This window comes from Nannospalax galili, unplaced genomic scaffold, assembly GCF_000622305.1.
Source record: "Nannospalax galili isolate Female #2095 unplaced genomic scaffold, S.galili_v1.0 scaffold186, whole genome shotgun sequence".
Classification (NCBI taxonomy): domain Eukaryota; kingdom Metazoa; phylum Chordata; class Mammalia; order Rodentia; family Spalacidae; genus Nannospalax; species Nannospalax galili.
This window is the reverse complement of record NW_008358774.1, coordinates 5,601,183-5,663,954: the sequence shown is the minus strand read 5'-3', so window position 1 is coordinate 5,663,954 and position 62,772 is coordinate 5,601,183. Positions and strand designations below refer to the sequence as shown.

The 62,772-nt window shown below is 38.1% G+C and overlaps 2 non-coding genes across 2 annotated transcripts; one reads left to right on the top strand and one right to left on the bottom strand.

Annotated features, from left to right (window-relative positions):
- The first annotated feature begins 28,281 nt into the window (after nt 1-28,281).
- LOC115068276 lies at nt 28,282-28,447 on the top strand. The gene has a single exon (XR_003847631.1). It is a non-coding gene; the product is annotated as a U1 spliceosomal RNA (small nuclear RNA).
- Nucleotides 28,448-49,688: 21,241 nt separating this feature from the next.
- LOC115068268 lies at nt 49,689-49,756 on the bottom strand. Its single transcript, XR_003847625.1, has one exon. It is a non-coding gene; the product is annotated as a small nucleolar RNA SNORD31 (small nucleolar RNA).
- Nucleotides 49,757-62,772: the final 13,016 nt, after the last annotated feature.

Below are 62,772 nucleotides of genomic sequence, written 5' to 3'. Positions count from 1 at the left end.
ATGTATAAGATGCAGCCCTGGAAGTTTCTTATTGGTAGGTGCTATTCTCAGGGCTGTGGAATATGCTGACTGTTATCTGTGGGGCCAGGACTCTCCGTTTTTACCTTATAGGGCAGTTTTCATGCCCGGGCTTGCTTAATCTATAGTTTCCTGGAAGGGGGGGGGGACTAGCAGGCGGGGGTCAGGGCATGCCAGGGCATGTCTAGGCATTGTCTAAAGCAGCAGCCAAGCATTTTACAGAAGCTAAAAGAGCAATTAGTGGGGGTCTGGAGGGATTGGGGGATAGCGGGTAAATGAAGAGAGTCTCAGGGTCTTACATTAGTACCCCTAACTCATAAAATGAGAGCTGCATACCCTTCTAGCAAGAGCTGCTGCTACATGGTTTAATGAGGGTCTTATATGGGGGCAGAAGTCCTAGGCAGAGACTCATTTGATGCTCTGTGTCCCTTCTCTAATGAGAATATGTAACTTAAAATATTGTGGTTTAAATATAGGAACAAAAAAGTTTTATTGTTATGAGTCAAATAGTCAAACAATACTTATAGTTGTTTATATAATAAATATTTTTATATAGTCACTGGACTGTATAGCCATCATCAAACCATATAATTTCATAGGAGTAGTTAAAAAAAAAAAGACTGTGAGAATAAGGAAACCTATAAAGAGTCTAACTTTGTGAACATGGAGCAGGTTAAACAGGATGATTTCTAAAGTTCCTTGTATCTGGAAAATGGAATGACCCGATTTAAATTCTCCTGCTTTTGGACTATAAAAAAGCCCATTTCCATTTCAACAAGGTTTCTTTAGATGGAGGTCATTTCTTATTTGAATAGCTGTCTGATAATAAAACCATGGTTTGAAGTTAAAAGCTAGACCATTAAGATTTATTTTTCTATAGTTACCAAGATTTTACATTGTTCTCAATTATAACTATATAATTTATATCTCTAACTACTGTTTTTATGAGCATACTGTTGTGCTACAAAATACTAGCATAATTCTTCCCCCAGTTCTTTCTGGAGAAAGGTACTCTTTTAAAAGCCGTGATCATGAACTAAAAAGTGAATAACAGGACAGGGGTATTGAATTTCTATTTGACTTGAGCCATCACTCAGGAAGAAAACGAAATGAAAAAGGAAACAGGCTAGCTAGGAAAATGGGGCACGGGACAACCATAGTGGATCAGAAGGCAGGATCCTGAATCTTAGGTAATGACATCATAAGTGGTTTTTAATCCCATTATAATCTACTCTACCATTCTTGGCTAGTGCTGGTTGACAAAGCCCACCGGCTATCTCCAGTTTACTCACATTACTCCCAGACAAGGCACAGCCAGAGGACCTCTGAAATATATGTGGTTTACAAATAAGCAAGGGTCACCAACTTGCAGCCCAGTCAAAGTTGGGAGGGTATTGGGACTGCTTGTGTGACTTGCACTCTTACTCTGGCCCTTATACTGTTTTCTTGCCTGCACTAAGGCTTTCCAGTTAGTCCCTGTACTCAGCTCATTGAGCAACTGGTGAGAGAAAAGAGCAAGACCACAGTCGGCTGCAACATTGCATCAGTGCAAAGGCCTGTCATTTTTTTCAGTGTTTCATAACTCAGAAATCCAATTGTGTCTTACAATTGATGGCATCTTGAAGACACCGTGTCTGGGTGGCAGTCATAAGTGTTCTTGGTTTGTGTGGATGCAGGCTTGCTCATAACTGCTGACATGCAGCCATTCACCCATGTTGTGCTTTGTTAATAGTGAGTTCAGCTTTCTGTTGTTTAAAACACCTTTAAGCATACTCAGCATTAGAATGAAAAGTCATTATGGATGCAGAAAGTGGGGCATATATTTGATGTCAGTGAGACAGATACTTCTCACTGGAGAGATAACCCCATTTTTAATATTCCTATAAATGAAAGAAACTTTTTATGTATGTTTTTCCTGAGAAAAGAAATACAAATTAGATACATCTTACATGATGCTGTGAGTGAGATCTATGCCAAAGCGTGCCTTTCACCTTGCTACAACAAGTGTGGTCTTTAATCAGGAGCATCAGCTTCATTGTCTAAGAGACTTAGCAGAAATACAGGATCTTAGGCCCCAGCCCAGACTTTCAAAGTCTGAAACTATGCTTTGATAAGACCCACAGTGATTCACATGCAAGTAACAGTCTGAGAATCACTGGCATTACAGTTAAACTGAAGTCAGGGGAAGTTGCCAAATGCTTTTAAAGATGTGAAAGAAATTTCAAAACAAGAAACTGATGTGACCCATTCATTCCTCATGCAGGACTGCCATTAAGGTGTCAAGTTTCACTACCATGTGACATGAAACTTGATGGAATTAAAACGGAGACTGTCATTTGGTTCAATGAGAAATGCTAACAAGAGCCCTGGGCTCTTAGATACACTTATCAGTAACAGTAAAAGTCTTTCAATATGTATAAAATAAAAGTTTTAAATGATAAGACTTTTATAATTTTATTGGAAGCTTTATTTTTTTTTCTCCCAGTGTTTTGTGAACTAATAGTGTGCTTCATAATTGCTGGTGTCTCAGACTTGATGGAAAGCAATATAATGCATCGTGCTAAGTACTACAATAAAAAGAAGCTGGGAATGTGGTAGCGCAAATGGTGCTCATGTCTCACAATCAGGGAAGGTTTGTACCTTAAGCAAGTGTTAGTAGATGAAGATGAACTGGAGAGAGGTAAGATTCAGGGAGAAAGCATTCTAGGGAGAAGGGATCACCTTTCCAAAGACATCAAGACTGCTTGTCAAGAAGCAGGTGGTTAGAATTCAAGCAGTCCCCCTGCCCCAGGGAGTGGATACAGCATGCAGGGATACTTCATTGTGGTTTGTTCTACCAATGGTAGTAAAGAGCAAAAGAAAATACTTACGAAAGGCTAAGGAGGATTTAGTGTTCAAAGTGCCCCATTTCTATTGGGAGAACTGACTTCCAGATCAGTTTTCTGTAGAATTATGTTCAGGAGTGAAGGCTGATCTGCACTTGGATTTTCCTGAATGAAGTTGGCCCCCAATAAGAATGGAATAAGTTTATTTTTATTTTTTATTTTCATTTTATGTGTATGAGTTAAGTTATGCTTGCATAACCCTTAACTGCTGAGCCATCTCTTCAGCCCAGGAGCCCTAGTTCTGATGATCAGTGATAATGTTCTCAGCCTTGTCTGCTTGCTATTATTGCCCAAAGTTATGCCTGGACTCCACTTGCAGAAATTCCAAGATCCCAAGATAACTGGCTGGAGAGATACTTGAGTACACACACACACAGACACACACAGACACACACACACACGCACACGCACACACAATGTATACATACACATATACACAGGCACATGCATATATATGTGTGTGTATGTGTATTTATGTGTCTGTGTCTATTGTATTAAATAACCTACGCAGACCACAGGGGTACAGTTACCCCCCTGGTATTACTATAGCTAATTTTAACAATCAGCTTAGGGTGAGGGAAAGTTACAGGTGAGCAGCTGGTCAGTAGAGAACAGGAACTTCAGCACCAATAACTTCTCATCCCAGAAAAAGCAAAGCATCATTCAACACCTTTCCTTGCTGAGTAAAGCCAGTGACCTATGTAGGTGTGATGGGGGAAATGGAGGATGAATCTCTGCCATTACTTTGTGAGCTCAAGATTTACCAAACACTTTTGGTATCTTGGAACTCATTCTAGCATAAGGGGTCTCAGCTTTCAAACTGAGCCACAGGATTGACACATCTCAAGAAAGGCTCAAGGTGGTGCTGTTCACTGATGGTTGTATCATGGTTTAGGAAGGCTGGTAAGGACTGTGAGGCAGGGCTGTCCTGTTAACCCAGCTGCTTTGCCGATTTCACAGAAAATTGGCACACCCTTGTAATGACTATGAGGACTGTGGTGAGTGACAGAAAATTGGGAAGTTAGGGTGGGCTGGTATGAAGCAACCTTAAGAACAGTTCTGTGAGCTCACCGAGCTTTGCACCTTCAAGCCTTTGTGATCTAAACCTATGAAGCATCATGGTGGTGGGATGGAATCTTGCCCAACGCTACCCCAATTTTGCCTGAGGAACACATTTCTTCTTCAACCTGTTTATATGCTTCAATCAAAATGTCTACTTCAGTGAATGCTGCCTATTTATATAAATCTTGAGCCAAGCATGTTCTTTACATATAAAAATGGTTGTCAAAAGATCAGCAGGCTAAAAGACCCTCATGATACTTATGATAGTTGAAAATTGTATAAAGTTCAAATTCAAGTGTCCAACAATGAAGTGTTGTTACATGATGACTGGGCTCATTCTACTTGTATCTGATTTTGCTCTGCAATGGCAGGTTAAGTAATTGTGGGTGACTATATGGTTAAAAAAACCAGTCATCGGGCTCTTTGTGGGAAAGGCTTGCCGACTGGTACATACCCCAGACCATCATTGTATCATTATTTCCATAATAGCAGTGAATGACTCAGCACAGGATTCAGGAACAAATGCAGGACTTCTCTTTGAGCTGTTGGGGAGATGGTTATTTCCTCTGCTGGCTCAAGTCAAAGCCTGAGGATCTCAGGAACCATGCATTGACCTCTGATGATGAGGGCTCAGGAACCACATGATGGCCCCTAATGATGAGGACTCAGAAACTATGCGTTGGCCCCTAATGATCAGGACTCAGGAAGCACGCACTGGCCTCTGATGATGAGGGCTCAATCAAATTTGTTTCAACTCATCCCAACTCTGGAATTTTCAGCTCTCAGAAATAGTATATTCTCCATAGTCTTTAACTGGGTAAAATTTTCTTTTGATACTTGCAGGTAAAGAAACTTAACTTATAAAGTCATTTGAAGAAACCTTCTTCTATGTGTGGAAAGAGGATTAATTAACTCCCAACATCACTTCCTTACCCTGGAGCTGTAGTTTCCTAGAAGAGACAGGAAATCATTTTTGGTCATGCCCTGTAGGACCTCAGTATATCCTGTTGTGGGAGAAAATCCAGAAGACCAGGGACACCGGGACTTCAGGTGTCTCAGTCTTCCAGAGGCTTAGCTCCTGAGGCATCTCAGGGCTTATGATATCTTCTTACTAGAATCATCTATACAATGTCTGATTTAGCACCTCTAAACTCTTTTTGGTTTCCATGCATGCAATAGTAATACTCTGTATCTTTAACTTCAATGAAATTCATGAAGGTGTTCATGGAGGAAAGGATAGAAAACTCAGTAATGAGTAAGTAATGAATAAGTGTGTTTTACTTGGATTTTCAGAATATTAGCCACTATCAAATATAGGCTCATCATCAAGTCAGAACATACACGCATGCGATATTTTGATAGTTGAAATACAAATTCATGTTTCCTTCCTACTGTTTAATCTTACTCCCTGCATTCAAGCTGCAAAGTACCTTCTGCTCAGTATCACAAGGACAAGATGTGACACAATAGTAAACAGAGACAAAACTGTGCAAAAATCCAGGAAAATTTGACAGAAAACCTCTCACCTTTTGCACAATGGAGAATCTCTTGGTAGAGATAAATGGAAAAAGTACCTTGAGTAGTTAGTTGCGTCACCATCTGGAGATACTATCTGTCAGCATATACATATCAGAAAGAAAAAGAACGAGAGAACAGAGAGGATGGGATTGCAGTGCAAATGGTGGGTTTCAGAGGGACAGAGGACCCCAGTTCCATCTCAGACCTCTGTTCTGGGTCCCTGTGGGTCCCCTTCACACTAGAAGAAGTTCCTGGAGCTGTCCCATTTCGACATAAGTGTGCGTGCAGCCTGGGTGTGCAGATCTGGTGAGTTTCCAGGAAGAAGGCAAGAGCACTGGTACAGGGGGCAGGCCTGCTAGGGGGCACACACCGAAGCTGGCAGCCTTCCATTTGTTTTCCTTACTCCCTCTCTTCATGTTACTGATCCACCGAGGGCCCTTCCTTAGCATAAGGATATCCAGGGAAGTAGAAAACTTCCCAAAGTCTTGGGACAGTGGCGAGTCTTAAATTTACTGGGCAGAATTTTCACAATCTCCTCTTGCTCCCCCAACATAAGGGTTTGACACAGAAATTACATTGGGTCAAATAAAAATGTTTCTGACACATATGCATTTATGGATGGAGAGGGAGGGCCTTATAACTCACAGATATTCATCTCCATTAGTGTGAGTTGGCGTCACTCCTCACTCATTCCAAATGTGAGGCTCCAAGTGTAACAGCCAATAGCATGCAAGGATCAGAATAGGTTATCTGCATTCTATGCCGCTGGATTTCACAGCATACATTACAATGTATGCTGTTCATTTTGAAGAATTGCTTTTTCTTCATTTGATTATGAATTCTATTCTTCAGCAAGAAAGGATGAGTCACTGTGTTTCAGTAAGAAGCTCTTGAGAGAGATTTTCAGACTTAGTTGATTTTCTTTAACATCTAACCAATGGGATAATAGAACAAAAACACATTTATCTTTCATAATTGTTTCCTCCTTTAATATAGAACAGATTTTGTGGAAACATTAATATAACAGCTGTGTTGAATAATTCTCCCTCATCCAAACAAAGAACAATATGAGTAATCTATTCTATTTCTAAAATCTCAGTTTCCTGATAATGTTTTTCCCATAATTCACCTGGGGAAAAAGCAAGGTGAGAAACAGACAAAATGAACCAAGGTAAAAGCTTTCCACTAGCAAGACAGAATGATAGTTTGATGCTATTAAGGGCCCAGGAAAGGTGTGAAAATTGCACAGGCAAATGATTCTCGACCTGGAACTATTTTGCATGCCAGGAGCTATTAGTATAGAGACATTTTTGGTAGTCATGGTCAGGGAGGAGGAAATGGAAGGTGTGTTCCTGGCATTTATTGTGAAAAAGCTAATGATGGTGCTTAAGCATTTACCATGCAGCAGACAACCCCACCTTTAGCAATTAATTTTCTGACCCCAAATGTCAATAATGTCCAGATTGAGAGAGTCTAGTAAAAACGAGAGATTTGGGCAACTGAGGATGAGCAGGGTTTCTATAGGCTAAGAGGAGAAACATGGACATTATTTTTTGAAAAGAAAGGAAGCTATCATACCTGAAGAGTTGGATGATTCTATTTGTGGCTCATTTTAAAGGGAAAATGTTTTAATGGGTTGTTATTTCAGACTTTTTATGAGAGAATGAAACCCTGTGAAATGAATATTGTGCTTATTAAAAGCACAGTAGAACCATGATTGTGCTTCACAATTTGTCTTGCTTATTTTATACACTGTAATGATTTATGCACTGAATGTAAATATACAAATAAGCTAAAGGTGAGAAAGCATGGTTTATTTCTGTTTGGTTAGATTGTAAAGGCAATAAATGCCTTAGAAGAGGCTAGTCTCACAGCCATCTTTGTGGGGCTCTTCAGTGGAAGGTTATGGAGTTTAAGTCCAGTCAAAAGATATGTGTGCATGTATGGGAGGGCTGTTGAGGGTTCTTCCAAGACACACACACACACACACACACACACACACACACACACACACAATTTTCAGTCCCGGGAGTTAGAAAGTCCAAAATCTATAGAACAGTTTCACAAACTGGAGATTCAGGGAATAGTTGATGTCGCAATCTTGAGCTGGAAGGCTGGAAATGGTCAGAATATCTGTGTCTAGAGGCAGGATTCCTTCAGAGGCCTGTGAAAGGCAGTATGTTTTGACCTGTCATCTCACTTGTGGGGTTGGGGGTGGGTTCGCTGATGATTACTGACATTGCTTGTAGAAATATCATTCTGATTTCTGTCTTCATCTCACATGAGATTTTCACCATGTGCATGTGCAAAATCTCTCCATTTTTTTTTTCTGTGAACTCTAGTCTGTTCAGATTAGGGCTCACCCTAATAACTTCATCATTACAGCTCCCTGCTCCTATTTCTTTTCTGAGTTATTGGGGGTGATAACCAGTATATAAATCTGGGGGTGACCGGGACTTGAATAAGTGGTGTTTTCTAAATTGTTCTGAAAGGGCAGGATTTGCATAGCTTTCTTCTTCCTCAAGTACGTCAACTATAAGAAAATGTAACAGTAAAGATAAATGGGACAAAATATTTTAAAAATATGTTTTGGGGGCTGGAGAGATGGCTCAGCGATTAAGAGCTCTGCCTGCTCTTGCAGAGGACCTGGGTTCCATTCCTAGCACCCACATGGTAACTATGACTGTCCTTAACTCCAGTTCCAGGGGAATCTGAAGCCTTCTTCTGACCTCCAACACATTGCACGACACGGTGCACTCACATACATGCAGGCAATACACTCGTACACATAAAATAAAAATAATAAAAATATTTAAAAAAATAAAAAGTTTTGATTTATTTTAATTTTATGTGTATGAGTGTCTTGCCTGTGTGCATGTATATGTATGCAAAGCCTGCAGAGGCCAGAAGAAGGTACCAGATCCCCTGGAACTTGAGTTACAGTTGATTGTTAGCCACCATGTGGGTGCTAGAAACTGTGCCTAGGTCCTCTGTAATAGCAACAAGTGCTCTTAACTCCTTGAGCCATCTTTCCACCTCCTCGGACAGAATCTTAAAATATTTTTTGAATAAGTACTTTGTGTTTTATTATTAATATATATGTAAATATCCTAAGACATTGATAATACAGAAAGCAAACTCATTAATAATACAAAAAGCAGTCATTATATTGCTTCACAGAAAGAATCAATTTTAGCAGTAAGTGGCTCATCTATATTTAGTTATGTATATAGAAAAAACATATTTACTAAAAATGAGTTTCAAATCACTCTTTCTGAAATTATTGTTTCTTTTCTTTTTTAATCTTTGAAGTATATTTTGGGCATATTTTTGTGTGAATACTTCCTTAACTCATTTTCTTTTGCTAAAACTGAATACCAGAAACGAGATAATTTATAAAGAAGATGAGGTTATTTAGTTTACAGCTCTGGAGGCTGGGAAATCCATGAGCATGGTGTGACATCTGTTTGGTACCTGGTGAGGGCTCTCTGTTGCATCAAAACATAGTGGAGTGCTCACATGGGAGCTAAACTGTGCTTGCTGGTGAGAGCTCTTACGTAGCAAAGACATTTTCTCTGTAACTCATCAATCCATAAATCCACAAATGGATTAAACCTTTCATGAAGGCAGGGTCCTTATGACCCAATTATCTATGAAAAGTCTTTTGTCCAAATTCTAATAACGTGTGACTTTGAGGACTGTTTCCAACATCTGAGCTCCAGGAGACAAATATCCAAACCATAGTAAATAAAAAAGTAAGTTTAAAAAGATGCTTTCATTACTGTGTGTCATGTAGACAAATCCTGGGCAAAGACCAGTTGTTCTCAGACAGACCTTACCTAGACATACATTTCGTGATCTGCTATGCACAATTTGTCAGTAGGTTGAAGAAGTAATATGGTTCCCTCTGGTTTTTAAAACTAGCTAGGCATTGTTTATCTCTCACATTGTCTCACCCCTCCATTATGGTTTTCCCCCTTAAGATGCCCCCATTCCCCCCCTTTCTCCCTTAATAATACCCTTCTCCTAAGGTCCTACCTCTCTGAGCTCCTTCTTTCCCTTTATCCCCTAGGTTCCTTGAATACCTTTCCCTCCCCCCTCCCTTAAACCAACCCAATTTTTATCCATATCTCCCTTATTAAAGCCTGTTTCCTACTTTTCTTCTTTTTCAGGTTGTCTACATGACACACAGTAATTAAAAATACCAAACTGGTGGAACTAACCTTCTTGGGTGTTTAACAGACATACTTTGAGGTCTATAATAATTCAGTCAGAGGGACATAAAGGACACTTTTTGCTACTTGCTCTCCTAGGTCGACTAGTTCCAGGGGACTGTGGGCATCTCTCAAAATGTCCTGTGATGGTGGTGGGTCACCTGTCCTCTTGATCAAGGAGGCTGAGGAGACCCCACCAGACAGATTTGAACTAGTGTCCTGTCTGTAGGGAGGAGGGTCAACACAGAGGAATCATATCCTCCATGCTTCCAATTGAAGCCAACCATGGTCAAGCAGGACCTTTGACTTAACTTCACATAGGCGGAACTGGTAAAAGAAAGGAGCCAGGGGCTCCTCTCAAGCCCATGTGACCCCTGAGGAACAGATCCTCAAAGGACCTTAAGAGTGAAAATAAATTGGTTTTCTGGACCAACTGTATGGCCTTAAACACCCAAAAGGAAAGTATAACCAAAGATTAAAGGGGCCAATATAATTTCATAAGAGTCCATGTGTATAGCTAAAGGCTACATAATGAGTAACAATGCCAGACAGGTGATACCTTCTTTTGAGTTGTTGGCCAGGGTGGCCAAAGGGATTCCCAGATAGTAACCCAGCATAGAACTGGGAAATTGAACAGCAGACTCCAATCTTGTCCAAAGGAATATTGACAACTGATTACTGCTGGATGAGGAACAGCTGACCCTCCTGAAACAGGGACCTCTAGATAGGCTGCCTAGATTCACCAGAAGGGCAAGTCGGGGGGAGTGGCTGGGGGTGCCAATGACGCAGCAGACAGTAGCAGGGATAACAGAGTATAGGGTCTCTAGTGGGGTGAGGGAGGCTGTGGGAGGGTGCTACCTAGGAAGTAGGTGTATAAAAAAAATAATAATTCTTCAAAGCATAAAAATTTGCTCCTTAATAATTGGTAGATGTGAGAAACATTACCATTGAAATCTACCTGATGACTTTATATCCATGCTCAGATGCCAAGGAGCTCAGAAAGTAACTGACTGTGACTAGTAATAATCAGATATATAGAGATTAGAAACGCATGTGCATCTTAGTGTCAATTGTATTAAAAAGGAATTTTTCTGTATAAAACTGTATTTTAATAATGAAATGGAGATCTTTTATGGGGTTTGAAACCTCATTTAATTTTATGTCTTATAGGGTTTATATGGAGTGCAATATTGTGTAACTGTATTAATTCAACTGTAAACCTAAAAATTTACAGCCAATTTTGAAAGAGACGCATCTTAGCTCTGGAGATTGTTATTGAATATGACAATGCTGTTGTAATGAAATGCCTCTTCTGGTTATATGGTTATTAAATAAATAATTAAAAAAAGATGTTTTCAATTGATTGGAATTCCATTGAATGAGTCCACTCTGTTTAAATGAAGCCCTTATTGAAGGCTATTTGGTTTGGTTTATTTACAACTTTTTAGTTTCTAAAAGAAATGATAGAATAAATGCCATTGACCAGCATCGTGTTTACCTGTGTACTTCTTTCAGGATAAATTTTTGGAAGTAGAATTGGTGAGACAGGGTATGGCCACAAAAATTACCATGTTAATAAAAGAATAGCTAGAATTGCTTTATTAATACACACTCATTTGTCCTCCTTTGAGCTCTTGTTAAACAATCTTAACTTATTGGTAACACTGGTGCTCCTCCCAGATGGAGTTTGTTTATGATGCAATACAGATTTAATTGCTACCAAAGTATTGAACCTTATGTATTTATTTGAATGTTATCTGCAAGATTACATCCCACATGGCCTCCTCTTTTAGTTTCAACTTCTCCAAATGAGTAAAAATGCATGTTGAAACTATAATGCTTGATTACTGTTTTAGAAGGCTAAAAAATGTGATCTGCAACTACCAGTATGTAGGACTAGGAAATTTCCGATTTTCATTTTTTTCTGTGCCTCTTTTCAATTCCCTGATGTGTACATCATAGGTCAAATGTGAACTCCTTTCTATCGTTTTCTTTGATGAAGCCAAGGATCATGTGAATTTAGTCTTACTTCTGACTGAGGAGGATGTGAACTGAAGGAGGAAAGGAATAGTCCATTTGTGTTTGTGTCTCAAAAGATGCAGGAGCCTCCTTGCAACTTTCTATCAAGCTCCAGCCAGACAAACTGAAGACCACAGGATGGCTTTAGCTTTTGGAGACTTCATGAAGTTTCACTTCCAATGTTTGACTTTTCTGGTGATCTTCTTAAGGAAAAGTCATCAATCATGTTTTTCCGCATAATCTTTTCTGTACTAACCAATTTATAGCATTTTCTAAACATCATTGTCATTTGAACTTTCTTCTTAACTGCTGATGATTTCTATTCTGCAAGTTTTGATTATAATATTGTCTTTGTCACATCAGATGATGAAATGGAAGGTACTCAGCCAGTGAGCAGGACTCATTTCTTCTGAAATGGTTGTTGTTGAGGGAAATGTGGAGGGTTTGTGATCCTGTAATCAGTCACATCAGTAGAAACCACAGCTATTGGGATATACCACCAATAGCAAGACAAGTCTCAGCTTCAAGATGTTGAAATGAGTGTCTTAGAATCAAACGTAATATGCTAAGTAAAAAAAATTTATGTCTCATGTGGTTTAATCAACTATTTCCTTTAATCATAAATATTTACTCAACTCCTTTAGATAAAGAATTCTGTGGTAAACCCAGATGACTCTTTTATTTGTTGTTCATACATTTGTGTCTTCTCACATATTTTTAATTAACTCAGTTACTAGTTCAAGATTTTTATTTTTTCTTCCATAGAGAGTTCTTTTTACTTTCCTTCTTTTTTCTCTTCCATTTTTTCCTGTTTTAACTCTCAACTGTTCACTTATGTTTTTCCAACTTCTTTTTTTTTTTTGAGACAGGGTCTCCCTGCAGCCCCACTGGCCTGGAACTTACTATGTAGACCACGCAGGCCTTGAACTCACAGAGATCTGCTTGCCTCTGCCTCCCAGTGCTGGGATTACAGGCGTGCACCACCACGCCTGGCTTGTTTTTCCAACTTTTAAATTTGAATGTTATTTACAATTATTTGTCTTCTTCATTGTTGGATATATAAGTATTTACAAGCATAAATTTATTTCTGCTCTAGCCATATCTTATCAATTTACTAACTTTTGTGGCCCAATTAATAATCAATCTTGGAAATGTTATAAACTCTTGAAAAGTAATTGAGTTGTATTTAAATGAATGTATCCATCATTTTGGCAGGTCATTTGGTTCATTATTATTTTTTATGTGATTGGGAGTATAGGTATTAAAAATAGATATACACATACTAAACAAAGCTCCAATTCAAATAGGTATACAGATGAAACACTTACTGATAATAAATCATAAAGAAATTTATTTTGGAACTATTCTTTGTTATACATATGATTTGATAATTTATTAAACACAAAAGCAGATGAGTATATTTAAAGAATTAATTCTTGGCTGATTATTTGATACTACAGGACACAGAACATCTTCAATGTTTTTCAGAGTTGATCAATAGTTTTATTTTAAAGATATTATATGGCTTTACATAAATATGCTGTAGAAAATAACAGCAGTATGTTAATGACATTTCAGAAATTGTTGGACATTCTGTCCTAATCCTAAGTCAAAATTCATTTGGCTTTTTATGAAATTCCAGTCAGCAGCTCAATCAGGATTTTTTAGAATAAAATATTTTAACACAATGCAATTCAAAGACACACTAAGCTGACACTTCCATACTGAGGAGTGATGGTAGGCAAATATTTAAAAATTTTGTTTTCTGTAATCAAGTCATTATGTTTCTCTAAGAGCAGGAAACTGTGTGAACTGTAAAAACATTCCAGCTTATACAACAGTCTCAAATCTGAGCTGAGGTGTTTCAGCAATGCTTGTTGGGGTTATGTGGCTTAACAGCATGCACACTACAAAATACGTAAGTTGGGTGTTCAGAACCAAAACTGCAGTGAAGTCACATGATGCCTCACAGGTGAGACCTTTCAGAAGCACCTTAGAGTCATGAAGCCTTTGGTTTTCTACTAATTTTTGATCATTGTGTCTTCAGAAACCTCTCAGTGTTCCTAAATTTTTAGCAACTACTTATTTAGTTATAGCCCCATACTGAGTCTCCACCCACAGTTTAACAGCTGTGCTCTAAGTAATTCTCTTTGCTTTTTGACTTTAATGTAAACTTTGGAATGAAATGTCTCTCAAGGGCCTTGTGCTAAAGGCTTGGTCACCAACATTTGTCACCATTGGGAGATGATACACCTTCAGAGGATACGGTCCAGCGGAAGGAAGTGAAGTAACTTGAGGTATGCCCTTGAAGGGAATATTGGGACTCCAGTTCCCTCCTCTCTCACTGTCTCTGTCTCTCAGTCTCTTCCTTTCTCTCTGTTTTCTGACTGTTGTGAGGTGAGCAGCTTTTCTCCACTGCCTTATGTTCCCTGCCATAATCTTCTACCTTGCAGTAGTTTTGAAGCAATGGGGCTAAGTAACTATGAACTGAACCCTCTGAAACTGTGAGCCAAAATGACCCTGTCTTCCTTCAAGTTGAGTTGATCCATCTCAGGAATTGTCACTGCAGCAGAACTGTAACATAGTCTGAAACCACCGTCATGACTGAACTCTTTTAGTTTATATTTGCCAGGCAAGTTTTTTTTTATTTTTATTTTCACTTTACTGTTTCACTTTCTTTCAACCTAAGCATTTTAATACACTATGTTTTACTGGGTGATTTAATCTTATTTGTTTATTCCTTTTCTATTTGTGTTCTCAAAAGTGTAGATTTTATGATTCTAATGGGTATTTCATAACATTGTAAAGTGGTATACACAGAGTTTTATTTAGACTGAACATAATTGATTCATTTTAAACAGCATTCATTGCTTCCTCCGCGGATCTTCATCCTGTCCAACAATAATTTTTCTACCTAAATGAATCAGTTCTTGTACCTTAGCATGATCATTCAAAGACCACAGACTGACCTGTGATAGCCATTGCCACCCAGGTTCATTCTCAGTTCTTCACTTAAATGGATTTGCTGTTCATTACCCACACTTCAGCTACTGGAAGGATCCTTTTTTTTTTTTTTTTAACTAAGTGGTTTGTTTCTTTAAGACATCTTCTGGGGATGGTAGTTCTCTAATTCATCCATGTTTTAAAATGCCTGATGTGCCTTTCTCTATCCCTGGACATTGTTTTGACTACAGAGCTCTGGAGCATATGTTCTTTTCTTTGAGGAATTGATATTTCTTTATCATCTTCCAGCATGACATTGTGCTGTGGGAAAGTTGATGCTTCCCTGAGTTTTCCCTCTCTAGGTGATTGGATTTCCCCTTTGTCTTTGTATCTTTAGTATCTTTACCAGGATAGGTACTTTGTTTGGTTACTTGAATGCATTTTTTTTTTTTTTTACTGAAACATCATGTGACTTTTGAATTGGTAGATTGAATTATTTTATAAAATTTGAATTCTATGTTTGACTATTTTTTGTATTGCTTTCCTTTTTTAGCTCTTTTGTTTGACTGAAGAGTCTCAAGTTTTTCTTTCATGTCTCTAATTTTATCTTTCTCCTTTCTGTGGCTTCTAAATGTGATTTTAATTGTGTGATTTTTAAAAATATTTCCCTCCCATTTTCTATTTGTTCTTCTATCACATAGAGGACACTGAATCCAAGATGTGAGAAGTTGTGCAGTGCCCAATATTAAACATAACTCAATAATTATTAAGTAATTGTATGTGGTTAAGTGAAAATGAAATAAAACATCTTAATTTATGCATATTATTTTCTCTTTCCACATTTATTTTTTACTTGTATATGTGTGGATGTCTACATGCCACTAGTACAGAGGTGTGGAGGTCAGAGGACAACTTGTAAGGAGTCAGTTCTCTCCTTCCATCATTTGGATCCTAGAGATCAAACTCAGGTCTGCTGGCTTGGCAGTACCCCCTTTGCCCACTGAGTCATATCACAGGCCCTGTGTGTATTGTTTTCCAAGCATAAAAATCTATGTGTAACTTGAAGGTAAGACCTTATTGATGAAGATAGGACATACTTTGGACACAAGACTTGGAGCAATAGAGGTGGAATTGACCTGGAAGTCTCTTCCCTGAAGACTAGCTCTCATAGTATAGGGGGATACTATATAAGCTGCTAAGGGAGAAAGCCAATTAATGGTCCAACCCAGCTATAAAGCCTAATAACCACAACAATGACAAGCATAGCAAACTATCTCTATTGGTGCAGTGGTGGCACTTTTCTCTTGGGGATAATCAGCAGCTATTCAATTAGACTTAAAGCTCACTCAGTAGGAGGGAACTCATGCGTGGTACTGTATACATGGTCAAATACAAATGACTGAAGAGGTCATAGATCTTAGAGAAAATCCTACATCCCTAGACAAATGTAATTTCTTACTGTATGCTAAATATGTATCCATTTTTTTTGGTCTTTTTTTTGAGACAGGGTCTCCCACTAGCCCCAGCTGGCCTAGAACTCACTATGTAGACCAGGCTGACCTGGACCTCACAGAGATCCACCTGCCTCTGCCTCCTGAGTGCTGGGATTAAAGGCGTGCACCACCACACCTGGAAGTGTACCCCTTAACTACTCATCAAAAAAAACAACATTTTTTTTTTTTTTTTTTTTTAGAATAGACGGGACTGTTACAGAGTTCCACAAGTGGTCAAATGCAAAGAATAAGTGTCTGTGAGATTCCCCATCCCTAAGTGACACATCTACAATGCAATTTCTACATCTAAGGCTCAGGGAAAATAGCAGAACAGCAGGCAGAGGGAATATTATGTATCTCTCAACTCTGACTAGCAATGCTTCCTCATGCAGCAGATGGTGATTAACACAGAAAGCCACAGCTGGTCAAAATGTAGAGAATAAGAGACTGCAGAGCATGTGTTCTTGGATAGGAAGAACTATATTAAATCTCTGCCACCCAGGGCTCAGGGACCATTGTGGAAGAGGGGACAGAAAGCCTGTAAGAGTTAGGAGTGGTGGATGTTCAAAAGAAAACAGTTTTCCAGGTGGCTGGGAACTTGCTCATATGAATTTACAGCTTTCAGAAGACCCATGCAAAGCCAAACCAGACAGAAACCCAGCATAGAAGTGGTGAAATGGGTAAGAAACATCAACCTTAGCTGAAGAACTATTGGCAACTGATCATTGCTGGGTGAGGAAGAGTTGGTCTTCTTTAAGGGAGTGATGCTAGATAGACTGACCAGACTCAAATACTTGAACGGACACTGAGGGATATCTGGGGGATACAAATTTGCCTTGATAGGTCTTAACATACATAACAGGATGCATGAAATCCAGCAGAGGAGTATGGGGGAATGTAGATACAGGTGTGGGGGTGTCTAAATATGATCAAGATGTATTATATGAAATGCACAAAAATTCAATTGAAAATTTAAAAATCTATGCATACACCACCATCAATTAATGCATAATCATTTCAAAATGAGATACTTTCAGACCTGTAAGATCTCAAAGTATTTATTTGGATTACCCATTTTCTCAGAAACCTGAGAAGATAGAGAAATGTGTAATTCTTGATAACAAGGGACTAAATGAAGAGAGGGACTCGGGCAACTGGAGATTTATAAGAGAAGTAAAACCAAGGGAATTTCCAGTATGCATGCAAGTTGCTAAGTTAAATCTTTTGCTCGTTTTTTCACTGGGATGATGATTTTCTGTGTATTGACTAGAGCTGTTTATTAAGGAGATAACTCTTTTGTTTATTTGTTGTACTGCAACTTACCTCTCTGATTGTTTCTGTCCTTTGATTTGTGTATGGCTTACTTTATCATACAGAAGCTTAGAATTGTTATGTGATCAAATTGATCCACCTAAGGATAATTTTTTACTTTCAGAACCTATGATCCTACTAAATGGGAATGGAAATGGAACAGGTGCAAGGGTGGCACATGAAAGAATGCTGGGTTGCATTCCACCTACAGTAATACTTAGAGTTGCAGAAACCAAGCTGGCTGCTGCTTGATTTCTTTGGACTTTAGTATCAAGTCCTTTACTAGCGATTTGCTGTCTCTTCTAACTATGAGTGTTGATCTATTTTTATTTCATGTAATGGGAGGCTTATGACAATAAATTAATACTGACCTCTGGAAAAATTATTAGAAATCCGTGATAACAACAAAAAAAAAATCAGAAAAATACAGAAGACCAACTACAAAAAAAATTTAAAAAGAAAGAAAAATAAACATTGAAATAGCCCCAAATTTCCCAGTGAGTGATGCTCAGAGGACATCAAGGAAGGAAAGTGTGTCCTCATTTCAGTCGTGGTTTGGATATCCTGTGATTGTATGAATGGAAGCAAGGGCACCAAGGTGTTTAGAAATGTCAAACTGGCAGAGAGGAAACAGACGGGAGACCTGTGGTGTGCCTTCAACACAAACATGCTTCTTGTTTTGTTCTGAGAGTGACAGATCATTCATAATAGAGAAAAGTGACTGGAGAGCTCTGAAATGCACCATAGGAAACAAAACTCTTGTGGTAGGAGAGAGTTCATGTTTTCTTGACTCCCCTCTTTAAATCACTACTCCACTCAACTTTTGCTCATCTTGATCTCTGTGGTCCTTTTTCAGTGCTATGATAGGATGTAGCTTTCATTAGCATATCTGCAAAGAAGAATGAGACATTGTGTGCATTCATCTGGATAGGACATCAGCTTTTTCTTACTTCAAATAAATAAAAGTATGCTCAGCCCATTAGCATGTTTTGTGAGTCTTTGTCCTGGCCATCACTAGTAGAACAGAATCTTGTCTTTCTGTGCTAGACTTCTTTTATTTCTTAGATTTTCTAAGCTGATTTTCATTCTCACATGTATGCAATGATAAAGTCCTCACAGCTGCATAATTTGTGATTTCACTTGGTCTTGTTGAAAATTACTTAGAGCCATTTCATTAGTATCAGAGAGAAAATAATATAAACTTCAAATCTCTGTCAGAATAAATGGTTAGGAATTAAATAAGCTTGAAAACCCATTGTATTTACACACATCTGAGACATTCATTTGGGCAATAGACTATAAAATAGCTGTTTTGTAGATTAAATAGTGTAAGTACAATTTTTTTTGAGCATTAGGGGTTTTAAATGAGGAAAAAAATCCATATGTGTTTAAAAGAAACTAAACTGTATTAGAGAAATTCTATTAGAGGCTAGGCATTCATATTACTGCAAAGCTATTTTAATAATGTCTTTATATTGTCATATGATACCAAACATTTAAGAATTCTAGACATCTTTTAATTATAAAATAATTCAATCACATTTTAAAGTACTGGAATGCAGGAAAGGACCCAATACCAGCACCTTTTAAACTACTGTGTGCATTGTTTTATCCTTATTGGACTTTGTGATATGCAAGTTTTTATATAGTTGTATTATCTGTATTCAGGGGTCTATTCAGTAGTCTTTCAAGGAAATGTTTCATTTACTACATTTTCATAAACATATTTACAATGATAGAAATGGTGGAAATAGTCTAAAGGTATTTGTATGTTATAATTTGATTTTTGTGCAATTTTTTATTTTTCTATGAAAATATCACTTCTGTGATTATATAATCATTTTAACCCATTTTGTACAGTATTGTTAAGAAACATAGTTACTGCATTAAAATTTGTAGCAGTTTTTATAGTTCTTGATACATATTGACAAATTGCTTAGAGTTTAGAGTGTGCAGTAAACAATATAGAAAACTGCCTGTTTCACTGACTACCACCAAAATACAATTTTAAGAAACTGAGCATTGGGTATGTTCTTGATTTTGGTTTTGTTTTAAACTGATAGTTTTGGCAAAATAGGTCCAGTTGTGCTCCTAAAGTAATGCTGATTGCTGTGGAATGGAGCAAGATACCCATGAAGGTTCTAGTGGAATTTATCAGGGAAGAAGAGCGTGAGGAAGACTGCATTGCCACGGGGTGTGGGGTAGTGTATAGAGAGGGTTATATTAAAATAAAACAAAACAAAACAGACACAGGTTTTCCTCTCCTGTATTTTGAATTCTGGTTTTAAAACTTGGCCCATTTTTAATTCCCTTGCTATGATTTTTCAGAAGAAACAATCCTTCCCACCTGCTACTTCAATAGGAAACTTATTATTTTTGTCCCTGAGGACACTTGTTTTGTGTGAGTCAGATAAAGGCTCATGGGAAGCTTTATCTGCACCTACCTGTGCTCTTTGTCACCACCAGGACTCTGGAGTGAGTGACCAGAGGTCAGTGACCAATTTTTGAGAACAGTCTAGTGAGGAGAAAAAATTTTGAATCTAAATCCCAACTTTGAAGATGACAGCTGAGTTTTTAATATATGTTTCATAATTTCTGGTGCTTAGAAGTCCTCAGAGTTCAACTGTCTTTCATTATTAGGCTCTTGGTCCACTAGAACCAGGAACTCAGCTACCACAGGTTGCTACTCTGAAAAGTATATGTGTTTGTGTGTGTGTGTGTGTGTGTGCATGTGCGCACGTGTGTACATGCCTGTGTGTACACTGACAAGAGAAGTAATGGTAACTGGGCATAGCTTCATATTTATTACCTAGGTAATGCAGGAGAGTAGGAGATGATCTAGTTCTGTATTCTGTTGTAGCTTCTTTTCCTTTGCTGTGTGGAATGTCCCCCCAAGGCCTGGGTGTTAAAGTTTTGGTCTCCAGTTTGGCACTATTGGGAAATATTGGAAACTTTATGAGATAGGGGTTTAGTAGGAGGTCTGAAGGTCACTGGAGACATGTCCTTGAGGAGATTGTGGAACCCTAGTCTCTTCTTCTTTTTCTGTTTTGCCTCTTGGCTACAAATTGAGTAGCTTTCTGTTCCCCACCAGCCATGGTGTGCTGCCCCACCACAGGCCCCCAAACACTAGGTCAACTGATCATGGGTGGAAACCTTCAAAACTGTGAGGCAAAATAAATTTTATCTCTTTATAAGTTGTTTTTCCTCAGACATTCATTATAATGACAGAAAGTTGATTAACACAGCACAGCAGACTAATATTTCTCTCTGGGTCAAAAAATAGGACTGTGTACCTAGTGACTGGTTCTACTACTTAGAGCAAATATAAAGTGTATATCAATTAGAGTAAAGACCAGTCTCTATGTGGCCATGCAGTTGCCTGTGTTCAGTAATGAAATTGGACACAGGTTTGAGTGCTTCTGTTTTTAAAGACAGGCAGAATTATAAATTATGGAGAAAGAGTTGGTAGAGGGAATGGCTGATGGAACAGTGCTCCTGGGAGATAGCAATAGACACAATCCATGAGCTGGAGGAGACAGCTGAGGGGTTGATGGTGGTGTTGAAAGCCATAGACGAGATCCAATAATTGAATTCACAGCAATGATGAACTTGTCATGGAAGAGCCATATTGCAGATGGAGGAAATAAAAGCAAACTTTGATAAGGAGACCTGGAAGGAAGGAGCGAGCAGAGTGAAAACTCACAAATGTGACACTGAGCTTACATTTGTCACTTCAGAAAACAGAATGTAATTTATATTCCAGGAATCTTAAGATAAAATATGCATGATATTCCTACATATTATCCAGAGTATTATAGGAATCACAGTAATTCTACCGCTGCATATACATCCACCTGCCCATAAAACTGAAAACAGGGATTTAAACTACAATCTGTGTGCCTTCACCTGTAATGTCATTGCTCTCAATACACAAAAGGTGGAAGCAACTCAAGAGATGAATGGCTATATAAGATGTGTACATATCCCACATATAGTACATAATAAAGTAAACAAAACAAAGCCTTAAAAATGAAGGAAATTCAAACATATGATACGTGTATGGACAGACCATAAAGGCATTATGCCGAGGGAAGAAGACAGTCACAACAGGAAAAGTAGCATTTGATTCTGCTGACACGCAATACCTAGTATAATCAGATTCATAGATCACAGAGGCGATTGGTGGTTGCCCGGGTCTAGAGGACAAAGAAATGGAGGTTTAGTGTTTAATGGGTTTAGAGTTTCAGATGGAGAAGTTGAAACATTTCTGGGTATGGATGGTGGTGATGGCTCTACGTGCACCAAACTGTATATTTAAAAATGGTTAAAAATGACAAAGCTCATGCTATGAGTATTTTGTCATAATAAAGAAATAGACTGCTTGAAACAACTTGCATATATCGCAAAAATCTGACATCTCTTGACAACCAATCTTTGAAACTCTAAGGTCCACTTACATAGTTTAAAATATATATCAAAATTTAAGAATATGAGATCTTTCATATTCATGAGGTTTAGTTTCATCTCTTAATTTTATTCCTAAGCTTGACCATCCAGGTTACTTAATAAGCTCTATAAATAAGCAAATTAAAAATTTCTGGAGTCTACCCCAGAGCCACTGAATCATAATCTCCAAGAATGGGGCCAAAAAAATTAGCATTTTAACAGGTGCTTCAAAGGATTCTTAGGCAGGCAGCAAAGAGTTTTAACTCCTCAAATGACCTCTTCCTCCTTTGGATCCAGTGAAGTTCTATAGAAGAGTATTATTAGTTATGTTTCTCTTATGACAAAATGTCTGACTTAAAAGGAAATAGTATTTTGTTTGTGGGATTCAATCCATTGTGCTGAAGGGGGTGTGGAAGAGTATAGCAAGTCATGTCTTGACCACTAGGAAGGAAAGAAAAGGTGGATGTGAGAAGGGACCAGGCAGGAAAGAGTCTGTAAGCACACATACACTTCAACTAGGTCCCACCTCCTACTCTTCTACATAACCTCAAATGTATCATTTCATGAATCCATAAAGGGATCAACTAATTCATTAGTTCAAAGCCCTCATGATCTAGTTGTCTCTAGAAATCCCTCAGAGATAATCCAGAGGTGTGCTTTTCCAAGCTTCTAGGTATTTCCCAACCCAATCATGTTGACCATTTAAATTAACTGTCACAAGAGACAAAAGGGATCATTTAAATTTTATCCTTTTAGAAAATATATGCAAAATCAGTCTCAGGAAATATATTACTTTAAAAAAAAGATTTATTTAATTATGTGGACCTGTGCATGTCTATGTCTGGTTATGTGTGCATGTGAGTGCAGGAGCCTACAGAGTTCAGAAGAGGGAGTCTGAATCCCTGCAGCTGGAGCTACAGGCAATTGTGAGATGCCCAGTGTAGGTGCTGGGAACCAATCTTGGGTCTTCTACAAGAGCAGTATGTGAATTTTTAGAAAATATTGATTTTTTGAGAATTTCATACATGAGTATTATCTTTGCATTATTTTGATCCCTCCTAGTCCCTCACCAGCCCTCCCCATGTCCTTCCACTCCCTCTCAAATTCTTGTCCTCTTCTTTATTAGTGGTATACATATGTACACATTTATAAATATACATGCACACATATGTATACATATGCATATGTATATAATGCTCAAGGTTCATTTAGTAGTACTCATGCATACCTGTATTGAGAGCTGCCCACTTGGGATTAAACAACCTCTCAGGGACCTAGTCCCTGGAGAAAATTGATTCTCCCTTGCTCTGCATCCATTGATTGCCTGTAGCTCTTTATCTTGAGGTGGGACCCATGATATTTCTCCCATCCACCATGATGCTAATTTGTTTTGTCATTATGTAGAGCTATCATTATGTTAGACTACCGTACCGTGAAGATTTCATTGTTTCAACTTCCCTATCATGTCTAGAATACATTAACTAGCAGCAGGTGTCTTGCCCCTCTAGCTCTTAGATGCTTGCTGTTCCTTCTTCTGACATGTTTCCTGAAACTTTGGTATAGAGGTTGCATTGTAAATGTGGCACTTAGGGCTGGGCACTTCAGTCATTTATTCTCCTCATTTGACCTGTTGTAAAAATTTGTAATAGTCTCCATCTGTTGCAGAAAGATGATTAGTAGTGAGAAGTAGGCTTGTCTGTAAATATAAGGATACATATTTAGGATATAGTAAGAAATCACATTGGTCTAGGGAAGTGACAGAAAGGTTCTTCTCTAGGGTCAATGACCTCTCCAGCCATGTGTACGTGGGTATGTTTATAGTACTCTGCATTGGTGTCCCTCCCATTGAGCAGGACTTAAGTTCAATTACACAGTTGTTGATTACCCCCAAGATAAAAGTGTCACTACTGCACCAATAGAGATAGTTTGCTGGGCTGCTGATTGTTGCGGTCATTGGGCTTTACATCTGGGTAGGCTCACTGATTGGTTTTCTTCCTTGGCATCTTGCACAGTGTCTTCTAATACTATGAGAGCTAGTCTTTAGGGAGAAAACTTCCAGCTTGATTGATCCAAGTTCTGTGTCCAAAGTTTGTGGGGTCTTCAGCAATAGTGTGTTACCTTCAAGTTCTTGGAGATAATCAGGGGCTGTGGTAACAGCCTGGGACACTCTAGACAGCCCTGACTAACAATTTGAAAGGAGGTTTCTCTTGCCTGGCTCTGTGATTTTTGTTACATAGCCTTTAGCTATACACATGCACCCATATTTATATTATATGTGCATTTTTCAGCAGACATATTAAATAACCACATTTCCCTTTGGCTTTTCACACAAGTTAGGCATTATTTATCATTTTTTCCTCTCTCTGCCCCTGGATAGCCCTCACTATTCCCTCCTTAGTTAAAGTATTCCCCCCATTTTTCCAATTTCCCACTTATAATGCCTATTTCCTACTATCTCCCTCTTGAGCTCCTTCTTTCCCTTTCCCTCTAAGTTACTTTCCATTTTCCTGGTTCCCGTGGTTACATCAGGACATATACTCATATCTGAGGATTTGGAGCTAAGATCCACAAATGAGTGAGAACGTGTCACTTGTTTTTCTGAGTCTGAGTTAACTCAGTATAACTGTTTCTAGTTCCACCCATTTATCTGCAAATTTCATGATTTTATTTTTTCTTTATGGCTGGGTAGAACCCCACTGTGTAAATGCAGCAAATTTTTATTATCCACCCATTGGTTGAAGGATATTTAGGTTGTTTCCATTTCCTAACTCTTGTGAAAGAGCAACAAACATGGCTGAGCATGTATCTCTGTAGTAGGATATTGAATCCTTTGGGTATACAGGTAAAGGAGCGTATAACTGGATCATATGACAGACCTATATTTAATATTTTTTAAATGTTTTATTTATTATTTTTATTTCCTGTGTATGCGTGTATTGCCTTCATGTAGGTAAGTGCACCAGTATCATGCAATGCCTGTGGAGGACAGAAGAGACTGTCAGGTCCCCTGGAACTGGAGTTATGGACAGTTGTTAGCTGCCATGTGGGTGCTGGGATTCAAACCTGGGTCTTCTGCAAGAACAGTGTTCTTATCTGCTGAGCCATCTCTCCAGCCCCCTATTATTTTTAAGAGTTCTCCACACTGATTTCCACTGTGGTTGCACCAGTTTGCAATACAACCAGCATTGAGTGAGAGGAGTTCCCTTTCCCCACAGTATCACCAGCATTTGCTGTAACTAGTTTTCTTGATCCTAGCCATTCTGATTAGGGTAAGATGAAATCTTAAGGTAGCTTTACTTTGCATTTCTATAATTACTAAGGATGTTGAACACTGTTTAAGGTATTGCTAATCCACTTTTATGTCTTCTTTGGAGAATTCTCTGTTCATATCTGTAGCCCATTTTTTATAACTCATTTTTTATTTATTGATTTTTTTGTGTGTGTATTTCATACAGAACATCCCAAACAATCTTATTCATCTTTATACCCACATCCTAAATGGCACCCTCCTATAGCTTCCCCTCATCCCCACTGGAGCCCATATACTCTGTCATCCCTGTTACTGTCCACTATGTTAACAGTGCCCACAGCCATTCCCCAGTTCTAGTCCATCTGCTGAGTCTAGGCAGCCTATTTAGAGTTCCTTGTTTCAGGAGGATCAGCTCTTCCTCTTCCAGTAGCAATCAGTTGCCAGCATTCCTTTAGATAAGATTGGGGTCTGCTGTTCATGTTCCCAGTTCTATGCTGGGTTACTGTCTGGAAGTCCCTTGGGCTCCCTCCCCTGGCCAACAACTCAAAGGAAGGTATCTCCTGTCTGGCATTGTCTCTTGTTATGTAGCCTTTATCACTTTAATCTTTGGATATACTTTCCTTTTGGGTGTTTAAGACCGTACAGTTGGCCCAAATAAACCAATTTAGTTTTACTCTTTAGGTTGTTTGAGGATCTGTTCCTCAGGGGTCATATGGATTTGGGAGGAGCCCCGGCTCCTTTCTTTTACCAGTTCCATCTATGTGAAAATAAGTCAAAGGTCCTGCTCCACTTTTAATTGGGTCATCTTGATTCTTTGGGTTTTTTTATTATTTTTTTTGAGTTCTTTGTATATTCTGGAAATTAATACTCTGTCAGATATATAGCTGGCAAAAATTCTCTCCCACTCTGTGAACTTCCTCTTCAATCCATTGGTTGTTTGCTTTGCTGTACAGATGTTTTTTAGTTTAATTAGGTCCCATTTGCCAATTGTTGACCTTAATTCCTGAGCAAATAAAATCCTATTCAGAAAGTCTTTTCCTTGCTGGGTGTGGTGGCACATGCCTTTAATCCCAGCACTTGGAAGGCAGAGATAGGTGGATCTGTGAGTTTAAGGCCAGCCTGGTCTACATAGTGAGTTCCAGGCCAGCTGGGCTACAGGGAGACCTAATCTCAAAAAGACACACAAAAAAAGTCCTTTCCTACATCTATATCTTGTAGGGTACTACCTATTCTAACAGTTTTAATATTTCAGGTTTAACATTGAGGTCTTTGATCTATTTGGAGCTGATTTTTGTACAAGTTGATAGACACAGGTTTAATTTCACATTTCTACATGTGGAGATCCAGTTTTTCTCACACCATTTGTTGAAGATGGCATATTTCCTCCAGTGTGTTCTTGGCCTCTCTGTCTGGCATCAGGTGCATGTAATTGTACGTACTCATGTTTAGGTCTGTTTTGTCTGTGGCCCTGTAATATAGTTTGAAATCCCCTCAGCATTGTTTTCCTCCCCTCAGGATTGCTTTGGTTATCTTGGGTTTTTGTGGTTTCAATGAATTTTAGGATTTTTTTTTCTATTTCTGTGACAAATGTCCTGGGGATTTTGATTGAGATGCACTGAATCTGTAAACTGATTTTGGTAGGATGGACATTTTCACAGTTCTACCAGACCATGAGCATGGGACATCTTTTCACCTTCAAACACCTAAAGTTTTCATTGTAGAGTTTTAAAATGTCTTTTATTAGGTTTATTCTGGATATTTTTTGAGTTTATTGTGAATGGGAGTGTTTTCTTGATCTTGTTCTCTGACTGCTTGTTTTTGGTGTATAGAAAGGCGAGTGACTTTTGTAAACTGATTTTGTATCCTACTACTTTCCTGAAAGTGTTGATCATTTCTAGAACTTTCATAGTGGATTTAAAAAAAACTCTTATGTATAATATATATCTGCAAATAGGGATAATTTGACTGCTTCTTTTCCAATTAGTACCCTTTTAATTTCCTTCTCTTGTCTAATTGCTCTAGCTTGGTTTCAAGCACTGTGTTGAAAAGGAGTGGGGATATTGGTCAATCTTGTCTCATTTCTGATTTTAATGGGAATGCTTCCAGTTTCCCTCTATTTATAATGATGCTGGGTGTGGGTTGACTGTATATAGCCTTAATTATGTTGAGGTATATTCCCTACAGTTCAATTTTCTCCAGGATTTTTTTTATCATTAACATATGTTGGATCTTGTCAAAGGCCTTTTCTGCAACTATTGAGATAATCACGTGATATTTTCTTTAAGTTTGTTCATATGTTTCATTAGATTTATTGACTTATGTATATCAAAGCATTCCTGAATCTCTTGCATGAAGTCAACTTGGTGATGGTGGATGATCTTTTTAATATATGTCTGTAAGTGATTTGCAAGTAGTTTATTGAGAATTTTTCATCTATGTTCATTAGAGATATTGACCTATAGTTTTCTTTTATTGTTGTGCCTTTACCTGGTTTTGGTATTAGAGTAATACTGGCTTTGTAGAAGGAGTTTGTGAATTCTCCCTCTGTTTAAATCTTTTTGAATAACTTAAGCAATATTGGTTACTGTTCTTCTTTGAAGATGTAGTAAAATTTTGTTATGAATTCACTTGGAACTGTACTTTTTTATTCAGGAGGCTTTGTATTAGTGAATATACTCTTAACTGCTGAGCCATCTCTCCAGCCCAATTCTTCTTTATCACCTTCATAGTTTATGAAAAAAAGCATAGCATTTTTTTTTCTTTTTTTGGTCTTTTTGAGACAGGGTCTCCCTGTAGCTCCAGGTCCTGGCCTGGATTCACTATGGAGATCAGGCTGGCCTTGAACTAATAGAGATCTGCCTGCCTCTGCCTCCCAAGTGCTGGGACTAAAGGCATGTGCCACCACACCTGGTGGCATAGCATTTTGTAAAAGAGAATGAACACCAATAGTAACAGATACTGAGTTATCGCCACCTTTGATGAAAGTTTAACATCATATATTGATTAATTCAGAAAAATGAAGATTTTTGAGAGTTCCAATATGTCAAGTATTATGGAGCAACTTACATGTGCATTACTATTATTCATTATGTGTTTCCTATTATTTGAAAACATTAATATTAATACCTACCTGACAGGGTCTGAGATACCATGATCAGGAAGGTGGTTTTCCCAGGGCAAGGCTCATCAATGGCACTTATGATGCACTGACCTCTGAGATTTCCCCAAATATGGAAAACTCAACTGCGTACTTTGTGGTATTGGGAGAATGCATTCATGCTCTTCACTAACTAAAGACAGAAGAGTAAGAATAAAGAGAAACTTTAATATTAATGACTATATCAATGTTACTATTAATTACCATACACATTTGTAATAATGTTAATGGTTATTCTCTAATACCTTTTATAAGACTGAGTAGAAAATGCCTTTGAGTCACACACAGGAAGAATGGAAATGCAAGACATAAATTTCAAGGTAGTAGAGAAGAAAATGGTTATCAGTCTTTTAAAGTAGATGGACAAGCTTATGAGCACATTTGTCTCAACGGGTCATGAAATAGCAAGAGTGGTTCTGAAAGAAGTACTCTGGGAGAGCATGTCCTACCAGAACAAGATTTTAATGACAAATACAATTTGCTTTGGAATTGCCTTTTAGATTTTAATTTATTCTGCTTTTGTTTCATATATATCAACTGTTATATTTCCCCTGCTGCAAACTTTTCATTATCTATGAAAAAATATTTCCAACCAACTGTTCTACAGTTTCAGAATTTTTTGAAAGCATAACTCTCTGTGGTTAGCAAGGGATTAGAATGATTGCTTCAGGTGTGAAAGTAAGCATAATACACTCATTAATAACTACTTTAGGGAAAATTGGACAAGTAATTGAAAGCATTTTAATGTGCGTCAGGATAAGGTATTGACAATTTAAGGGAGTAGTTTCTCCATACCTAACCTCTTTCCACCCTAGTGGAACTGTCTTTGGAGAAAAAAGAAAAGAGAAAAAATAGGAGCTGACTTCTCCAGTGGAGGATTGTGATGAGGGCAAAACCACAGGAACTGCAGCCTGTGGATAGTTTTCTGAGTTCTTGTAACTGGGGTGATATCCTATTGAGGGAACCAGGGTCAGAGAGACATTTCTATAATCTCCAAAGGCTGCTCCCTCATCATTCCTCAAGGATGGGGATGGATAAACATGGGCTCAAAGGAGGCATAACAATATGACAACCACAGAGAACAAGAACCTGGGCCAAGGTCCTATCTGTACCTTGTCAGTAGAGGCATTCCTGTACTACTCTTTGAAGGAAGTAGGAGTGATAGAAGTACCAAGGACTGACACTGACCAGCTGCTTTCCTGCTTGCACAGGTGAAGACTCAAATCCAAAAGTAATTTGATATAGGAAAATAAATTGAGTCACATTAATACCTTGTATTAAGGAGCAATTTATTCCTGTTACATATTACTATCTGATTGTATATATATATGTACATATAGTCTATCATCTATCTATCTATCAATCATCTATCTATCTATCTATCTATCTATCTATCTATCTCTGTGTGTGTGTGTGTGTGTGTGTGTGTGTGTGTTTGATTTTACAGGAAAGTTAGTCTTTGCCTGAATCAGGTTTGAAAGACGGAAAGATGGTAGAAATATATCTGTGCAAAAAATGTAACTCATGGCAAAGATCAATGCAAACTTTGAAACTAGATGTTTTTTTGAAATTATTGACTTCTGTCTTTACAAATTCTGTTTTGGAGGCTGAATTTGGAGCTATCAGAACCCACATACAATTCTTTATTTTTTATTGTTATAAGGGTCTGTGTGAAAATACCAGTGGGAGAGAGTCTTTGTTAGCTGATTAAAATGTGTGGAGCCGCTGTGATGATTTCCTCTGTGTTTCCTTTGGCTGCAGATAATACCACAAAGCTTACTCAGTGACGCACATGGGCAGCTGATAACAGCTGACACACGTGAACTTAAGCCAAGTGTGTATTGTCAGAAAACAAACTAGAAACCCCACAAAACTCCCCACTGCATGACTTGAAAACACTCCTTCTCCAGTCTTTTAATGACACAGTCGATGATATTTTTAATTTTGCATGCTGGAAAACTTGTGAAGTCTGAAATGAGAATAAAGCCAAGTCCCTTTACTGACTATGAGCAAGATGTAACATGTAAGTATTAACACACTCTTCATTAGCAAAGCAACTGGGAATTACATGAAATTAGTATCATTCCTGTGGCTTCACAATTAGGTATTAGACAATCTTTATTACAATTTTCAATTGATACTTATTTAAAGTTAAAAACTGGTGGAATTAAAAAATAATCAAATACTACCCCAAGGCTTAAAAACAGCACTGCTCTGCCACACTTGTTATCACCACAGACTCCTACTCTAAAGGAAGCACTTTCAGTCATTTATGTCATATTTCTATTTAGTTTGATATTTTAAATTAGTCTGCTTATACCATGATTTCTTCATTTTTTCCCTACCCAGAAAATATCTAAAGGCTTCCTATAGAAGAGGTATAAATTTTGTTCTTTGCTACCCTGTGTTTCTGTATTGACATTTTTCTTTTTCCTTTCTCCCAATGTAGATTTTGGGTAAATTGTTTTGATACTTCTTCTTGATAAAATTCCATGTTTATTATGGTTATTCAAATGTAATCTACCACTGAGTCAGAGTGGATTAGGATCATATTTCTTTCTTGTATAAGTTTTCATTTCTCTATTGACAAAACTTGTTTTCTGTGTGTTCATTATTAATTTATTCCCCAACACCGCGCAGGACAGACTTAGGGTAACCTTTCATCTCAATATGTTGGCATGTGTGATGCACTGCTTGGGTTTCCTTTAAGGGAGCATGTTTCAGGAAACGCTGATTCTTGCCAGCTGCTGCTCCTACAAATGCTCTAGCCGCACTTTCCCTGGTTTTGCTCCCAGAAAATGCCTGTTTGTCAACTGCATTAGGATCCATTCTTGTCCCATAACCAATAAGCAGCCTTTGCTTTGAGACTCTCCATTGACCTGGCAAAACTTCCTCATAATCATGCTATGGTATGGACATTTCCTGCCTACTGCTTCCTTTCCTCTCTCTTTCCATGGGAGAGGGTTCTCATCTGCCTCGTAGTCTGAAATATCTCTGTTCTTAATCCCAGTCCAGTCTTTTTGTCCTTCACAGATACTTCCCTTAAACAAACTCATGTACAGTTAATCTCATTTTGGCACCTTTTTCTAAGAGGACAGAGATTGGCACAGGGATACTGAGAAGATCTGAAAAGACAGTCGCAGAGATAAGATTTGGGAACTTGCCCACATGATGAGAAAACTTACCCTGAGAGAGCTGTGAGTTCCTTGGAGCTAGGTTATATATACTTGGAGACTCCATCACTCAATATTTCACTTGCGGTGCTTTGGAAAAATGAGTATTATTGATTGCTAAAGTTCTTTTGATATCTTACCAAGGATAATGGAACATTGAGAGTAGTTAACAAATAATTAAGAGCTCAATATGAGATCCAGAGGAGCTTTTCTCTCTTATCATGGAGGACTATGCACAGCTGTGAAGCAGATACTGAATTTTGGAGCTGAAGTCACAAAGCCTTAGAGACATTAGGATGCTCAAAGGCAAATAAATCCTGGGACTCTGACATCCCTAACATGCGATGGAGGTAACTAGTAGGATGTCTTTGGGAAGGATTGGCACTGCAGATTCCCCACAGCCTGAAAACATACAGGGATGGTTACTTCCTCCACAACAGACTAGTGCTTCTTCCTGTAGAAAGATACTCTCTCTGACACTGTGAGTGTTCCCTCAGGAATGCCTCCAGCTCTTCTCTTGGTTGCCCAACTGATAACTAGTACTAAGAACCAATACAGCTTCACTGAGTATGTGCTGGGCCTGATAAGAATGAGCATGTAGTGATAGGGATCAGGGCAGTACACCTGTGATTGGATTTTGAGGAGACAGGATTGACAGGGCCCGGAAGTGAGACTGCATGAACAGAAATTTATTTTTGTGGACAATTTCTAAGGACAAAGGATTTAACACACTGGGAAGAATCCCAGACAGTGAACACACATGCTGTTTGTGAGAGTCTTTGAAACCCAGGGAAAGCAAAGATCTAAGTAAAGTGAAAAGGACAAGCAGAGAAGAAACACAAAAGCTAAAGACAGTCATCAGAGACTGAAGTGCGCTGCACATCCCTGAAGGAGTACACCATGAAAGAGGTACTGAACAACCAAGCAGACAAAATGTATTGGCTGTTTGCTGTTATCCAGTCTTCACGATCAGGAACTAATAGAATACTGACATGAAGCATGGCCATGGAGACAGGGATAGAGGATGTTTTTGGTTATAAACTTGAGTCTGACAACAGTGACACATCCACTTACCAAAACTAATACATTTACCGCTGCCTCGGAACATCCAACTTGTACATGGCCAAGAGCCATGCTGGAGCCCTGATACACATGATTACTCCAGGAGACCAAATAGTCACTTGGTGGCAAGTCAAACATATTGGGATTTTTCCCTGCTGGAAAGGCCAGTGGTTTCTTGACTCAGTGATAGATATCTCTTTTGCATAATTCTGTCTTTTCTGGCCACAGAGATTTACTCAATACTATTTTTCTAGGAGGTGACAAAATACCTGATGCATCATCAACTATTGACGAAACGCTATACAGCATGGTAGCAGAGACACAGAGCAGCAACAGAGGAGGTGGGGAAAAACTATGACCATGGCATTAAACAGTCCTATTGCTTTCTTTACCATCTAGAAACAGTTTTCAGACTGCTGGGAGAGCCTTCCAATGCACAGGGGAAAACAAGGTCAGATGCAATACTGCAAGGACAAAATGCCATCCCTCTATAATGTATACCCATTAAATCAGATACATGCATTAAGCCAGAAATCGTCATATGGCCTTGCCATCCCAATAGGAAGTCCACATGGATTTAGGTATCAAAGGGTGGAACCGGGTGTGCCCCTGATTCACTAAGGCAGCGGTGTGGGGATGGGGAAGGGCCTAGTATTTTCTATTTTGCCACTTTGGGTTCTTCAATGTTATCAGCCTGTACTAGTCTGATATGTGACATTTTCTGGGGAGAACTGTACAAATGTCTATTCACCTTAGAGAGGCTCCAGTGACAGACGAAAGTAGCAATGCTGCCCACTCTAGCTTGGTGAATCAATGAGTTTATGGGAAAAAAGCAAGGTAAGGGGTTGTTTACAGGAGCAAGGACAGTATGTGAGTAGCTGTACCACCCAAGAACAGTCTCTCTCTCTCGGCAATTGTTAACTGCTTACATATCCTCAAGGAGGGGCAGCCAAGGTGCACCCCTGCCTCCCCAAGGGAATGTTAGTAGGCCCAGTCTTGGGAGGGTCTCATTCAGGTGATCACAACTCTGATTTCAAGCCAGCAACAGCCATGTCATGCCTGGAGCACAGAGAACCACAACATCTGAACTAAACTACAGAGAAATTGAACTGATAAATTACTCATACCCACATGCCTCACACTTACACACATGAAACAGACTTGTTTCTTGGGTTACATATGTACATATACATATGCACATGTATATACATATATACAATAGCAATAGACTATATAGTTGTCTTATACACTACACATAACTATATACATATATTTTTAAATGTCTCATATTTACCTTGAGAATTAGATACTATTGCCTCTATTTAAAAAATATTACCTCTATTTAATGTGAAAAACATGCTATATCACTTACTCAGTTAATCTCTTTGCTCATTTAACATTCACTTAATGTGCTCCAGTTATATACCAGGCACTGTTCTTAGCTCAGTAAGAAAATGGGCAACTAATACAAACGAAGGACTCTCTAATATGTGAATCTTTAGTAGAGTATCTCACTTTGCCATAGGGCAAAAATGTTGGTCCTATGAGGCCTCTGCTGGGTTCTCCTGTTCTAATGAGACAGGGAACTACTAGTTTATATAAGATAGGCCAAAGTAACTTCATTATTTTATTACTTCAAGTGCATAATATTAAGTCTGGAAGTTTAATTGCATAGTTTCTCCAATGTAATTAAGAAGATGGATTATTATCTTGTTTTTTTAACATATTTTTCTTCCTATATATTCAAAGACAACATTTTGGAGGATTTTAAAACTGTTATGGGAAATTTACCTCTAATTTACCATATAGAGGGTCTCTCTTGGGTCCCTGATTATAGTGGCACTTACTTTGAAGAAATAATTTGGTAACATAATAATTTATATAAAGTTAAAAGAAAGCTTGTAGGTTTGAGGAGTAGTTGGAGTTATTTCTAACTCATCCCCTAAGATAAGCTATTTTGTTGATGGCGACATGTTTCTTTGTTAAAGACTTCAATAATTTATTGAAACACTCAATATTTACTTGTACATTCTACTAGGATCACAATATCAATTTCTTTGGTGTTTATATTTTTTCAGTTGTGTTTGGAGATGAATGAACATTATTGGACCCTTTGTGTATGCAAGGCTTTCCTAGAAAAAATAAAATCTTGTATCTTAAAACCATACTAAAAAACAGCAGCAATAAGGTCATAAGGGTAAGTGTTGTCTTGTCGTCGTTACAGTGATGGCCTCAGATGTGGTACTTTGCAGTGAAGAGACTGACGAAGCTGAGTGCCTCTCAAAGCAGTTTTAGTCTTTGCGCAAATAAAGTGATGGACCCAAGACTGAGTTAATCAGGAAGGGTTTGACAAGAAAGATAAGTGACACTGAGAAAATGCTGGTGACTTTATAACTCTCTTTGTGAACATGCAGGCACTTAAATCTCTGGAGTCTAAATTTGGATAATTCACAAGTGTGATACTGGCAGCTTTCTTAAGAGAGGCAGAAATTATGCAATGCTTTTAGAAAGCAATTTTAACAGGAGACTATTGGAAACTAGACAGGGAATAAGACTATTATGTTAGTGACTTCTATTTTGTTGTGGTAGAACCATTAATTGATTCTACTAGGAAGACAGAACAAAAGTGACTTTCTAGGGATCCCGTTCTCCTAGGAAGAGACAACGAGGGCAGGATTTCTCACTTTAAATCTCTTCGAATTAGCTGTTATTCCTTTCAGAAAGGATTTTCCCTAGTAAGTGTGTGAAATGTCATGTGATTAAAGAGAAAAACGAAACTATGAAATGTCTTCATTTGCTTAAATGACTAAAATTCGTCTAAACAGCCATGTAGTCTGCTTCACACTAGATTGTTTGCAGAGATGATTTACCTAGTATCACATGCTCTCTACTTCTCAATGTTTTTATTTCCCTGGTGTGATGGCTAATCTCCAGTGTCAAGTTGATTGGATCTGGGATTAACTGAAATGAGAGAGACCTTCTTGATTGGATCATCTGAACCTGGAAGACCAACCTTAAGTGTGGGTGTTACCTTCTAATGGCAGCCCGTATAAAAGACCATGGCAGAAGGGAGCGCTTGCATTTTGTCCCTTGCCTTCTCTCTCGCTGATGAGCTCAGCTCATCTTGCTGCTGTGATCAACTTCTTTGGATTCCAGCGTAGACTGAGGACTAGCAGATCTACAGGAATCTATTAGGCCTTCAGTACCAAATGGGAACTGCTAAGAGATCCAGCCTCGTGGACTGAGCAACTTCTAGATTCTCAGCCTCTCCAGTGTGCTGCAGCCATTGTTGGACTACTTGGACTCTATCCTATGAGCTAACCTAATAAATCCATTATATATAATATATATATTCACTTCATCAGTTCTGTTTCTTTAGAGAACCTTGACTAATTTATACACACCTAGCCTTTAATTATGGCTCCTGTTACTACTTCTATATTTCACTATTGCAATAAAATAAATTCAAGAAAGTTTTGGAACATATTAAAACATTTTAGAATAATTGTTTTTCTTCTGCTTCCATACAGGATAGAGTAACAGGGACTTCTCACTTGAAGTAAACAGAAAAACAGGACTATCTAGATAGCATATATTTTCTATCCAAATAGCTCAATGATCCAGACATTAGACAAAAGAAGATGGGTGATTGTGAAGCTCTGAAGAAAAGAAACAAAATGAATTCACAATTGTATCAGTTTTCTGCTCAGCAGATACACAGGTACACTCTGGAGGTGAGAATGAGGATGAGAAGATGCTCAGAAGATCAGAGCACCAAGGCTAGCCCTGTGTGAGAACTGCAGAAGAGACTAACCCTTGATTTAAGACATAGTTTGGATACAAATTTAGTTCACTACATTTTCTTCCTCTGTCACCAAGGAAACTGGTAGGATCTTGTTTGGATTGAGCTTTAGTTTTAGTTTGATTTATGTTGCTGTGATAAAATACCCTGACAAAAATCTACTTAGAGGAGAAAGAGAGAAATATAACAATTCAAGGTTGTTGTCCTATATTACAGGGGAGTGAAGGTGGCAGGAATTGAAGCAGCTCGTCAGATCACGTCCATAGTCAAGAGCAGAGAGAGAACATGCACACTTTATACCATGCATGATGTCATGCCAGAGATACCAACGAATGCTGTCTGAAACACCTCAGCTCAGATTTGAGGCCTCTGCAGAGTATGAATTGCTGCATTTTTATTGCACATACAGAGTTTTCTGCTCTTATGAAAACATGATGTATTAATTATGGAAAACAGAATTTTCATATTTTCTTCCCATCATTCCTTAGCATGTCAATATCAAACCAGTATATATTTGTACTGTATTGTGTTAGAATGTTGGACTTTAAAAATTGCTGTTTAAGTTGCTAACATGAATTTCGTAGAGAGTTATTAAGTGAATTTTGGTTTGTGATTAGAAAAGAATTTCTAATAATTTCTGAAATGGCCCCAAACAGCCTTCTGTCACTTTGTACCCCATCTTTATGTGAAGTAGCAATCTGGGAACTGACAACTATAAAATCAAAATATCATTCAACTCTGAAAAACATTGAAGATGCTCCACATCTTATAGTAGCAAATATTCAGCCATGATTTAATTATTTGTGTAAAACTAATAAAGCATACCTGTCACATCAGCACGCAAAATTTCTTTTGTCTTTAATAAATGATAAAATTGTATGTATACCAATAAATTATTTTAAAATAAATTTATGATTTATGATTAGTAAATATTTGATTTATATACATTTTAAATATATTTATATACCTGGGTCATATAAAAATTTCTTGGACAAAAGGGGTTGCAAGTGGAAAAAGACTAAGAAGTCCCACTTCAGAGTGAAAGTGCAGGTGTCTGATGCCTCAGTAAACATTTTGGATTCTAGGGCAGAAAAATTAGATACCTAGATTAAAGTGAAGAATGAGTTATTGAACCCTGTCTATCCTTAAACACGTGTTTAGCTTGCTTAGATTTTGCAGGCAACTTACTGCAGTGATAACCTAAAAAAAAAAAAGAAACCCCAAAAACAAAAAAACCTGACTACTTTGAACAAAGCCCAGACCAAGAAAAGGCTTTCCTGCTGGACCAAGCTAGAGGGCAAGCAACTTGACCAGCTGTCTCTTTTTGTCAAAAAATTCTATCTTGATGAGGTGTGCATGGAAGATCAGAATGCTGTGACAAGCTGTCCATAAAAACTACAGAAGGGGATGCTCTGCTAATTTGCGATACAGCTGGGATTCCGTCCATTTTTGGCTTGTCACTAAGGCAGCTGGTAAGAACTTGCCTGATTTGAGTCCTTGCACATTGTGTGTGTGAGGGAGTATCCCTGTGAAGGTTAGGTCTGACGTTCAACATCACACAATGTAGAATCATCTGGGAAGAGAGTCTCAATGAGGGATTATCTAGATATGTTGGCCTATGCACACATATCTGTGGGGGATTATCTTGACTGTTCATTGATGTAGGAAGACCGGGCCCACTATGGGCAGCACCATTCCATACTCAGAGATCCTGTACTGTGTAAGTATAGAGATCAAGCTGAGAACTAGCAAGCACTTGCACATTCATTTCTCTCTGCTTTTGATTGTGGTTGTGATGTGCCTAGCTGTTACAAGATCCTGCTGCCTTGACATTCCTACAGTAATGGACTGTAACCTGGAATTTGTGCTAAAATAAACTCTTCCTCCTTTAAATTGCCTTTTTGTAAGGGTTTTTTTTTTTTTAAATTACAGTAACAAAAACGAAATTAGAACAACTCCAAAGGGGAGCCTTTTACCAGTTGATGGGGAGGAGGAGATGGATAAATGCTGCATCTGCTTCTCATCTTTTGATAGACAATTCTGAGATGCTCTGAGAGCTTCCCATAATGCACAGGAAAAATAGTGGCCTTTGCCCTATAGTCACATACCATTATGAGTTCACCTGTAGTTGAACAGGTTGGGTTTAATGTTCACTGTAATGAGGCTAGATGAACCCCAGGGGGAACTGAGGAATGTTTTTGTAAGACAGTGTTAGAAAAGACAAATTTTAACTGGGTTGAGGATTTTGAGAAATGTTCAAGATAGCGAGGCTTCTCTTAGGATCATATTTGCTGTCAGAGAGTGAGAGTAATTATGATTGTGTGTTTTAAGTTTTTGGAGACTGGGAAGAATAAAGAAAATCTCAGTCTGGACTTGATAGAGCATCACATTACCCAAACTGGGGAGATGCTTAGTCATTTTTTCGATTTGGACAACGTGTCATTTTTCATCAGTTTCAGATGTGATTATGAAGTGATCTTTTTGTTCTAATCCATCACATCACAGCAAGGCCTTATCTGACACTGATGTTCTGGGAAGTTACTCACATCTCATAGAATATCAAGACCTGCCTGAGAATGCCAGGCCAGGTTTTTGAAAATCAAAGTGTAGATGATAGTTCTAGAAAATTCCTATTTATTAAAGGCTTTTTTTTTAAACTCTCAAGATCCACTGTTGTTTACAACAATGACCTCAGTAATACACCTGTGTGCTGGCTTTTTGTCCCTCACTCATGCTATTTGGGATGGAAGTCTAGCTCACTTCACTATATCTCAATCTGCATTTTCATCTTTCTTCATGCATGGAAACTAGCATCAGAACAATCTTTTATGGAACAAATAAATTTTCAAGTAATAATTTCTTATGAAAAATAGCTGTTCATCATGAATTCTGCTCTTTATGATCTGTTTGATCATAAAGTTAGGGAAGCCCTCTATTCCATAATTAAGCAAATGAGTTTTGGTGAAATAAGACTTCACATGTCCTGAAGACAGAAGTACCTTTCCTGAAAGATCATTCACGTCTCCATTATGCCTTCACTTTATTTATCCTTCGGTTCACCCCTACAGCCTCATGGACAGTTCTAATGACTAACTGGCTGGGAAGAGACAGTCCCTAGTCTGCTTTATAGATTGATCCCCATCACATGCTGGAACTGACCCAAAGAACCATGTAGAAATAGAGCTTCATTTAGGGTAGGCTGTGGAAAGAAAATGGAAAAGAGATTCCCAGGAAGTAAAATTTTGAGCAGAATAGCTTGTTGTAAAAATCATATACTGACCTAAATATACAAGAATAGAACAAGTGTGGTGGGATTCTTAGGCTAACTCCTAGAAGGAGCTTTCAGTGTGCTGAGGTTTAAATTTGAAATCTTTCTCATGGGTCCATAGTTTGAACACTCAGTCTCCATTCTGGGCATTATTCTGAAGTCTGCAGAGCCTTTAAAGAATGAGACATGGTTATAAAAAAATAAATCACTGTACCTAGTTCTAGCCCACTCCCTTTGCTTCCTGATCTGCTACCATCTAAGCAGGTGTCTTTGAACATTCCCACTGCCCCAGACTGAATTACTCCATTCTGCCATCCCCATCCTGATGGACTGCAACTCTCTGAAACTGTGAGCCAAAATAAATTTTCCTTTTCATTAAATTATTCTGTCAGGTGTTCTGTCACTACATTGCAAAAGTAAGTAGTATGCAATGGCAACTGTGCGAAGATCATGGGGTCATGCTGGCTAAGGTAGTGGCAGTATCCATCAGACTTGTTCTGGGAAATAGTATCAAGATACCCACCACACTCTACACCTTTCTAGATGCCATGAACATCCCCAAACCCCTTGTATGTAACTAGAGTCCTAGATAAAAAGGAGGTAGTTAAGCACAGAAAATCTGCTTTTCTGGAGAAAAAATGACAATAAACTAAGTTCAGTATGACTAAATCTGTTTCTAGACCAGAAAGTAGTGAGCCTGAAAGTAAGTTCAGAGATCAAAACAAAGAACCAAAGCAACAAGTAAACAAAACAAAACAAAACAGAAACAAAGAAAATTCCAGCTCTGAAATTTGCAGCCTGATAATTTCAATCTATGATTATTTAATACTACCAAAAGAAATCTCATTCTACAAATATTCACTTTCTATTACTCTAATGTATGTAAAACCACATTTACACTTTAGAGAGGATGCAGAGACTGGTACAGATATCCCAGTAGGAAGACAGAGAGGTCCCAGAGAAGGTACTGATTATCACTACTATGCTGAGCATGTATTCAGGGTTCAAAACTTTCCATGGTAGCATAGAATTCCTACATAATAGTTCATAAAATGAATAATCAAAGACAAAAAATGAGCCTCATATGATGACTTAGTCCTGTAATTTCAGCTACTCAGGAGGCTAGGATGGGAGGCTCACAAGTGACTCAAGGCTGGCCTGCATTGCAGAGTGAATTTAATACCAAACTGGGCAACTTAGTGCGTCTCTACTTCAAAACTTAAAAAAAAAAAAAAAAAAGATTTAGTTCAGTAGATAAAGAAGTTGCCTAGCATGGGGAAAGATTTAGATTCATTTCAAAGTGCTGGGGGGGGGGGAGAAAGGATTAAAATGGAGAAAAAAAAAAAAAAAAAGATTTAGTTCAGTAGATAAAGAAGTTGCCTAGCATGTGGGAAGATCTAGATTCATTTCCAAGTGCTGGGGGTGGGGGAGAAAGGATTAAAATGGAGAGACAAAATAAAGATTAGAAGACAAAACACTAGAAGAGGAGAAGAACAACAGGACTAACAGCATGCTCAGAGATGATCCAAATGACATCAGTATTAATCTTTCTGTTGGTAGTAACAGTTGCCTGGAAGCCCATAAATGAGAATTTGTTAAGTATATGTATACATATAATGACACACAGATTTAGCATGTTATTATAAGACTAAATGATTAGTTACAAGTTAGGAAAATACTGACCACAAGAAACTGGCGTGAGTATGTGGCTCTGTGCTGTAGCTTCATGTACCTTGGTGCGAGCAATTCCCACCCCATGAGGGAGCTATTTTCCTTATGTGGAGGACAGATGCTCTAAAAGAGCAAGTGACTTGCTTAAGGTCCACAGCAAGTTGTTGGGAGGGCCGCAGTCAGCCATAAATATCTCTGATTCCAGAGTCTGAGCTCATCATCACCACCACCTAGACTGCCTTTCCAGACTGAGCAAACTCTTCATCAATTGTTTTGTAAGGAACATCTGGTAGCTTACCAAAAAATCTAATGCATATTCTTGAGCTTGGAGGATATGACTGGACTGAGCAGAGGAAACATTACGGTGTAGATTCAGCATCAACAGAATATTTAAATATTATTATTATTATTTGTGTGTACATGTATGATGTATGTGTAGTGGGGAATATGTGCCATGGTGTCCATGTGGAGATCAGAAGGCAACTTTGTGGAGCTGGCTCTCCCTTTCTGTCATTGTGTCAGTTCCAGGGACCTAACTCAGGTTGTCAGGCAGCCCAGTAAGTGCTGTTACCCACTAAACCATTTCACTAGCCCTTTCAACAGGTTATTTCTGTTTTGATTTCTGGAAGTTATCAAGACATAGAACACTTTCAGTTACTGACATTTGTAGATTTTTGGACGACATCAATAATAAAATTAGAGATTCTGGTTCCTTGATGGGTCAAGGGTAGGTAACGGATACAGAATCTTGTCCTAACAAAGCTCCTTTCTTTCTTGGAGACTCTGTTACATCTACACAGTCTAAAATGCTGCTACAGTGATTCATAATAGCTGACAGACATGCTCCCTAGCCTGACAGGTTGTGGAGTGAGTAGATTTGTTTTGGAATTAAATAAGTATTATTTAAATTTGGAAATAGATACATCTGTAAAGGGCACAAGGGAAATAAAGTAAGTGCCTGCAATGTAAGAATGCTTTTTAAATTCCCTTTGAAAACCCATTTGCTTAGAAATCCACACTATCATCTGAAAATTCATTCATTTGACAGTCTTATGAATATTTTGCATGAACAGGAGCATCACTAACATTCCTAATGCAGCGCAGTCCTCCTGGCTTGGCTTGCAAGGAAACCTCAAAGCTGTATTTTAATGACAGGAGCCTACATATTTCTATTTTTCTCATAAGGAATAGATAAAAAGAAACAACAGGACAAGCAAACCTGTTCTTATATAAATACATCTAACATGGGAATTTTAAATCAATGACAAAGTTTTATTTTTATTTTTATTAATTTTTTTTTAGTCTTTTTGAAACAGCATCTCCCTGTAGCTCCAGCTGGCATGGAACTCACTATGTAGACCAGGCTGGCCTTGAACTCATAGAGATCTGCCTGCCTCTGCCTCCCAAGTGTTTTATTGATTTGTTTAAAAATTATTGAATTTTTGTAGAATGTATTTTGATGGTATTTAGCTCCCCTCTCTTATCCGTACCTTCCCTTATTACTCCCTGCCCAATTTAATGTACTCTGTTCTGTATATAATAAGACTTATAGAGTCTAATTTGTGTCCCCAAATGTCCTTCAGTGTAAGTCCATCCACTGGAGCCTAGTTAACCTACTACATCCTTAAAAGAGACCAACTTTTCCCCTCCCAGCAGCCATTAGTTGCCTATAGTTCTTCAGGTAGGGTTAGGGTTTCTTACAGATTTCCTCATGTTTATGCTGGTATTTTGTCTGGTTGAGGTCATATGGGACTTGTGCATGCTGTCACTAATGCTGTGAGTTCATATAGGTAACTGACCAGCTGTCTGAAAAACTATTTCCTTGTGGTCATCCATCCCCTCTGACTCTTACAATCTTTTTACCTCCTCCTCTGCAATTATCCCTGAGTCTTGGGAGGCAGAATAGGCGTCCTTGTTCAGGGATAAGCACTCTGCAGTCTCTTGTTCTCTGTGCATTGGCCAGCTATGAGTTTCTGTGTTAATTAGCATCTGCTGCATAGGGAGCTTCTCTAGTGAGAGTTGAGAGATGCATTAATCTATGGGTATGACAACAAGTCACTGTGGTCAGTTTAATACTATGACTATTTCACAGAAAACTAGTAATAGACTCTCCCCACTGCCCTGTGACCTGTCTAGCCTCAGGTTCCTAGGCCTGATATCAGTGTCAGGTATGGCTCCATCCCATGAAGTTGACCTTAAATCTAATTAGAAAGTGGTTGGTTACTCCCATAATATTCATGCCACTATTATACTGGTGGGCATATCTTGTAAAGCCAGTTGCAGTTCACAGGATTTACAGCTGGGTAAGGTTGATGAATATTTTTTTTCTTCTTGTAGAATTATGAAAGCTAAGTAGAGATGAAACTCTGAAGTCAGCACCAGCTTGATTTTTCCTGGCTTATTCTACAGCTCATGTGTATAGTATCTTCGGCAATAGGGTCTTGCCATAAAGTTTTGGGTGGACATCCAAAAGCAGGTGCAATGACCATTATTGTTTGAGGGTCTATGGGATCCCTAGTCAATGGTTAGCCTATGGTGTCTAGTAGGAACAGTGTTTTCCTCTTATAAAGTAACTCTCTTTAATCTCTGCTTACAATGTATATGTAGATACTTTAAGAAGCTTCTACAGTGGTGGGTTTCCATATCGCTTTTTCTAAAGACCTTTTGTGTTGGTTGTCCCTCCCCATACTCCCCTCAGCCCTGTCTTCCCATTTCCCACCCATTTAATCCTAACTACTTTATTATTCCCCTTTCCCCTTTTGCATCATTGCATTCTACTACCCCTCCCAGGAACACCCCCCATGACCATTTATTAGTTTCCTGACTTCTCTGGGTTTTCAAATTGAGACACGCATAGCTACAATTTCAAAGATAGCATCCAGCTATGAGAGAGTATGTGAGATCTGTTCCCAAATTTTAATTTTAAACTAATTATTTTGCCTTAGGTACAGCTTTAAATTTGCAAATTATTAAAAATACTTGGCATATTAGATTTGTTTTTTATATGTATGAGTGTTTTTCCTGTATGTATGTATGTATGTATGTATGTATGTATGTAGTATGTATGTATGCGTACCATGTGCATGCCTGATGTCCACAGAAGCCAGAGGATGGCATCTCATCACATGGAAGCGGAGTTCAGGCAGTTGTGAGCTGCCATATGTGTGCTAGGAGCCAAACCCAGGTCCTCTGCAAGAGTAACTGCTTAACTGCTGAGCCATCTCTCCAGCCCCAAAATATTAGATATATATATATATATATAGTAATAGTTAATTCCTGTGGCTATCAAGGATCATTCTTTTATTCAGTAAATATTTAATGAAAGCCTTCAAGTTCTCTTCCGAGGATACTGTTGGCAACAATACATACAAGATCTTTCCTGTAATTTTAAAGCAAGTGTTCTCGTGAAGAAAGACAGTGTTCAAACTTAAAAGCAAAATGCCAAATGATGTTGAAGAAAATAAAGCAGAGTCTTAGTATGGAAAGAAGCTTGATAGGTAAATGGCAAGCAGAGACCACACCTACAAAATCAGTGAAGGAACGTTCATGACAGAGAAAATGATAGAGGTGCCAGCCAAGACCAAGAATCAGGCTGTTCAAGGCAGGCAGAGCACAGCTTACAGACAAAATAAAGAGATGACCAGCATGCTCCATTGCATTGGTGAGGCTCCAATTCCAGCCTCACGTGACAAATGGGTGAACTGTACAGTGTCTGTGCAGAATGCACAGCTGTCATTGCTATTATGATCTGTCATCATTATGATGACAGAAACAACAGAATAGACATTCTTTTATAAAAAACAGGAGCCTGATCTGAATGACCTGGAAAAGCTTGGAAGTATAGCTGTGGTTAGTTTGACAGTTAACAGATTAATTATATTATCAGCTCAGAGTCGATAGTTGATCTTACACTAAAACCCCAAAGGGGAAAGGTGAGAAAAAGGCGACTTGAGACAGGCCAGCTTCTTGTCAGCACTTGTCCCTGAGAAAACACTCTGTGCCACTTGCATGTGATCGGGTTAAGTGCTGTTTGCTGTGAACTGGGCTGTTTGGAGGGCCTTTCTTCTGGGTGTTTATATCACAAGCACATTCCGGTGGCACCGGCTCAAGCTTGTTATTTCTACCTTGTAGCTCACATGGTTTTGCCATAGTCTTGATGTGCATAAATATGGTTGTTTTTGTAGTTTTCTTACAGGTTCTAGTTATAGATCATGCAAATGGTTAGAGATCAGTTTGTCTTTTCAGATATAGAGCAAAATCAAATTCTTAATCACTAGAGCTTAGCAAAGTTACCTTGCAAGTTCAATGTGCCTTTCCAGGAGTAAAAACAAAAGCAAAATGAAAGAAACAAATAACTTCCCCTCAAACCAACAAGAGCTTAATCAAAGCAATAAATTAAAAATAAAAAACAGAAATCATGAACACAGAACAAGACTTTTGGACCCAAGAGAAAACAGCACAGAGAGAATACTGGAACTGGGCTTGCTCCTCTTCTCTTTTTCAAGCATTTCTTAGTTACCTTTTTTCTGCCCAAGGATATTTGCAGTAGCTTTGATAAAAGAAAGGGCAATGTACTACAATATACAACTTTAATTCATAGTAAATGGTGGAAAGAGAAAGATAATTGAGACCATATAATGGCAAAGATAAAAGATCTGTCAATAAATTCATAGAAACACTGTATCTCTTAAGTTAATCAGAGAGGTTTCCAGTCTTGAAATCTCCTTTTAATATTCTGAGAGAAGGAAGACTTTGAGGCAGAGGGATTCCCTTCTAAGGGATTTCCAGTACTCTTTTGTTTGCTTTTAGCAAAAATCTGTCTTAAAAGCTGGGTGTGGGGGCACACGCCTTTAGTCCTAGCACTCAGGAGGCAGGAGGCAGGCGGATTTCTGTGAGTTCAAGGCCAGCCTGGTCTATAGAGCAAGTTTCAGGCCAGCTGGGGCTACAGGGAGACCCCTTCTCAAAAAGACCAAAAAAAAAAAAAAAAATCTGTCTTAAGAAAGAAAGTCAACCTGTTTTTCTTTCTTTAACATAAAAAGTTTTTTTAAAAGATTTATTTTTACTTTTCACTTACATACATGCATGTCTATATCAGTATATGCTGAGTGTGCTGGTGGATGAGTCTCCTGCAGTGAGTGTTTCAAACCGAACCTGGGTCCTTTGAAAGAGCAGCAAGCACTCTTAACCACTGAGCCATTTGTTCAGCCCTCCCTGGCCCCCAAATATTTACTTTAAAGACAAACTTTGAAGCAGTAAATTTTGTTGGTAAATTGTAGAATAGGAAGATATGTTGCTTACTTGTAATAACCTTCTCCCTGAGTTGTACAGTAAAGTGTTGGATCTGAGCTTCTGAAAACTCAGTGTGTATGTGAAGCATCTGGGATCTTTCTGGGATCTTACTACAATGCAGATTTTGATGTAGAAGTTCTGGAGTGAGGCCCAAGATTCTGCATTGATAACAAGTTCCCAGTAAATGCTGGTACTGTTATCTGTATATCACCATTGGAATGTTAAGGAGAGAGAGCTTTAAAATTCAGAGGCCAAAACCATAGAGATTTCAATTCATTGTATCTAATGTGGGGTCCAGGAATCTGCCTTTTATTAGATTCAGTCTGATTCAAGTGCAAGTATTCTGTAGATCAGAGTTTGGTCTATGAAGGCAATGTCAGTTCTGATTATGCACTGTAATCTCATTAAATCTTTGTAGGCACAATTCCCGGTCATCTGTACAGTCATCAAATCCTTCTAACATACTGAAACTATTCTAGGAACTTATGAAAAATCATCATTGTGGGCCAACAAAATGTCTCCATGTGTAAAGATACTTGATGTATAAATCTGACAATCTGAATTTGATCCCTGGAACTCATGTAAAGGCAGAAGGAGAGAACTGATGCTACAAAGTTGTCCTCTTTCCTCCACATATGTGTTGTGGCACATGCCATCTATCTCTCCCCCACACCCCACAATAATGAAAAAAGAACCACGGCTGCATGAAGTTTGTGAAAACGTGTGGGAATTATGAGTGTATACACAGTCCTAGCAGGGATTGATGCTTCCCAGATAACAATTATTAAAGTGCTGAAAACCCCTAAAATATTACAAAGCACTGACTGAGAAAAATCTAGTCTAGAGACTTTTTAAAAACAGAAGCATCATTTATAAAATACTTTGTAATGTAAACTGCTAAGCAGCTCTGTTATGTTTAGTATGTGATCATATATCTAATGTCAAATACCACTGATTCTGTGTTTCACCATTATGTAATGTGCCCCTAACAAAAGAGAAATGACTCTAATTAATCATTGCCATATGAATTGGTTATTTTTTTCATTGCTGTAACCAAAAACCTGAAAAGCAACTTAGGGTTGCATTTATTTTGACTCAAAATTTAAGAAGGATACAGTCTATCATGACAGGGAACACATGCCAACAGTCTATCATGACAGGGAACACATGCCAACAGTCTATCATGACAGGGAACACATGCCAGCAGGCGTATGAGGTGGATGGTTACGTTGCATCTGGAACCAGGAAGCAGAGAGCTGACAGGGTAGTACAAGGCAAACCTGAAGCCACACTCTCAACATCCCACCTCCTCCAGAGAGGCTCTATCTTTTAAAGGTTTCTCAACCTCCAAAATAGCACTAGCAGCTGGAGAACAAGTTTTCAAACACAAGAACTTATGTGCGATATTCATATTCAAACCACAAAAACGTGCCAATTATTATAAAATGAAATTTAATTTTAAGGATGCTTAAAAATTTTAAATCACATGCATTGAAGTCAATGAAATGTATTATTCAACTCTGGGAATTCTCTGTGACTAGAACTTTTTAGGGACACAGATTGTTCAGAAAGAATATAGATTGTTATATATCTCAGTTATTTTTCAGTGCAGTGTTATTAATATGAATGATGTATAGTCAAGGTAAAAACAGATCTCTAATTCTTTTATTATTAAAGATTTGTTTTTATTCTTATTTATGTATATGTGTCTGTGTGTATATGCCATTTGTGTGCAGGTGTTCACAGATGCCAAAAGAGGGAGTCAGATCCCCTGAAGCTACCTGATATAAGTGCTGGGACTCAAACTTGTGTCTTCTGGAAGAGTAACAAGTACTCTTAACTGCTGAGCCGCTTCTCCAGCTCTCAGAATTCTAACTCTGTGCAGGAAATAAAAAAGCAGAAACAGATGCCATCTCCCCAGGCTTGTTGTGTCTGCCTGCCTAGGATCATCACAGCTAAGCTTGTTGATTGTCAGGCTCTGCAAAGAGGGAGCAGGGAGTCACAGGGCCCTCTCAACCAACCAGTCAGCCCTAGTTGTATGAGGGGAGTCTCTCTCTCTCTCTCTCTCTCTCTCTCTCTCTCTCTCTCTCTCTCTCCCATTTTGTGGAGAAATCACTATCCATGCTTGGATGAAGACTTTCCAGTGTGGCACCCACACCTTCTGCAAGTAAACTCTTGTCCATTGCTCTGTAAGTATGCCCAATAAACTCACTGTTTTCCCAGACTGCAGTTTGGTGAAATCAGACCTCGGTTTGTTGTTGGGACCAAGGGAAGAAGGGGCAGACATTGTTTATGTCTCCCAGAAGGAATTTTAGCCACATATATACATAAATGGTTTTATATATCTATAAAAATCTAGGATCCATAAACAAGAGAAAATATGATATTTGTCATCTGAGTTTGGCTTATTTCACTTGATATTATAATATCTAGTTTTGTCTATTTTCCACCAAATGATATGATTTCATTCTTTATAGCTGAATAAAAGTCCGTTTTGTATCTATACACATTGTATTTTTCCACTCATTTACTGGTAGACATTTAGGTTGATTCCAGAATTTAGCTATGTGAACAGTGCTGCCATAGACATGAATGTACAGGCATCTCTGTGATGCTGCCTTAGAGTCCTTTGGGGTATATACCCAGAAAGGTATAAATGGGTTGAATAGTAGTTTTTGAGGAACTTTCATACTGATTTCCACAGTAGCCTAATTTACATTCCCACCAGCAGTGTATGAGACTTGCCTTTGCCCCTCATCCTTGCCACCAAGCGTTCCTTTGTTTTCTTTATGAAAGCCAATCTGACAGGGGTAAAATGGGATCCCAATGTAGTTTTAATTTGCACTTCTTTGATGGTTTAAAGATGTTGAACATTTTGTCATATATTTCTTGCCCATTTGTACTTCATTATTTTGAGAATGTCAGTTCAGTTCATGGGCCCATTTATTGATAGGGTTGTTTAGGGGTTTTTTGGTATTTTATATTTTTTCCTCTGTTAAATGCACAGCTAGCAGACTTCCTCCTGTCTTGTAGGCTGTCTCTTCTATTATCTCCTTCACTGTGCAGAAGCTTTCTTTTTTCTTTTTTCTTTATTTTTCATTTTTTCCCAAAACTCAGAAAATACTTTTCGTCACAGTTATCAGACTGGGGCATACAGAAGTTTTTCACTTAATGTGATCTCATTTGTCCATTCTTAATATTATTTCCTGGGCCATCAGAGTCATTCTGAGAAAGTTCTTGTCTCTGCATATATAATTTTTATTCTTTGAGAATTTCATACATGCATAGAATGAATTTTGATCATATTCACCTTCCCCAACTCCTCTTGGATCCCCCTGCTGTATCTTAAAGCATTTTCCAAGTTTTCTTCAAACAGTTTCAGAATTTCAGGTCTTTCGTTAAGTTCTTTGATCCACTTTGAATTGATTCTTTTATAAAGTAAGAGATAGGGATTGAGTTTTCCCACAACCATTTGTTGGAGAGGCTGTCTTTTTTCCAAAGTATTTTTTTTTTTGGTATCTTCATTTTAAAAAGACTGTCTAAGTTGGATGTGGAGGTACATGCCTTTATTCTAGCACTTGGGAAGCAGAAGCAGGTAGATCTTTGAGAGATTCAGGCCAGCCTGGTCTACACAGTGAGTTCCAGGCCAGTTGGGACTACAGGGAGACCCTGTCTCAAAAACCAAACAAACAAAAATAGTCAGCTGTCTGTAACCATGTGGGTCTAATTTTTGGGTCCTATATTTTGTTCCATTGATCTATGTGTCAGTTTTTATGCAGATGCCATACTGTTCTTATAATATGGCTTTGTAGTATAATCTGAAATCAAGTATTTTGAGGCCTCCAGTATCGCTCTTTTGCTCATGACTGCTTGGGCTATTTTGTACTTCCATATGAATTTTAGTAGCTTTCCTTCTATATCTGTGAAGGACGCTCTTGGGAATTTGATAAGGATTGCACTGAATTTGTAGTATGGTAACACAGTCATTTCACTATAATAATTCTGCACTTCATTGATCTGGTGTCTTCCTAAGTTTGTTTGCTTGTTTATTGCTTACAATGCTTTTTTGAGACATAACCCTATCATGAGGTAGGAGCGAAGATGGAGATAATTGGGATCCTAAAAAAATACTCATTTTATCAAGAAACAAACAAAAACAGAAAAAGAGAGGGAAATAGCATAAGATGCAGTGAAAACCAATAAAGAGAAGGCAGATTGAGGTTCTTAAATATAGCACACAGTACACATTACTTTTTTATCCAAAATGACAAACTCTGCATTTAAATGCAGCATTCAGGCTATTAGAGGCAATTGTCACTACATATTTTTTTAAGCTATTGTGAATGAGATTGTTCTCCTGATTTCTTTCTCAGCACATTTATTATTGGTATATAGAAAAGCTACTGATTTTTTAATGTTGATTTTGTATCCTGCCGTCTTACTTAAAGTGTTTATTGGCTTTAAGAGTTTTCTAGTGGAATCTCTAGGGTTTCATGTACAGGATAATATCATCAACAAATAGGGATATTTTCACTTCTTAATTTTTTATAAAGCTTTATTTTATTTTCAATTGTGTATATGTACATGCCCATGTGTAGGTATGTGTATATGTGAGTGTAGGTACCCATGTGGATGGTGTTGGGTCCATGGAGCTGGAGTTACAGGCCATTGTGAACCATCTGAAATGAGCGAACTTGGGTGCTCTGCAAGAGCAGTATGTACTCTTAAGCACTGAGCTGTCGCTTCCTTCCCTATTTGAATCTTTTTGGTTTATTTCTCTTGTTTAGAAAGGACTAGCTAAGACTTCAAGGACAACATTGAATAAGGGTGGCGAAAGTGGACACTTTTGTATCATTCCTGATCTTAATGAAAATGATGTTTTAACTATTTCCCATTTAGTATCATGGTGGCTCTGGGTTTGTATTTAGCCTTTATCATGTTGAGGCTTGATGAACTTGTGCCCCTCCTTTCTCCAAGGCTTTTATCATGCAAACTAATCTTTTTGTAGTATTAATAGTCAAAGTATTTTAAAGTCATACACTAGCAACTTGAGAGAGACTCTATCCACTACCTATAACCTCTTGAATTAAGAGGACAGAATTATTAAGACTCCCACAAGAGCTTTTTGGTAATGTTCACTAGCAGGTTTTACTAGTGGAATAAAATTATAATGGTTTATTAAAATTCCACCAAAAGCTTTACATACTTTGCAAATAGAAAATCCTGTCAATTTTTATAGATAAAAATATTGTAAAGAATAACAAAAAATGTACAACTAAGAAGATGTTGGAAATCTTTGATTAAATCTTTATTTTACTGTCTTTACAAAAGTCTTCTAGAGTAAATAAAATTCAAAACTATCCTTTCCATGGTATAAAAGACATTTCCTTTCTCATCCTTTGTAATATGATTATTAGGAAGAAATTAATGATTATATCATTACTTATTGAATAAAACTGATTAAAATGTACTCAATTATTAGCATGGTTAAATAAACTGACTATAAAATCAATATCTGTTATGATTTAGGTAGGAAGTGTTGCCCCAAAAGTTTGTGTGTGAAAGGCTTGGTCTCCAGTTGGTGGTGCTATTGACATGTGATTGAATCATGAAGGTGCTAACTTCATCGATAAATTAACCCATTGGTAAGTTAATACTAAATAGGCTATTAGGAGGCAGGGCCCATAAGGCCTAGGTGGAGGAAGTAAGCTAATAAGGGCATGCTTTTGAAGGATCTATTTGTCATAGATCCTCCTCCCTTCCTCCCTCCCTCCCTCCTTCCCTCCCTCCCCCCCCCCCCCCCCCCTCCCTCTCTCCCCCCCCCCACCCCCACGTCTCCCCCCTCCCTGCCTCACATCCTATAAAACACAGTTTAAATCCTTGTTATTTTCTTTCCCTCCCTCCCTCCCTCCCTCCCTCCCTCAAGTCTTCCCACCCTCCATTCTCCATTCCCCCCTGGCTGCCATGGAGCATAGGGTGAGCATCTTTCTTCTACCCTGCTTTTCCACTTTAAAGCTTGCCACAAGTCTGAAAGTAATGGAACCATACAGCCATGGTCTGAAACTTGTGAAACTAAGATACTATGTCATAGTGACACCCCTCCCACCCCCACAATGGACTAATACCTTTCTTATACAAATTCTAATGACAATAAGAACTTGTTAATTAGGGGCTGGAGAGATGGCTCAGAAGTTAAGAGCACTGGCTGCTCTTGTACAGGGCTGGAGTTTGGTTCCCAGTAATTGTTTATAACTCCAGATTCAGGGCATCTGATGCCCTCTTCTGGTCTCCATGGGCATTGCATGCTTTTGGTGCACTTAAATGCATGTAGACAAAACACTCGTGCACATAAAATAAATTTTAAAAATTTAAGGAAGAATCCTCTTAGTAGAACAAATTTTAGTAAATGTATAAATAACCTATATGATTGAAATGTCTAAAATGTTAATAATGAGAGGATAATACTGAAGTTTTAGACTTGCAACACCTACAAGTGAAAAGAAAAAATACTGAATTTATCTTCTCAAAAATCAATTAGATTCAAATAAAAATGAAAATACTAAAATATATCTAAATTAATTTGGGGCATGGTGAGATGACTCAGAAGGTCAAGGTACTTGCCACCACTAACTGATGACCCAAAGTTCATTACACAGTGGAAGGACAGAACTGACTCGCCCAAGTTGTTTTTGGACCTTCAGATGACTGCTGTGGTACATGTGCAACCATACATGTATACACACACACACACACACACACACACACACAAACACAAACGCACACATGCACACACACGCAAATGTAAATAAATATCTGTTAGAAAAAAATCTAAAATTCCTTATATACTTTTTTTGAGTAAAAAGATTAACTTATATGAATTTTCTCACCAGGATTAAAAATCTATGCAAAGTTTACTCAACAAAAGTAAATTAAAGAGTCATTTGTGTATGAAAAGACTAATAAATCAGTGAGACATACCCCTCCTGGGAGCAAAGACAAGCAGTGGAGAGAATTTTGCTTATGATACACAGTTTCAAATTGGTAGACTAAAAATGAATTATTGTGTTAAAGGTATTGAAATAACCAGCTATTTATTCAACGCACAATTAGTGAAGAAAAATATTGATCAATTTACATACATTTATAATGTGTAATTGCTAAAATTAGCATATTATGGATGAAAGACAAATAATGAGTTAAAAACTGTTGGAGGATATACTTGGAATCCAAGTTTAAGCATAATTATTTAAGAATTGAGGTATAGGGACTGGAGAGATGGCTCCCCAGTTAAGAGCACTGGCTGCTTTTGTAGAGGAGCCAGATTTGGTTTCCAGCACCCACATGGCGGCTAACAACTATCTGCAATTCCAGTTCCACAGGATTCAATACTCTTTTCTGGCTTCTGTGGGCAATACATATATGCAGGGAAAATACTTGTACACATAAAAATAAGTTAAGAAATATTTTTTTAAAAAATAAATGAAGCCTGTTCTGGCGTGGTGGTGCACGCCTTTAATCCCAGCACTCAGGAGGCAGAAGCAGGCAGATCTCTGTAAGTTCAAGGCCAGCCTGATCTACATAGTGAGTTCCAGGACAGCTGGGGCTACAGGGAGGCCCTGTCTCAAAAAGACCAAAAAAATAAAAATTAAAATTAAAAATAAATGAGGCATATTGCTAATGGGCTATTACAATTGTAGTAGTTGTAAAACTTGGTACTTAAAACTTACTATCCTTGAGGTCATAGAACCTATGTCTGTCATATCCCTAGACAAATGTAATTTCTCACTGTATGCTAAATATGGATCCTTATATTTACAGATAGGTATACCTGTCACCACTCAACAAAGAAGCTTCTTTTTGCAACAGATGGAGACTGTTACAGAGTTCCACAAATGGTCACACACAGAACAAATGTCTGAGGGATTCCTAGCCCTAAGTGACACATCTAAAATGCTGTTTCTACACTTAAGGTTCATGGAACATAGCAGACAGGGGATAGAGTATTAATGCGTCTCTAAACTCTCACCAGTGAAACTGCCTCATGTAACGGAGGGTAATGCACTCAACGGGCCATAACTGGACAAAGGGTAGAAAATAAGAGACTGCAGACTGCATGTGCCTGGATAGAAGTTGTATATTAAACCTCACCCATGCAGGGCTAAGGGATGATAGAGGAAGAGGGATCAGAAAGATTGTTAAGAGCCAGAGGTGGTGCATGACTATAAGGAAATAGAGTCTTCCAGGCATTTGGGAACTTACTCATATGAACTTACAGCAATGTTGTCAGCATGCACAAGACCCATGCAAACTGAATCAGACAAAAACCAACAAAGAACTAGGAAAATGGGCAGGAGGTCACAACTCTGGCTAGGAACTACTGGTGAGAGAGAGAGAGAGAGAGAGAGAGAGAGAGAGAGAGAGAGAGAGAGAGAGAGTTGATCTTCTTTAAGGGAGAGATGCTAGACAGGATGATCTGGCTCCAGGGAATGAACTCACACCGAGGGGCATATAGGTTCACTAACTTGACTGAATAGGCCTTAACATATATGACAGAATGCATGAAATCCTGCAGGGGGGCATTGGGGGTACATATATGGGGTGCATCTAAATATGATTAAGACGTATTATATGGGGGCTGGAAAGATGGCTCAGTGGTTAAGAGCACTAACTGCTCTTGCAGAGGTCCCAGGTTCAAATTCCAACATCCACATAGTGGCTAACAACCATCTGTAACTCTAGTTCCAGGAGATTTGACACCCTCTTCTGACATCCATGGGCATTGTACAACATGGGTACACTCACATGCAGGCACTACACTCATACACATAAAATAAAAATAATAAATAAAGTATTTTAAAAAGATGTATTATATGAAATGCACAAAACTTCAATATAAATATATAGTGAAAAAACTTACTATCCTTCATGAACAATGAGTAGTATAACCTGAGAGATGGCAAAAGAAACATTAAAATACATTAAATATAAAAGTAACAAAGAAGTTCACATTAGTGAAGATCATGTAACACTTGGCTTTTTTAAAAAAATTATTTTATATGTATGCATATATTGCCTGCATGTAGGTAAGTGCACCCGTGTTGTGCAATGCCCGCGGAGGATAGAAGAGGCTGTCAGATCCCCTGGAACTGGAGTTACGGACAGTTGTTAACCACCACGTGGATGCTGGGATTTGAACCTGGGTCTTCTGAAAGAACAACTAGCATTGTTAACTGCTGAGCCATCTCTCCAGCCCTATCACTTGGCTATTTTTAAAATGTTTTAATTGAATTTTTGTGTATTTTATACATAAAATCATCTTTATACCCCCTTCCCCTCTGGCACCCTCCCATAGCCCCCTCCCCCTACTGGAGTGCATATGTTCCATCATTTGTATTAAGCCCTATTATGTAAAGTTAGTGTCCCAAGATGTCCCTTAGTGCAAGTTCATCCACTGAGGTCTAGTCACATTATCTAGAGTCTCCCTTCAAGAAGGTCACTTCTTCCTCAACCAGCAGTAATCAGCTGCCAATAATTCTTTGACTAATATTGGAGCCTGCTATTTGTTTCCATAGTTCTGTGCTGGGTTTTTGTCTGCCTAAGTTTGCCTGGGTCTTAAGTATGCTGACACCATTGCTGTAAGTTTGTATGAGAAGGATCCCACGAGCCTGTAGGACTACTTCTGTATGGTCAGGCACCTCCTCCCTGGCTCCTACAATCTTTCCAACCCCCTCTTCCGCAATGATCCCTGAGCCCTGAGTGGGTGGGCCTCAATATAGAAGTCCTGTCCAAGGATCCATATTTTAAAGACTTTTATTCTCTGCGTTTTGGCCACTTGTGGCCTTTTTTGTTCCTGGCCCTCTATCGCATGAGGGAGCTTCATGGATGAGAATTGAAAGATGCATCAGTGTTTTCTTCATCCCCTGTTCTATGTTCCATGAGTCTTAGGTGTAGACGTTGCATCCTAGATGTGGCACTTGGGCTTGGGCAATTCACAGAGAATCTCTGTGTGTCCATTGTTAACTCTATGATAATCTTGTCTGTTGAAAAAGAAGCTACTTTGATGGGTGGTGACTGAGATATTTGTCTGTAAATTTAAGGATCCATATTTTGCACATAGTAAGAAATTACATTTGTCTAGGGATATGAGAGCCTTGGAGTTTTCTCTAAGATCTATGATCTCTCCAGATATGTGTATTTGGCTGGGTTTAGAGTACCAGACATGAGTTCCCTTCCATTGAGTGTGCTTTAAGTCCAATTAGGTAGCTGTTGATTACCCCCAAGATAAAAGTGCCACTACTGCACCAATGTTGTTTGCTTTGCTGGTCATTGATATGTTTTTTAGGCCTTGAAGCTGAGGTTGGACCATCAATTGATGTTCTCCTTTAGCATCTTGCATAGTGCTCTCCAAAGCTATGAGAGCTAGCTTTCAGGGGAGGTGGCTTCCGGGTCAGTTCCAGCTCCATTGCTCCAAATCCTGTGTCCAAAGTATGTCCTGTATTCAGGCAATAGGGTCTGAGGCAATCAAGGACTGTAGCAATAGCCTGAGTAATTTGGGGAGTCTCTTGGACTACCCAGACCAACAACTCAAAGGAAGGTTTCTCCTGTCGGGCACTGTTTCTTCTTATGTCGTTTTCAGCTATACTCACAGACTCATGCAGGGATATTGTATGTGTAATTTTTCAGTGGATTTTTGGACTAATACGATTCCTTCTGATTTTTTTTTATATCAGTGAGGCACTATTTATGTCTTCTCTTTCTCCCTATTTTTGTACATTGAACCTTCCCAAAATCAGTGCCCAAGACAGCAACAATGTGATAAGACCAGTTAAGACTGGTAAGTCTTTTGGGTGTCTGAAGGTTGCCTGCAAAAGATTGATCTTAACTGGGCTTGCTCTTGTTTTAATGTATAATAATCAAGCATACAAATGTATAAGCACAAACCAGGCTGATGTAGTCCTATGCATGTGTAAGGATATAAAGATATGGCCTTATTTTATGGTTTTATTTTATTCTGTGTAATTGACATCAATTTTGATTGCTTAACTGATACTTTGGCCTGGTCTATGTAGTGACGTCATTTATCAGTGCAAGGATATTAATCACCAATTGATTATGCAGGTTGAATATCCCTTATCTGAAATTCTTAGGGCCAGACCTGTTAGGATTTGGAATTTTCATTTTATTTTGAGATAGGGCCAAAATCTAAACATGGGATTCATTTTTGTTTTTATAAATTATCATATATATAGCTTGAGGTAATTTAAAACAATATGTAAAATAATTTTGTTCATTAAACAGTTTTATAGTATGGAGTTTTCCACTTGTCACATCATGTCGATATGCAAAAAAGTTTCAGATGTTGGAATATTTTGAATTTAGATGTTCAGATGAGGAATGTGCATTGCTATAAGAATAGCAGCTGTACTTGGCGAATGCTCCAAGTTCCATCAATACAAAACTGGTAAAAATAAATGTTTCTATACCCACACAATGAGATCCTAAGACCTTTGAGATGGTGTTTATATTCAGTGACATAAGTCCATTTTTTTCTGTATGGGATTTTTTTCAATGATTGAAATGATATATATGATCCTATGTGAATTAAACATGTAAAAAAACTTAGGGTGTTTTTAAGTGGAAGGCTATAGATGAATTTGTTTTCTTACCATGGTTTTAAAAGATATTTTATTTAAGATTTCATGTATTTAACATGTATTTTAAAAATAATAACGAAAAGTTTGAATTCTGACATTTTAAAAAAGCGATCTTGAGGATTTCAATTTTTGTCCTAGTTTGAGTCTCCATAGCTGTGACAAAACATGCTGACCAATACCAACTTGGGGGGGAAAGGGTTTATTCAGCTTACATCTCCTGGGTCACAGTTCATCAGGGAGCCCAAGGCAGGAACTCAGGGCAAGAACCTGGAGGCAGGAGCTGGAGCACAGGCCACGGAGAAACGCTGCTTACTGGCTTGCTCTCCTGGCCCCTGCTCAGCCTGCTTTCTTATGCAACACAGGCCCACCCACATCACTCAACAATCAAGGAGATGCCCCACAGACATGGCCACAGGCCAATCCAATGGAGGCAATTCCCCAACTGAGGCTCCCTCAACCCAGGTGTGTCAAGTTGACACTAAAACTATCCAGCACACATTGTAATTAGCTTTGGGAAAATAGATGGATAGTGATATTCTCTGATGTGAAGGCAAAACATTTCATGGAAAATAGCTCCAGCTCTTATAGACTTATGTAGTCCCTTTACAAATGATACACAAATTATCCATCATAAATAATACAAGTGAGGGACTAGAGAAATGGCTCATCAGTTAAGAGCACTGGCTGCTCTTTCAGAGGACCCAGGTTCAATTCCCAGTACCTACACGGCAGGTAACAGCCATACCTAACTCCAGTTCCAGGGGAATTAAACTTCTTCTGACCTCCATAGGCATTGTACTACATAGGTGTACTTACATGCATGCAGGGACTACATTCATACAAATAAAATAAAATAAAAATAATAAAATATAAAAAATAATACAAGTGAGTAGAAGGGCATGACAGTGAAATTAATAGAGGAAATGGAAGTGCATATTTTGGCACTTTTGTGTTGTTTATGTACACATACACGCTCAGCCACGATTTAAAAAAAAGTAGCACTTGATTTTGTAAAAGGAGGAAATATTTCAGGGTTTATGGCCAGGACATTTTGGAGCATAAAGGCTCCAAAAAGGCTAGTTTGGAAAGGATTAACATTTGTCATGCTTCCTTTCTTTCATGCTTGTTAAAAAGTGAGTCTAATCTGATGAATGGAGTATTGTTAGAAGTGCAGATATCGCTGTTTCTCATTATGTTTCTCCTTTGTCATGTGACATTGATGAAGGACCCTCCTCTTGGCATGAGAGTTGTTAATAGAGCAAAGATATGGAGGACGTTTTCTTTTTAATGCAGACACTTCATTAAACTAATAAATGCCAATTAAAAATAAAATCCTCTGGGCTGGAGAGATAGTGCAGTGATTAAGAACACTGACTATTCTTGCAGAAGACCCAGGTTCTAATCCCAGCACCCACATGGCAGCTAACAACTGTCTGTAACTCCAGTTCCAGGGGATCCGACAGTCTCTTCTGTCCTCACAGGCATTGCACGGCACGGGTACATTTACCTACATGCAGGCAATACATGCATACACAAAAAATAAAAGTAATAAATAATATTTTTTAAAAATCATCTAAGAACAATTTTCTTTATTACATACTTTGAGGATCTAGTAAGTTTATTTCTGTTGCTGAATACAAAGAAAATTAATTTAGACTACCATTGACATTCATATTTAAAGTAAAACTCCAAAGTGGCAGGAGGTGATTTTATTTTTCATGTAATGAGAGACTATTGCAGTTGGTTCTATAGGGAGGCAATAAAAAAACTTTTTAAATTTTTATTGAAAGGTTCATAATTTAAGTGACAGATTTTGCAGATCTGAAAGCAGTTCTTGGTGACCTATATTCTACATAGCCTCAACTTCCACAGTCTTTTATTAGGGCTTGCTGGGGCTAAGAGGTGATTGCAAGAGATGTAGGTCAAGATCACATCTACTGCTGATGCTCTGAAGTCATACATGCTGTATTAAAATTCTATGTGACATTTGGCTTCGAAATACATTGCACTGTAAATTAGTTTTGAAATTTTAAAAATTTGTTTTGTTTCCATAGTATGTAGAGGAAGAAACTGAGATTCAGAGTTATGTCCATAATAATCAGCCTTCTGTTGCTATGACAAAATATTTGAGGGATGAAACTTAAAGGATGAAAAATACATTTTGACTTCTAATTTCAGAAGTTTCAGTAGATGGTCGCTTCTTCTCATGTCTTTGGGCCTTTGGTGAAGGAGAACAGGGCAGGATTATGTGTTAGAGCAGAGCTGCTTACCACATGGTATTTATGAAACAGAGACAGAAGGGTCTCATTATGCCCTTCAAGGACACCTCCCCTTTCTCCAACTGAGAAACTTCACCACCAGGGGATCACAACACTCTATAATGAGTATTTAGAGGAAGATAGTCACTAAGTAGTAATGACTTCTGCTCTAGTTTAATGATAACACCTAATATGTTATAGATTTTAGGAAAATGTCTTTATCACAGCAATCCTGTGATATAGATAGACATAGGTACCATTTACCAGATGAGTGTCAGTTTTATGAGAGCCTCTGGAGCTGACTTACAGGTGGTTGTGAACTGCCCAACATGGGTTCTGGGAACAGAACTTGGGTACTCTGCCAGGGTAGCAAGCACTTAACTATTAAGCTGGCTCTTGGCCTACAGAGAGACTTTTGATAACCTATCCAAGAGTTAGGTATCCAGTTTCCCCTCATAGACCCACTTCTCCTGTTCCTTTCCTGACACATTTTCTGCCTGGAGAGGTTGCCTTCTCACCATCATGGTTCTTTGTATTTGTTCATGCTCTAAACCAGTATATAATTCACAGTATTTTAAAAGAATTTCATTGAAACAGTTATTATTAGAACAAACTGATTTCTACATAGTATTATTCCTGTGCATGAACACAGCAGGAATGACAGACTATAACCAGCAGTGCTCAGAATACTATGAAAGTTTTATTTAGTAATTTTACAAGGTTGCTGTTTTGTGTATTTTTCTTCTATAGCAGGTTTTAATTAATGATGTATTTATAAGTTTAAGTTATATTGAGACCTATAACTTGAATTCATAGTATTACAAGCATAAAGATTCCTTTTTTCACAATAAATCTTAATAATATTATGGATTTTGAGTTTGCCTCAGCATAAGGCATTATGCAAAATATTTTTCAAATGCATTGAATTTCTATAGATACTGTATGTTCCCTGAAAACAGTCACTCAATTCAGTTACAACTATTAGAGTTGGAGTGGTGGGTGGGGAAATAAATCCTTGGGGTTTCCCTAAGCTGTAGTTTTTCCCTGTGAATTATAACATGTCTAAAAACCTGCCTTGAACCCTCAAAAGTTATTATTAGCTCAGGTGCCAGGGGGTCGTGACAAAGCACACATTTTAACGGGGTTCAAAGTGTGTTCTATCAAGATCTTGCCATATCATCAGAAGTAATAGGGAATTTATGATTCTATTATATTCATACATATGTAGATTTCCTATACTTTATCCAACCATTTTCTTTGTCATGAGACATTCATTTCTGAATCTTTGTTATTGTTTAATACTAAAATTAACACCTTAAAACATGTATCACTTCTTGTATCTCTAATAATTTCCATAGGAAAGACTGCTATAAATTATACTAGTGTACTAATCTATATTTTCATGAGTCTATAATCTTTGCACTGACAGATTTCACTAACTTTAATGAGTCGTTATTTCTATTACTAAAGAAAAATTGTATTAATTTTGGCGTTTTCCATATTTTATCAGGGTAGTTCTTTTTGTAATTTATAAACAAGTGACATGGAGAATATAAATATGCATCTTTCAACAGCTACAATTTATATAAAACCATGTATGGAGTCAGAAAACCCATGATGCTGAGAGATGTTGACTTTTTTTTACAGTTTTTATGAATTTCTCACATACCATAGTTTGTAATAAAAACCACTAAGGAGGGCCAAGTGTGGTGGCACACACCTTTAATCTCTATGAGATCAAGGCCAGCTTGGTCTATATAGCGAGTTTCAGGCTAGCTGGGCTACAGAGAGACCCAGTCGCAAAAAGACAAAAAAATAAAAATAAAAACTATGAAATGCAAAGGCTAATTTAACCTTCCTTGTAAGAACAAATATATGTAAAATAAAATGGTCCTTTCTACTATCTAACATATATTAAATTTTATTTTTAATGTTTTATAGCACGTATTTAATTCAGGAAGGTTATCAGGCAGTAGAAATAGTGTCATTTTTCCCGGAGGAGTTAATTTTGATGTGTACAACAGTGTGAATGGGGTAGGACTATGAGAAATTTTCACTGAAAAAAACTGATGTCTTAAAAATAGCTCCTGCCCAGCCTGGTGGTGCAGGCGTGTCATCCCAGCAACTTGGGAGGCTGAGACAAAAGGATCACAAATTGAAGCTCCGACTTCAGGGTGTAGAGGGAGTCCAGGCCAGCTTAGTGGACACACACACACAGACACACACAGACACACACACACACACACAGACACACACACACACACACACACACACAGACA